Genomic DNA, 62,654 nt, shown 5'->3' with positions numbered 1-62,654 from the left:
TGAGCGCTCTGGTCACGTGAACAGAGATTTTAAGCCAATCATAGAGCTACCGCTAGCGCGTGCTCTGCTTGCCTGTCTGTATATACTTGGTAAAAACATGAATAAAGGGAGAACGATCATACTCATATTGAGGTTACATCGTTACTCCGGGTCCGTCTCCCACTCCCGACAAAACAACCTCTTGATTACAGGAGCCCTCTTTGATGTCAAAAGGGGTGGAGGTTCTTTCCAAAGGGAAAACACACGTGCCAGCCACAACAGAAGAGAATCAATTGCAGGGCTGATCTGCAGGTCTTGCAGTGATTGTGCAAGAGTCAGCAAAGCAGGGACATTTGGCCACGACTGTCCAAGCTGGCATCTGAAGTGTTTCAGAGGCAACGCCATCTTTCCTTCATGGGCAAAGCCTCACTTGATACCCTTGGTGGCAATCACTGCCCTAAGTAATGACACTCCCAACTTCCACAAGCTCTGCCCTATGGCAAAACCGAGGGATTTGAGAAAAAGAAATCCCCAAATCCTTTTTGCGGACAAAAAAGATCAATCCCTATGCGCTCAAAAGGGAGAAATGTCAGATTAGAACAGAATTCTATTGGCGATAGGGTTGAGAGTTGATGGGTAAGAATCATGGGGAGGGCCAACAAGACGGACATCACGGTGGAAGTCTGTAGCAGACCACCCAACGAGGTCGCAGAGGCATAGGAAATATTCTAGACACAGCTAGGGGAAGTCTCAAGAGGGCTAGCCCTTGTCCTCGTGGAGGTCTTCAGGTGACCAGATGTCTGCTGGCAATAAATACAGCCAAGAGGGAACAGTCTAGGAGGCTCCTGGAGTGTGCTGAGGGTAACTTCCTGACACAGCAGGTGAGGGAGCCGACTAAGGAGGAAGGTGCCCCGCTGGACTTGCTGTTTGTAAAGAGAGAAGGACTTGTGGGGAATGTGACAGTTGCAGGCCATCTTGGGCATAGAGATCATGACCCACAGTTGTGGGCGTTTCTTTCAGGCCACCCAGTCAGGATGGGGAAGGTGATGAGGCTGCCTACGGGCAGCTGAAAGTAGCCTCGCAGTCACAGGCCTTGGTTCTCATGGGGGACTTCAATCACCCTGAGATCTGCTGGGAAGCCTACACAGCCAGGCATGCACAGCCCCCGAGGATCCTCCAGTGTACCGATGATAACTTTTTGACTCAGGTGGTGGAGGAGCCAACAAGGAGAGGTGTGCTACTGCACCGAGTTCTGAGAGACAGAGGAGGTATTGGTAGAGGACATTAAGGTTGGGGGCAGCCTCGTCTGTGGTGATCATGAAAAGACAGAGTTCAGGATTGTGGGTAGTATGTGCAAAAGAGCAAGTAGGATTGCAACCTTGGACTTCAGGAGGGCTCACTTTGACCTCTTCCAGAAACTGCTTGGAGAAATCCCATGGGTTAGGGCTCTGGAAGGTAGGGGCGCTCCAGAGAGCTGGTCGATATTCCCCTGTCACCTTCTCCAAGCTCAGGATGCGTGCATCGCAAAGAGCAAGAAATCAGGCAAAAGAAAGCAGGAGACCTGCAGGGTTGAGCAGAGAGCTTCTGAAAAAGCTCAGGTGGAAGAAGGAAGTTTAGAATGCGTGGAAGAAGGAACTTGGGAAGATTACCAGAACGCTGTCAGAGTAGGCAGGGATGAGACGAGGGAAGCCAAGGCCTCCTTGGAATTCAACCTGGCAAGGGGCGTCAAGGGCAACAGGAAAGGTTTCTTCAGGTGTAGTGGAAGCAAAAGGAAAACGAGAGAAAACGTGGGCCCGCTGTTGAATGAGACAGGTGCCATGGTGAAAGGGGATGTAGAGAAGCTGGAGAGCTGCTGAATGCTGCCTTTCACTGAATTTCACTGAATTTTTAGAGTTGGAAGGGACCATAGAGATCATCTAGTCCAACTGCCCTGCTAAAGCAGGACCACCCAGAGCGTGTCAGATCATGTTACTCAGGACTGCATCCAGGCATTAATAAGGTCTCCCCTCAGCCTTCTCTTCTCCAGGCTAAAGAGTCCCAGCTCTCTCAGCCTCTCCTCATAAAGGAGATGCTCCAATCCCTTAATCATCTTGATCAGGCAGGAGTTGAAAATCTCCAAAGAAGGGGACTCCACAACCTCCCTGGGCAGCCTGTTCCAGGGCTCCGTCACCCTCACCGTGAAAAAGTTTTTCCTCATATTCAAGTGGAACCCTTTCTGTTCCAACTTGTGCCCATTGCCCCCTGTCCTCTCACTGGTAACTACTGAAAAGAGTCGGGTTCCCTCCTCCCTCAGCCCGCCCTTGAGATACTTGTAGGCACTAATAAGGTCTCCCCTCAGCCTTCTCTTCTCCAGACTAAAGAGTCCCAGCTCTTTCAGCCGCTCCTCATAAAGGAGATGCTCCAGTCCTTGAATCATCTTTGTAGACCTACACTGGACTCTTTCCAGCAGTTCCCTGTCCCTCTTGAACTGGGGGGCCCAGAACTGGACACAGTATTCCAGTTGTGGCCTCACCAGTGCAGAGTAGAGAGGGAGAATGACCTCCCTTGACCTGCTGGCCACACTCTTTCCTATGCAGCCCAGGATTCAATTGGCCTTCCTTACTTACGCTTTAGATACAACTCTTCCTCGCTGAAGAGGGAATTTTCATAGCCAAATCTGTAATAAAATCTCATTATCCTCTGTCATCCTGTGGTTCGGGTACTGAAGCTCATCCGGTACTGTTTGCTATTTCTGACATCCCCCTCGCTCACTCACAAGCATCAGCTGCTGCCTGTGAAACACAGCTAAAAAAAAAAATCACAATCAAGCTTTAAAAAGAAAAGGCATAAAAAGAAAAGGCACAAACCTGAAGTTTTATTTCCCCTCAAATTGAAAATAATCCAGCGGGCCAACAAGGACTGTCTGCTAATTTTCCAGGCGGCTTCTTGGGCAGCATCACCCAGTTCTACATCCCCACTAGTCTGGAAAATCGCTGTTCCTCCTATAGCTGGTTCTATTGGGGCTGTAAAGAGGCAGCAATAAAGAAATGGAGGAATTTTCTCTTAAGAGGGAACAACACAATGACCTTTGCCAAACCACAGGATGACAGAGGATAATGAGATTTTATTACAGATTTGAAGATTCCCTCTTCAGCGAGGAAGAGTTGTCTCAAAGAAAATGTAACGTTATAAGAGGGTGCGCACCTCCCCTGCCTTCCCACGCTCCCCTGCCCGCGGCAGGACTCGCTGCTGCTTTTTTCAAACGCTTTTTATGCAAAAAAACTCTTTTCGATGGGAATTTCCCCCCCCCCCGGGGAATGCTGTGCTGTTCCTCCTGCGCTAAAAGCAGTATAAACCATTTGAAATCACTGCGATCTTGCGGGGGGCGGGGAGGGTAGGGGGCACGACCCGAGAAATCTCTATAAAAGGAGGATCCATGTTATTTTCTTGGGGGTTTTAGTGCCAAAATTCGGGGTGTATTCGGTGAGTTATCCCGCTGCTGGGGGGGCAGGGGGCGTGGCTTCGCTGGGAGGCCCCGCCCCCTCGCGTTGCCAGGTTACCAGCGGTCCCGCCTCCCCCGGCGGGCTGGCCTTGCTGACGTCAGAGCGCAGCGCCGCCGCCGCCGCTTCCCGCCCGCCCGGCGCCGCCATGTTGAAGGTGAGGCAATCTCTGCCGTTGCTGTTTCACCCCCCTCATCCCCGCCCGCCCGTCCGGCCCGGCCCTTCGGCGGCCCTCCGCTCCCGCTGAGGCGGCGGGGGGGCCGCGGTGCCGCCGGGGGTTCGATCCTGAGATGTGCCCGTGTCCGGAGAGGCCGGCAGGGGGCGGCCCCGGAGCGCGGCCGGAGGGGCCCGGCGCTGAGGCGGCCTGCAGGCGGGTGCCCGGGGCCGGGAAGGGCCCCGTTTCTCCCGCTTTCCCCTTTTAAAGCCAGTTTTAGTTACTCGGTTGAGTAACCCTGGTGTTGTTACCAGCGAATGATTTTTTTTTTCTTCCGTTCGAGTCAACACTCTTCTAAAATCTGTCTATCTGGTGGCAGCTGTACCCGGGGCATATGACGGCATTGTCAGAGTTGGAAGGGACCTCTAGAAATCATCTTAGACCCATCTTGTGAGATACCTCACAAGCTTTTAGTTTTGTTGCAGCTGCGTAATCTCTCTTTTTAATATTTCAAAACTACGCGCCCTATCCGTGTTGCATAAAGAAACCCACACAAACACCACGTGCGTTATTTAAAGGTGCTTCTTAGATACAGCAGCGTGGAGCTGGGAGTGAGTGCTCTTACAGAGGTTGTACGGTTGAGACTGTCCTTGTCTCGGAACTCTCCCCTTACTGCCTGTAGGTTGTCAGTGAAATCTGTGAAAAGGAGGGAACCTTCGTGATCTGGGCTTAAATCGGTTAATTGGCTTAAAGGTCTTTGCCTCTGATAAGAGCCCCGTATCCCTTCAGGCTAAAAGCAAGTTGTATGTTTCAATCAAATTGTCATGACTACTCATGCTGGGGTTTTTTTAAAACCTGATGAAACTTGATTTTTCATATTCATTCTCGTTTTATACCTTATTTGTTTGTCTGGTATTGATAACATATCAATATATTGATATGTATTGTTATGCTGAGCAGCCTATGCTTGCTTTACTCTTGTCACAACTTCATATTTTTTTTTCTGTATTTCAATGTTGGGGCAATTGCTGAAATTCTTATGTAAGGATTTTATCTCAAGAGTCATTGAAATTCTGGGAGTGATACAGAATTGTCATTAGGGGGGGTTATATGTGAACTCGTGGTTTGAGGTACTACACATAATATCACTACTTTTATACAACCACTGAGGTTAGGCAAATTCCATTGTTTCAGGCCAACTTATTGTACTACACATAATATCACTACTTTTATACAGCCACTGAGGTTAGTCAGATTCCAGTGCTTCAGGCCAACTTATTTTTTTTTTGCCCCTAAGAGCAAAAAGGGAAGGTAACTTCTTGTCCTTGATATTTGTGCTTCAGGGAACAGGAGTGCTTGAGGGTTCGTTCTGGTTTTGGTTAGTTTTGTTTTTTTTTCAGATGAGGTTGAGAGGTAGGGGGAAGAATGTAAAAAGAAGAGAAAAATGAGTAGCTTCATACATTAGGGAGAATATCAGCCTTCACAAAAGTATGATTACGGGTTTTTTCCCTTTTATTCTTCCTTTCCCCAGTTTTGACAGGCTGACAGTAACAAGGGAACTGAGAAACCATAGATAAGGGGAAAAAAAGACTAAAGTTTAGTTAATCTTTAGCTCTTCTCCCCGATCCCCCCATTTGTTTAAAAACTAATGTGGAATTTATTATTCCCAGAGGCATTTTTTAGTTAAGAACTTTGAGAAAGACAGTAAAGCAAGACAATGGAAGATGAAATGTCTTTCTCCCTGCAACTTTCAGATGGAATTTGCTTATGAGTAATCTGCTGTCTACAGATAAAGTTGAGCTCTTCAGCTAGAGAAAGGAATAAGCTTAATATCATTTTTTACTTCAAGTAAATGCAGAGTGTTGCTGAGAGGGAAGAATGTCAGCTCTGCTTTTTTGGTATCAACTGAATAGCTTTAAGACAGGCAGACTGAAGGCACAGCTCAATCAAAGTGTTTACGTGGTTAATATGAAATTAAGAAATGAGATCCTAAAGTGAATTTTGGAAACAGAAAGAACGTTTTCTTTCATGCTGCTAAGTAACCCTTTTGTGTTTATGTGTGTGTGCGTATATGATACTTTAGTAATGGTTGTATCTGTCCCATGAACTTAGTTGATGTAGAAGACCACTGCAGTATAGCTTGAACAGTACATTTAAGGAGCAATTCTTTTTGCACTTTTACTGGTTAATTTTGTTTTGTTTAAAATGTAAATATGAAACCTTTGGAAAATGTCTGCACTTAAGTGTTTGGGTAATATGGTATTTTCAGTATGAGTAGTTCTGTCATCACTGATACTTGTTTGTGAAACCAATCGGAGGATCAGAGGATTACAGGGTTGGAAGGGACCTTCAGAGATCATGTAGTCCAATGCCCCTGCCTAGAGCAGGCTGGACAGGAACACATCAAGACAGGTTTTGAATATCTCTGGAGAAGGAGACTCCACAGCCTCTCTGGGCAGCCTGTTCCAGTGCTCTGTCACCCTCAAAATAAAGTTTTCACGCATGTTGAGATGGAACTTCCTGTGTTCCAGCTTGTGTCCATTGCTCCTTGACCTATCACCAGGCACCACTGATAAGAGCCTTACCCCATCCTCTTGACACCCACCCTTTAGATATTTATAGGCATTGATGAGGTCCCCTCTCAGTCTTCTTTTCTCCAGGCTAAACAGACCCAGGTCTCTTAGTCTTTATTCGTGAGAGAGGTGCTCCATTCCCTTGAGCATCTTTGTAGCCCTCTGCTGGACTCTTTCCAGTAGTTCTTTGTCTTTCTTGAACTAAGGAGCCCAGAACTGGACAGGACTCCAGATGTGGCCTCGCCAGGGCAGAGTAGAGGGGCAGGATGACCTCCCTTGACCTGCTGGCCAAGGTGGTTCCATTCTTATACTCTGCTGTCTGTGTGCGTCTTTATACAAATCTCAAATATTTAAAGCATTTGGATTTACTGTTTCTGCTGGTGACATTCAGATAGTTTTCAAACAATATAAATGGTGTTGAGTAGCAGCAAAAACCAACTCTGTTGTTTAACACAGCAGAATAGATTTATTTTTCCTAAACAGAAGTTGTCGTTGTACTTTAATTTTTTATGTTGCTGTTGTGTTTTTGTTGTTGTTGTTGGGTTTTTTTTAGAAATGTTAAGCAGGAGTTTTAAAAACTCTGTATGTGTATTCATGTAACAAACTTTTGCCATATTCAAAACTTTAGTTTTAGATGCTTGTCTCTGAGTGGCGCTCTCCGAAATTGTGTTTTTCAAGGCTTATTTCAAAAGCCACCTCTGCTGCTAACCTCTTCTGAGTGTAGTATGTGCCATCGATTTAGTAGTTGCCCTACCAAAGTTATCTGTGGTTTTAAACCTGTTTGAAATTTAGGCTCCCATGAAATATTTATACTGCATATGGCTGTTCAGGTAACTGGTAGCTGTAGTTTAAATAAATTTGAAACTGTTTTGAGGAAAGTGAATGGAGCCATGAATGTCTTGATGTCTTTTCTGGCGGTGTGTTTCACTCTTAAATGTTTCAAAGATCACAGGAGGTAATATTTTACTGAAAGCATATTTTTCAGAATGAAAGTGCATTTCAGATTTTTGCCTTTTCAGTGACAGAACAGTTTTGCAGCGAAAAAAAGGAAAGAATGAGGAAATATATTCTACAGTTATTAATGGTTAGTGCCATTCACATTTTTATCTCGGATAATGAAAGTATGTGAAAAGTCTTTGTTTAAGCAAACTTTATTAAAGATTGTTCATGTCTTTCCTTGGTTGGTCAACAGCTGATCTGGTCATTGTGGTGTTTCATTATAGTGCTGTAATAACGAGTCCATAGACACAAATAAGGAAAAACTTCCATTTTGAACAAGTTTTTCCATACCTTTTGATTCATCAGATCCCTCATATCTTTCCGAAAATAAATCCTATGACCTAGTTCTTGTGTGCTGTTTCTTTACATGTAAATGAACATTTTCAGGAAATTTGACAACTATATAGTCTAGTTTTGAGTTTGAAGATTCTCTTGGTTACATTTAATAAAAATTCCACCTGAAAAGCAGTGGAAGAAATTTCAGCTGCAAATACTGATCTGTCTGCAATAAGCATGTAACCTGGATAATTTTAAAGCTATTTTCTAACAGTTCTGCAATGGGCAGAAGCAAAGTTTCAGAGTAATTGTTCCTGATGCTGGGTCAGTTATCATCACAACAGCATGAAGGATGCGTTGGTTTGACCAAGGCTTCAGTTTCACAAGCAGCTAGGTCACTGTAATGTACCCTTACTATTTCTGAAAAGGAAGAGGGCTTGCTGCCTTCTCCTCTTTCACCCCCTCTTCCCTGGCCACACACAGTTCCTCTGGTGCTTGTTGGACTGTTTCACGGATGGGATCAATTTACTAACACCATCTCCATCCCCAGCCCCAAGCTCTCCGCTTCTTTTTCAGGAATTAATCTCTTGCCAAACTGGTGAGGTGAATTGTCTCGCGGTGGAAGCGTCTGGCCACCAAAGCTAGGGCAAGGTGAGCACCAGGACTTCTGGGAACGGATGCCACGAGCAGAGCCAGACCACTCCAGTTTGGTGGCCACAGGCTGTTAGATTTGCTCACGCTGTAACCTGATAGAACAAACCACGGGCTGTTGTAACTCTGCACGTTTGCAACATGAATATGAGACACTGAAAGGTTTCCCATTGGAGCTGCCATTTCTTGAGTGAAACGTTGCTGTTCACAAGGATGTACGTTTGCTGGAAAATGCTTTCTGTGCATTCTTGATTCGCTGCACAGCTAAGATTTTTATCTTCTGTTTTTTAAGTTAAAGCAGTATCTCCTGTTAAGAAATACGATTTAGTGTAGGTCCTGAATATAGGAAGAATTATATTCACCTTACTCATGGTGGTTGTGTTGTGTGACTGGATTGAATATGAAGTACTCAAAATCAGTCAAGTATTTGTCACGATGCACTATAATTCGTGTTTCTCACAGAAAAGTAGGAGACATTCCTAAAATTCTTAGAAAGCAGTGATTACATTCTGATACTTTCAACTGTAGGTCTCTCTTTTTTTTCCCCTTACATCTAGATGCAGACAATAACTAGAAACAAAATGCTGAACTTTTTGGTAATAACTGCGGAAAAACTGAAGTGCTATGGACATTCACAAAGTTTAAAATATGAATATAATGTTAATATCTGTACTAAGAAAGTTGACAAAAATTATGTTTCAAGTGAAAGAAAACAGAAGATCTTTTTGTGAGATGAAAACCGATGAGATTAACATTTATATCTACTGTCTCCTTTAATCTTAGGCTTTTCTAAATGCCATCTGAATAATTTAAGTGTTATCATTTGAGTGCCTGAGAGCATTAGATTGTATACCACTGACTCCCCATTCTCCTGCCTTCTAAGCATCTTAATATATCATTTATTAACATACAGGGAAACATAAACATTTTCCACATTGATGTGCCACTTTGAACTTAATGACTTACAGCTCTTCCTATAATGTTTCTAGGTAATTCGGCTGGGGGCCACCCCTGTTAGCCTGAGCTTGCTCTCTATCCAGGTTTATGCATCCTCATCAGAGAAGGAGACTTCCAAAAAGGAGTTGCTGAAAATTGAGGAAGTAAGTATGGTTAGAGCCCTAGTGCTCTTCTATCTATATGGAAGTATCTACAAAATTGTGAAAGACGTTATATTTTGATGCATGAAAATGCAGAGATATGTATATCTCTTCACCTGGTGTATTCTTGCCTTTAAACTTGCTTCTCTGTTTTTAGTAGTAGAGATGTCAACACGGTTTTGCTTCTTTTACCTGAGGGTTGCACTTAACAGTGTCAGACTTGCTTGTGTGCACGATCTTTTTATTACATTAAAGCCTTCTCTTTTGCATTCAGAAATTACCTTTTCATGTTTGTAGATTTACTTGTGGTCATGTTTCAAATCACAAGAAGTATTTTCCCTGCTTTTTATCCAGGTAACGCCCTGTGTTTTTTTTAACAAGTACTGTTGGCAAATTCTATTAAAATTTCGTTTATGTTTTCCAATAAAATAGCAAATAAAATTTTTTTATTTCTAAAAATATTCTTTTTTTTTTACAGGCAAAATTCTTGTCTGGCAATGCTTTGAATCTGATATGGTAGCCTGCAGAATTTTATCAGTTTTCCTTTCTTTACAGCATTCAGACCTAAGCAACAACAAATACAAGAAGTAGTGATAATAAAAACCTGTAACTTTATTGTTTCTCTAAGATATTACAGATGTCTTGGTAATGTCACAAGTAGAGCTTTAAAACTCCCTGTCAAACTGCAGACTGGCCAGCATTGTCGCATAGGATTTTAGCAATCTCCAACATTAAAAGAAAAAAGTAAATTGTAGTTCATGACTAAATACAGCTTCATAGCCATGACAGTTTGTAGGTGTTTAAAAATTTTAAGTACTTCAACCTCAGTGAAAGTGTTGCTACAGGAGCAGTGAAACTAAATGAAACTTACTTTTGCGTAACGCTTAGGTCTTTTGGATGTTGTCTGCGTAGGCAGTTCACCGGCACGGTAGGTGAGGATCTGTAGTTGAAGCAGTCTCCTGGCTTCACCCCAGTGAAGTCACCTTGGCTTGGGCTGTCACGTGCCCTGTGCTGCTGCTGGCATGAGTCAGTGATGGGGCAGCAGTTTGAAGTTACATACGTGCTGAGTAATTGGCTTCCCCATCAGCTCCAGCCAAGCGCAGTGTGCAAGCCGTGGAGTTTTGGCTGCCTTTCTTACCATTCACAGTCTATGTTAGTTTGGATCTCTACTGTCAGCTGTCCAGTTTCATACAACGTAGGAGAATTTCCTTATCTCTGAGTCTTTTGTCCTTGTGCCAGACGTGGCTGTTAGGTTGCCTAACAGGATCAAAATTAAACCGATTTTGACTGTGATTGCCAGAGATGACCGGATTTCCTAGGGAAATGAGACTTAAAGTCCTTGCCTGTCAAAGTATTATGGGAAATCCAGCTGTGCAAGTTATAGAATAATTTGACAAATTCTGTCATTATATATACTGTTATGGTTAGCAGGGTTTTTTTTTTTATTATGATAGAAATACAGTTGTTTTCCAACTTATCTTGAAAAGTGGGCTAGCTATACTTTGACTCAACAATATGTGTAAATGTCACTTTATAATAAACTACTAAAAGTAGTATAAAGTGATATAAAATATAAACTCTTTATACTGAACATCAGTGTGGTGCATAAACTGCTAGCTTTTGGTTTGATCTAAACTTTGCTGTTTGTCTTCAACAATATCGACTTTGCTCATCTCTTTTTTTCTTCATGGAATACAATTTTAAATGTATTTAGGTAATTGTAAATAAATATGTTGTGATGCTAAACCCTAAATACAGTGGTTTAATATTTATTATATGAAGATGCCCATTGCTCTTCGGGTGGTTGTTACAGTTCCTATTTGCTCAGCCCCGTGGCACTATTAATGCTGTCAGTTGCTGGTGTGGTTAATGATGGCAATGTTGGTATGTCATACTCTTTTCCTGCACAGTAACAAACACACAAATTTGTATTGGATATTACCTTTGTTAGAAGCTACTTAGAGTCTTTAATGATGGTTTGTACAAATATAGAAAATGATTGATTGTGATTTCAGAGTTCTAGTACATTTAGTATGTTAACTGGGAACCAGAAGTGCTGATGAAGACCAGAAACATTTTTCACAATGATATTTTGTGTTCTTATTAAACTAGTTTAATATTAATTTATAACCTGTGACTTGGATCATATAGCAGCTATGGATGAATTGCATAGCGATTAGAAGTCATCTTCATCATAGTATATAATTAAACTTTGCTAATAATGGCTGTCTCACAACTGTGTGAGTTTTTATTGTGCATTGTTTATGTAGTAAGCACAGTGTTAAGTGTTCTCTGGTTAGACTGTTCATGCCCTGAAGACCTAGGTACAGAATTACACCTTTGTTTTTAACCTCTTGTTTGCTAATATTTGCAGCTGTCGCTCTACTCCTCTCCAGTTCGTGAGACTAAGTATGTGGAGGATCCACAAAGTCAATTGGAAGAAGGGGTTTCACATTTACGGCATGTTATGGAGCCATACACAGCCTGGTGTCAGGTATAATGGTTTTACATCCCATCCAGTAGTGGTTCAGTGCTAAGGGTTGAACTGGGATTTTGTTTTTAAACACAGAATTAATAGGTAGCAGCAAAGTGAAAGTTAGTAGTTGTACAAGCATTTTTCAAAAATGCTGTATGACTTAAACTTTTCCACAGTCCAAAATATAGTATTTACCCCCTCCTGATACAAAACCAGTTGTTTCTTTTTACTGATTTGCTGAACTAACCCTCTCCCTTTCCACGCTTTTTATCCATCCAAAAGAATAAAAAAGAAATTAACTAAAGCTTAGAATTGTTATCTGAAATAATCTTCAAGGTTAGAGATATCTAGGGATATCTGGATTTGGTATTGTCCTGTGACTGAAGAAGACAGGAGAGTGATTAAATTTGCAGTTTCCATGCTCAAGGAGTGCACCATAAATTATCAAACAGTGTGTTTTGGAGCAGCCAAACCAAGTTCTCCTCACTGCAACTGTGGCACAACACAACACTGCAGAAAATAAATCGGTATTGGCTGAACTGGAATGTTGAGGGAAGAGCATGGCTCTCCAGAAGAGAGAAAATCCCAGGCGACTTCTCAGTGGCAAACCTGGCCCCTAGAGCTTACCCAAAAACTTTGATATTTTATTAGGTAGCATGTTTGTACTAAACAGTCACTAAATACAAAAAGAGTCTTTGGAGCATAGGGGAAAAACAAGATCTATGTAATCGAGGCCTAAATGATTGATATTAGATTGCAGAGTCATATGGTGTTTTTCTTTTGAAGCAAGGGCATCCTTGTCATCTAGTTGCCTCTTTGCCACTTTGGGTGACTGTCTGCTTTGCACTCTGGCTGTTTTGAATCCCCTTCTTAAGCTGCAAGCTGGTTTTCCAGTTCTCCATAGAAAGCCAAGCTATTCAGATCAGCGTGTCCTTTCTGCCTAGAAGTTCTGTGTTGTGGTACTGACCTTTAACAGTACCGAAACAATTTTTCAGAAATACTCAGGTTGCTCAGTCAAGTGATGTGTTTCTGAGGACTACACTGACCTCAGTTTTGAAGGAGAAAGGGGGATGATTTTCCACAGTATAGTTAGAGCTCTGACCTCCTAAATGCATGGGTTCTGCTTGGTTGCCTGCGGTAACCATAACCGACAATGAAATTTGAGACAAGGTTAGTTGCCCAGTAGGACTCACTGCAGGTAAGCCTTGAACAGTGCTTTATGTCTCCCTGGCCTGTTGTCTTCCTATTTGCTTTATTTTTTGTCTGCGTGGTGATCATTTACATAAGATGTGCTTTTCTGCTTGCACACAGCAAGCCATTTCCTGGCAGTGGTTTACTGACTCATTTTATGAAGCGGGCATGTCAGCTTTATGGATTTGGGGTCATCTTGCTTGCTTAACTGTAGTCAGGGATAGTTTGGGGTTTGCACCACCACCACCCCCTGCTAGGTTAAGGAAAATAACATTTTAGGCATGTCTCAGTTGTCTCCGGAATTAAAAACAGAACTCAGGATACTGAAAATAAAATTGGTTATGTTTGTATATCCATTTTTCTTTTTCAAAATTGCTTGCTTAAACTGCAGTGGAAAGAGTTCAAAACACAGATGTAGAAATGAACCAGTTATGTGTGAGCTGTGAGAGAAGATCAGACTTAGCCTCTGGGGTCTTTACAGCATGTTCTTTTTTCATTGGCTTTTCATAAGTCCAACATCCATTTAGGGGTATGTTGTGTGTCCTGTGCTAACTCTTTTTCATGACAAGTTATTTTTTTAAGTCACAGTGAGGAAATGAAAGTTCTAAAGATACTATCCCCCATGCACTATCCTAAGCAAATGCTTTCACTTCTGCACAGGTTCAGCTCAAGTGAGATTGCAAACCATACTCTGCTTTAGCTTTGGGCGTACAAGGTTATGAATTTGTTCCCTAATTGATAGGCAGTTTTACACTGTCTCTCCGAAGGATTATTAGCATAATAACAATTAGCAGGGTTGCTCTTACTGAGATTTTTTTTTTCCTACTTTGACAAAAGGCAGTGTGAATTCTTTTACTTCCTGCATATTTTCAGTTTGGGAAGAAAATCTAGAGCTAGTTTGTGGTGTTGGTGCAGTGCTCTTTGATTTACTTCAGACACTGTATGGACATCTCATTTTCCAGGTCACTTCAAAATGCTAACAGAACGTTAGTCTAAGATAGTCTCTTCTTGTACCCTTGTGAAGTGCTGGGAAGGAGGCTGTTGCAGTGATGCACTTCCTTTCTTTGCATCAACTCAAGTGTTTCTGTGACACCTACATACACTGAGAAACCTGAGATAATCCTGGGTTTCGGGTACTTGATCAGGAACTCAGTGGTATATTAAAGTTGACTTCTGTGTTCTGAGGTATTATATTTCATGTGTGTCCAGAGACTACTTTGAGAAAAAGCTGTAGGTTATGCCAGATGTAATACTGAGCAAGCATAGCTCTGTAAGTGAACATGGAAGTGGGAATAAAAAGAAGTTATTTTAGGGACCCAACTCTTTTTTTTTCTTCCCTTTTTTTTCCTTCATTAGATCAGTTACAGTCTGTAGTTTAAATTTTACTTATTTGGTATCTATTTACTGTTGTTTTCTTTTTTTTTTTTTTTAGGATCTTTATGCCAAAGCTATGCCCAAATTAGAAAAAGCTGTTGAGCATGGTAGAGGTAAATCAGTTTAGTTTTCTTAACTAGCAATTTAAAATGCAGAAATGTACTATATTTTCTGTTAAAAGGGAATTCCCCTAAGCATCAATATATATATAATGTCTAATGCATTTAAGACTACTTCATTTGCACTGTATATCTGTTTAAATTTCCTTTGTAGGTCATTGTGACACTACATTTCTAAATAATTAAAATCTGAGACCTGCATCTGTGTCCACCAATGTCACTAAAAAAGACAGTTATGCAGGAAAAGAAGGAAAAAAAACCTCACAATTTATTCCCTTGACCCACCCTAGTAACTGAAACTTGCTGCAATGTTTGTTACTTATCGCAAGTGTAGGCCTTTTGTTTGTAATGTTTAACCTTTTAATTTTGGTTTTATTCCTTGGATCTCTGAAGAATTTTGAATTAATCCAAAATAATTTGTATTTATTTTTGGGTTTGGAAGCATCCTTTCATACTTGGGCTCATCAGGACTGAGCATGCATTTCAGATAGTGCGCCTCTTTTCCTTGAACTTAACGGTCTCAATCTTCTGAACTCTTTGCATGAAAGGTTTTTTCATAGTTTTCCATTCCCCCATTGGACTCCCATCTTGGACTGAGCTTTGTTTATGCTGTGTCTTTCCTTTGTTCTGTGATTTGTATTTTGTACGGTGTTTTTCTGAAACTAATTCTTGTTAATGTGTAAATGTAAGAATCCTTTTTGCAAAGGTTTTTATCACTAATCTTCAAAAAGATATAATGGAGATGCAGAAAAGCAAAACAAAACAGATGGCCCAGGAGCAAAGGCAAAAGCTTCTATGAAAATTGGTAAATACAATACGATGTTCAGTTTCATTCATGTGTCACTAGAGAAGATCTCAAAGGCTTTGAATTTTATGCCAGCAGATCTAAAATGTGCATGATAGTTAAATGTGTTGTGATAACTCTTTGTTTTCTAACAATTGCCAGCACGTATTGATGATTCCTTATCACAAAAACACTTTCACATTACATTAAAGCACTTTGTTCTGACTTCTTTTCAGAGGGCTTTGAATTTCTCCAAAACCCCCCTGCTGGGTTTTATCCAAGGCTTGGTGTGATAGGTTTTGCAGGAATTGTTGGATTGTTTCTTGCTCGAGGTAAGCGGGAACCTTTTGAACTGCTTATGTTATCATTTGGGATAAACAATTTATTTGTGGGGTTTTTGAGTACTATTTGTTAATTGTAACACGTGAGATCTAACTGTACAAGCAAGATTCTACAGTGTTCCTCCAATCACACAGAAACTTCATGTAAAAGGTGTATAATAACCATCAGTTTTTCTTAATACTGTATTTGTTACTGGAATCTAGTCTTTTGATCTTTTCCGTTTCTAGCTTATAGCAAAAGTAGGAAAGGGTTTTTTAAAGCCTGAAAATCTTCTTAATTACTTAAGTTCTTGATCATATATGCCACTGTAAAAAACTACAGAGGAATAAATCCCAGTAAAACTCAGAGGTTCCTGAAATATGATGCATGTACAATTAGATGGTTATTGAAGTTCCTTCAAAGTATTACGTGTCGAGGCACAGATGTGCTGTAGATGGTGATACTCAGCAAAAGTACTTGTGAACTCTGGGTATGCTATAAATACATGCACATTTTGTGCTATAGAAATGTGATATAGTAATTTCATCACACTGATTGGAGGAACTAATATGTTTATGCCTTCATAGAAATGATAGAATTGTTTAGGTTGGAGGGGACCTTAAAGATCACCGGGTTCCAACCCCCCTGCCATGGGCAGGGACACCTCCCACTAGGCCAGGTTGCTCAAAGCCCCATTAAACAAAAATAAATGAGACTTTATCACAATTAACATTTCTTAAAATATTTTGTGTTTGTATTGAGATAGTGAGTATTCCAAAGGAAGTGGTTGAGGCACCATCCCTGGAGGTTTAGAAAAGACGGGTTGGCATAGAGCTTAGAGACATAGTTTAGTAATGGGGGGGGAGGAGGTTGTATGGTTTTCTTTTGTTTTTTTATCAGAGTTAGGTTGATGGTTGGACTAGATGATCCTAAAGTTCCCTTCCAACCTAGATGATTCTATGCTTCTTAATATAGTGAAATGAAGTAACACAAGAACAAAACTTGTAGGTAACGGAACTGTAAAAGTTCTAGCATTTAATTACTAGTAAGGACTTGCTTTGGATAAAAATACAAGTTTGTGGGGCCTGTATGTGTTGAACAAACTGAATATGTATGCTTGGCTACGTAGAAATGGCAAGCATCCTGTGAATATATGCACTTATATGTGCATTCCTCAAAATATTTAATTTTCCAGGGAAGATGATGAAAGCAGGTTGTTTGTTTTTTTTTTTCTCCTAGTATATTTTTAAAAATGAAAATCAAGGTCTCAAACTTCACCCATTTGAAGTTCTTTCTATTCAAATTCCTGCTTATTGATTTATGTGATGATGTATGAGATCAGTTTCCAGCCTTGACAACTGTTAGCAGAATTTGGGGTGGGGTGTGGAGCCTTGTGGCTGGGTCTAAAAGATTAGAGGGTCCTACATGCAATAAAACTACCTCATAATATGAAAGTCTGATTTGTGAATGTTTTAGGATTGGAGCCATAATTTTTAAACTTCTTGTCTGGTTATAGTTTACAACACTTTCTGGAAATAACAGTCAGTATTCAAACTGTAGAAGGAAGTGCCCCTTAATTTTGATGCTACAGAGAGTTAGAATAAAATTTCCCCTTTTTTTAACCCTTCCTCCTTGGTGTCACTGCAAAATATTGCCCTCTTGGAAGGTACAAATAAAATCTTCCAGTCTAACCATTAACACTTGAAGATACAGCTGCTCACTAAGTAGAAAGTACGGTATTCAGAGTTTAATCATGTGAATATTGTACAGTCATCCAGCTTGGTTTAAAATGCTATTGAAGATAATTTGCTGTGACCTGAATATGAGCCGGCAGTGTGGCCAAGAAAGCCAATGGCATTCTGGCTTGTATCAAAAATAGTGTGACCAGCAGAAGTAGGGAGGTGATTGTGCCCCTGTACTCGGCACTGGTGAGGCCACACCTCGAGTATTGTGTCCAGTTTTGGGCACCTCAATACAAGAGAGATATCGAGGTGCTGGAGCGAGTGCAGAGGAGGGCAACGAAGCTGGTGAGGGGGCTGGAAAACAAATCGTATGAGGAGCGTATGAGGAGTTGGGGCTGTTTAGTATGAGGAAGAGGAGGCTGAGGGGAGACCTCATCACTCTCTACAACTACTTGAAAGGACACTGTAGAGAGGTTGGTGCTGGTCTCTTCTCACAGGTAATTAGTGACAGAACGAGAGGGAACGGCTTCAAGCTCCAACAGGGTAGGTTTAGACTGAACATTAGGAAGGAATTTTTCACAGAAAGAGTGGTCGGGCATTGGAACAGGCTGCCCAGGGAGGGGGTGGAGTCACCATCCCTGGCTGTGTTTAAGGGCCGTTTGGATGCAGTGCTGAGGGACATGGTGTAGGGATGACTTTGTAGAGTAGGGTAGATGGTTGGACTTGATGATCCCAAGGGTCTCTTCCAACCTACATGATTCTATGATTCTACTGGAATGGATACGGGAGTATTGCTAAACTTCCCTCTAATGAGTATCTCCAGCAGGTAGCAGCCTGCTGGAAGGCATTAATATCTTCAGCTATTACTTTTATTCCTAAAGTGATATTGTAGGCACTTTGATAAGGTATCGCTAAGGAAGATTTCCCCATTCCCAGAAATTACAACAAAGTGTAATATTTCTGGTTGTAAAGATGCAATGAAGCTTGCCTTCTCTGTTCCTTCTTACAGCTAATTGGTACCAAGTTCTCTCTTCACAAGACTAGCAACATCACTTTATGAATGTCTCTTGTTTCTCATGTCATCATGAGCATATGTTAGTGGAAACACTAAACACTTCTAATATGCATTTCCTCTTCAAAATTCATTATTCCTTTATTAGAAGCACATGTGGCTTTGCATATAGAACAGGCTGTTCTATGACGAACGGAACTACTGCGTCCTGACTCCTGTACGTCTGGTTTATGACCTTTTTTTTCTCCTGTACTGCTTGCTTTTCTCCTTTACCTGCTCCCTTCTCTGATCCTTTGTGACTGGATAAACTGCAGCATGCCCTGTAACGGGTTCAGTGATACATATTGTCACTGGCCAGCCAGGATACACAACCTGCGGCCAACTGTGATAAGAGGATGAACTTTTCAGGCAGTTAAATTATTTTAGACTTGTATAATTGAGTAGAGAGTTCAAATTGATTAAAATGTTCAAAATTTACTTGGGGATCGAGCAATAGGCGTATAGCGTAAGTACTTTCAAATGCTTTACAAATTGCTATAGTAAATCAAGAAAAATTATTCATAAGACCAGTTGTGGAAGAATCAATATTTGTGAGTCAAGGTAACTTATAAAGTTTGCATTGGAATGTCTCTTGTTCTGTTTGATGTATCAAAAGAATGTTATCCTAACCTTCCTTTACCTGAATTTTTCCTTTTAGTTTAGAAAAGAGTATCAGTTGGTATAATTCTCTTAAATATCTTTTAACTCTGGCTTTTACTCTTTAATAAAATTGTTTTGATTATAAGTAAAACAGTAGGGCCGTTATAGTAGTATCTTGGTTTACATATAGCCTAACGATGTTTTGGTTTGCGGTTTTTTTTATGTGTTATGAAACAGGCTCGAAAATAAAGAAGTTAGTGTATCCTGCAGGTCTCATGGGTATTGGTGCCTCCATGTATTACCCTCAGCAAGCGGTTGCTTTTGCAAAGGTCAGTGATGATACCTTTCTTTGGAGAAGTTTCTTTTACTTTGATTATTGCCTCCTACCTTCAAATTAACTGGTGATTGTACTTGGCACTTAACAAAATGATAGTTACTTTGTCAAAGAACATGCAGTCAAGGCTGAAAGATACTCTGTTTTAGTGACTTTCCCCCCCCCCCCCCCCCACCCAACAAAAACAAAAACTGTTTTGTTGTGGGGGAGGGGCAGGGACACCTCCCACTAGAGCAGGTTGCTCAAAGCCCCATCCAGCCTGGCCTTGAACACTGCCAGGGATGGGGCATCTACAACTTCTCTGGGCAACCTGTTCCAGTGCCTCACCACCCTCACAGGAAAGAATTTCTTCCTAATAGCTAATCTAAATCTCCCCTCTTCCAGTTTAAAACCATTACCCCTTGTCCTATCACTACACTCCTTCATGAAGAGTCCCTCCCCATATTTCCTGTAGGCCCCGTTTAGGTACTGGAAGGCTGCTGTAAGGTCTCCCCGGAGCTTTTTCTTCTACAGGATGAACAACCCCAACTCTTTAAGCCTGTCCTCATAGGAGAGGTGCTCCAGCTCTCTGATCATCTTTGTGGCCCTCCTCTGGACTTGTTCTAACAGGTCAATGTCCTTCTTACGTTGCGGGCTCCAGAGCTGCATGCAGTACTCATAAGCAGAGGGGCAGAATCACCTCCCTCAACCTGCTGGCCACACTTCTCTTGATGCAGCCCAGGATGTGGTTGGCTTTCTGGGCTGCCAGCACGCACTGCCAGCTCATGTTGAGCTTCTCATCCACCAACACCCACAAGTCCTCCTCAGGGCTGCTCTGAATCCATTCTCTGCCCATCGTGTGTTTGTGCTTGACCCAGGTGCAGGACCTTGCACTTGGCCTGGTTGAACATCATCTGCAGTAGCGTCTTCAATTTGAGGAACATAATTTCCTTTTTCAATCTCTAATCTCAAGACATTATGAATTAATGTAAACATGCTTGGTAGGTGCTGTTTGCATGTTTATTTACAATACTAAGGAAGCCTGGAATATCTTGAGAGTAAATGAACAATGGGGTTTGAAAGAAAGAAAAAAAAAATAAAAGAAGGGAGATTATATATATATTTCTACAGAGAAAGCATGGGAACAACATTTTGAGATAAGTGTTGTTATTGAAGTTTTCTCATAGAGTTTCGAGAAAGCATGCGCATTCTGCAGTGGGGGTAAGAATTCTGTTGCTTATTGGATGCCTTTTGTCTTCATGCATTTGTTGTTTCAGGCACATAAGAAACATGTTAACTTGCAGTTGCTTAAGTGGGTTTCCTGTGAAAGACAGAACTGATGGGACCAGAGAACTGTTTACAGCCCCAACTGATAGCAGTTCATATGCCTTGCTGTCCACACTTCATTGTACTGGCAGATTCCTTAGTTCTCCACCATGTTCTTTTTCAAATACAGCTTTCAACTACTCACAGTGCACATATTTTAGTGTGTCAGAAATACTTTATGTTTCAGGCTTTGGTAAATTTACTATCCAGTTATTGGAGACTTATGAATGACACTGAGATGTCAGGATGAAAATATGATATTCTCAAGAATGTATGATGTTCTTTGAAAAGTGAAAAGTCATTGATTTAGGGAGAGCTGAAAATGCTTTGTTTGAACTCTGCCAGCATGGTGATGCCCTGATCTTTGATGGAATCTTTTTTTAGTGCTTTCAGGATTTATATGCTCTAAATACAGATAGCTCTGTTGACTTATTCTCAGGGAGTGAAAATTATACAAGTGGCAGAAAAAAACCCACAAAATTTAAAAAGCTTAGACATTTCTTTTGGAAGCTGTGTATTGAAATTCTAGTTGTCTTCTGAACAGTGAAGTGGGAAGGGTTTGAATGGTGTTAAACTCATGTTATTGTTTTTAAAGAAGCTCAGTTCAGTCTTAACTATGGATTTGCTACTAACAGCTTCACAATACCTTGTTTATTTTACAAAAACTTTGAAGTGCGTGATTGCCCTTTGATTAATTCACAGTTCTTAATTTGACTGTAACAAAAAATCTGATATGAGACCATGAGCCTGAAACTTGATTGTAATAGGTTTAGCTTTGTTGACTTGGTCAAGACACTAGACATATGAGCTTGAAAACTTCTGCAGAGAGAGTGATATCCTAGATACTGTTTTGGTTCCTGTAATCTCTCTCGTGCTTTTCATAAAACAGTAAAGTTTTGAGAATATCAGATCTTACGATACATAATTTTTATCCTTTAATCTGAAATTGAAAACACTTTTCTTCCTAGTAATTATTTTAAAATATTTCATAGGCCTTTTAAAAAAATTATGTAAGCCTAAAAAGGGATGCGCCAGTACTAAGAACACTTGCCAAATTAATAGAACAGTATGCAAAATATTCTGTAACAATAATTTAAATTTTTATTTATTCTTTATATTGTGTTCTTTTTGGTTTTCTTCCCCATTTTCATTTACACTGGTATATTTTCATTTTTTCATTTTCATTTACACTGGTATAGTTCCCATCATTTGGTAAACTTTCAGATTTGACCATCTTTTAAAAGACTAAAATAGTTTTGGGTAGTTGTTTTAGGTTTTTTTTTCCTATTCCCGCCTTTATTAAAGACTTTCCTTCTTCCATGGGAGAGTTGGAAGTAAACACAGCAAAATATATTTGCAGTTGAGGTACAACACTTGATGCATCTGTCTGGAAGGTAACTTTTTTCTTTAATTGAAATGTATGAATTGCTAAGTGAAGTGATAGCAACAGAGTTCATCATTGGTAATAAGTAGTTTTCAGGCAGTATTCATCTAACTGGGGATGGTCCTGAGGAGTGCACCCTCAGCAAGTTTGCCAACGACACCAAGCTGTGTGGTGCGGTTGACATGCTGGAGGGAAGGGATGCCACCCAGGGGGACCTGGACAGGCTTGGGAGGTGGGCCAGTGCCAACCTCATGAAGTTCAACCAGGCCAAGTGCAAGGTCCTGCACCTGGGTCAGGGCAATCCCAAGCCCAGATACAGGCTGGGCGGAGAATAGATTGAGAGCAGCCCTGAGGAGAAGGATTTAGGGGTGTTGGTGGATGAGAAACTCAACATAAGCTAGTAATGAGCACTTGCAGCCCAGAAAGCCAACTGGATCCTGAGCAACATCAAAAGAAGCATGGCCAGCAATCACCTGAGGGAGGTGATTCTGTCCTTCTACTCTGCTCTTGTGAGACCCCATGTCAAATGCTGTATCCAGCTTTGGAGGACTCAGTATAAGAAGGACATGGACCTGTTAGAACAACTCCAGAGGAGGGCCACAAAGATGATCAGAGGGCTGGAGCACCTCTTCTATGAAGGCAGGCTGAGAGAGTTGGGGTTGTTCAGCATGTAGAAGAAAAGGCTTTGGGGAGACCAGTCTCCCAGTACCTGAAGGTGGCCTATAGGGAAGCTGGAGAGGGACTTTTTATGAGGCCATGTGGTGATAGGATGAGGGGTAATGGCTTCAAACTCGAAGATAGTATTTTAGATTAGATATCAGGAAGAAATTTTTCACCGTGAGGGTGGCAAAGCACTGGAACAGGTTGCCCAGGGAAGCTGTGGGTGCCCCATCCCTGGAGGTGTTCAATGCCAGGCTGGATGGGGCTTTGAGCAACCTGCTGTAGTGGGAGGTGTCCCTGCCCAGGGCAGGGGGGTTGGGACTCGATGATCTTTAAGGTTCCTTCCAACCTGAACCATTCTATGATTGTATGATAATAAAAAGGAACGAAAATTAATTCTAATGATAAAAATACTGATTTAAGTAACTTCATACTGGAAAGCTTTTTCCAGATGGAAGAGAAGCCACAGTAAGTAAAAAATATTTTGAATCTATTATGATTAGCAATACAGTTCCAAAACACTACTTAAATTGCAGAAGACCAAAATAAACCTTAGTATTAAATTCAATTCCCTTACCACATCTACAGTTTGACCGTTTGTTCAGTTATACAAATTAAATTAATACTAGCAGTGAGGAAAAAAATTCCTTATAAATTTGTGATTTATCAGAAAGCACAAAAAAAAAAAAATCAGTCTAATTAGTCTGTGCATTTCTTCCATCCCCAGTTAGATGAATACTGCCTGAAAACTACTTATTACCAATGATGAACTCTGTTGCTATCACTTCACTTAAGTAAGAATGTAATCCATTGTAGAAGGCTTTCTTGTTGCCCTTTAGAGCTTCTCAAATTTCCTGAAGTATTGTGTGTTATGCTTACCTTCTTGAAAGAAAGAAAAGCTTCTTAGTATATAAATTTGTTTCTTTGTCAACAAACTAATTTCTGTGTCTTTTGAAACTGTACCTTGTCCCTTGCCCAGCTCAATCCATAAAGCATGAACAGTTGTACTGTCACAACTGAGAGCATGACACGATTAGAGGAACTGTGGATAGAAAGGAAGGAGTTGAGGTCACTTGATCCATGTTTGCTGCAGAGTGAAATGCTTGTGAAATTGCACTATAACTACTTTTGTTAACAATATAAATGTAGAAAAGCCAGAAGATTCTTGGCTTAGTTTCTCAGCATGCAATATAGATAAAGATTTGCTAACCATACTTCTGCTTGATAATCTTCACATATGTGGCATAGTCAATATTATATTTTTATCGTCTTATGTGGAATTAAAATATGGGAGTTTGTTTACATGCACATTAGGCCCTAGAGGCTGATGATGCTACCTCATTAGCGCTAGCACAGGTGTTTGTGGCCCAAGGTCACTTTTGAGCTATTTCAGAGTCCCTGTTGAGAACTATTCAGTCTGACTTTTCAACTTGTTTGTTCAAATTTTAGCATACAAACCTACAGTGTTCTGTTGAACAGAGATGGTATTTTAGCATGTTGTAATTTAACACAAACAAGCTGGAAAGTGTTATCTCCCGGAAATTAAGAATTCCACATGACTGAATGGAAAAACTCGTCCTCCTTTGAAAGGAACTCTTTGTGTGAACGTTGGAATGAACACTTGAAATAATTGAATGAACTGTTTGTATGATGATTGTTCCTTTTGCTATTCCTGGCTGGAACGGCCACTCCCAAGAATAGTGGTGGCACCTGTAGTACTCACCTGCTTCCTCTTCAACTGCTCCGTGAGAGAGGGAGGTATAAAGCACAAGCCTAACACGTGACTCTGCTGTTGTCTTCATGAGAGGATGCTTTGGGTGGTTATGAGAATTTCTTGGCTATGTTCCTGTTGACCCTGTAACTTGTAGCTTACAGTCTATCTAGACTTATATTTTTCAAGCCATGGGAATTGTGAATGTGTGTGTGGGTCTCAGCTCTTGGGAAGTATTTATAGTGTTGAAACATTGGTTGAGTCTGACAGACATAAACTATCCAGGTTGCTGTACCTTGTGATGTAGTTACTTTCCTTCAGCCATGTGAATGACCAGTTTCTCATTTAGCTCAATTCATAATTCACTTGATGGTATCACTCCTATAAGAATATTTTTAAGTTTGTACTCTTAGGTATTTAGAGTGTTTTAAAGTATTTTAATGGGGTATTTTTAAGCAGGAACAAGAAATGGCTTATGCATAGTTGCTGTTTCTCATTTTTTGTTGTTAGCTGTGTTCTCAGTAACATTGCAGACAAAAAAACCCAAAACCCTTGATTGTTCATTGATCGTGGTTATTTTTCAGTCCTGGTAGGTCTGTACTGCTTGCACAAGTGATGACACTATCTTTTCAGCTGTAGGCTCCTCTGACTTTCAGAACTAGTTTATTGAAGTACTTGAAAATGAACACACCTGATACTGAAAAAGATAACTCTCTGTACCTGTCCTGTTTGAATTGAGTGTGCCCAGTGGTGTAGCTCCTTGGCACAGGACGTTGTGGATGCTAAAAATTTCCATGGGGCTCAAGGGGAAGTGCTACAAGAGCATGTCTCATTTTTGTTTCCCAAGATATTTATTAATGCTGTACACATGAGCTTGAACAGGAAGATGTCAAAGTTCTTGTGTTTTGAGACTTTGTCCACTTAAAACAAGAAGCAAAATAATATCTCAAAGATTATTAAGTTCATGCTGTCTAATATCTTTTATTTCAAAGGTTGCTGGTACGCAGGTGTATGACTGGAGTCTTCAGGGATATATTGCTGTAGAATCTCTTTGGAAGGATAATCCTAAGAAGAAATCTGGGAAAAAAGGTGATAAGGTAAGAAGTCAGAGGAGCTTGATTTCTGAATTTACCACTGCATTTTCAAAGAATATACGAACAGTAGTGGGTTTTTTCCACTCTGACTTTTATTTCTGAAGACAAAGTTTTCATTCTGTCTTTCTAAGCTGTGGAAAAATACTGAGCTTATTTCAAGTTAAACTTTCAGAAATGCTTTAGTATATAATCTACCAAGTGTTTAATATGAAAGTTGCTAGTAGGGTGATTGGAATGCTAGGGATCAAGGCTCTTACAGTCTTGATTATTTAAAAATGGATTGTTTTTTTTAAAAATTTAATTTGACAAACTTCGTCTTAAAAATCTAAAATAACTTATTTTTCACTACATACCTTCTCTTTCAAAGACAGAAAAATAGAATCTTGTTTCCAATTTATTCCCTTTTCCTCTGGATGTTCATGAATATTTGCTCTAGCATGGTGATGTCATTGTGTACTGCTCTATTAATCTTTACTATGTAATCATAAAAGCAGCAGTTTATAGGGATATACAATTCTTGGGGATTTAGTCGAAGATAACTAGCTGTGTGGTTGAATACTTAATAGCCCTATTGTAAGAAACTTTCATTTAATCGGTTCTTATCAAGAAGACTGCCAATAAAAATTGAGTTTTTTTGAATCTGCTTTGAACTAAGCATCCTGGTGAGATGCCAAGCACAGTCATTGCTGAAAGTTTCTATTTTCTAGATTTCTCATTGTTAAATACTATAAGAGGGGTCAGACTAACATTAACATACATGATTTTTTTTTTTTTTGTCATCTTTATTTTCTGTTCTACAAGTCACTTTTTTTTTTGATCTTGTACTACTGTTCTGTGTTATGCTAAGCAGACTGATGTCTTGCCTCAGAGATGCCTGCATCTGATGACAGAGCAAATGCTAACATAATGGCTTTGTTTACCAGAGTTTGGCAAGCACTGAGGTTTCTTTAAAACAGCGTTTTTGGATTAACATTGCTAATACAACTAAGTGAATGTCTTCATACTATTTTCAGCGTCAGAATGGAGCAGCTTTCCTTATTCCCCCTACAGAGCAGCTTTCCCTAATCCCCCAGCAGAGCATCAGTGATACAGTATGATTTCCTTGTGTACTTCACCAGAGAAGGGAAGCCTTTTTTTCCAGCACTCCTCTGGTCCATGCTTATACAATATGGCCATTTTAAGGCATTTGTACGTTTCGTTACTTTAAATCTCAATATATCAGCAAATGTGCTCTTCCATGGTTAATTTATAGTCATCAAAGTAGTTGCACTATATTTAAGTCATATTATTCAGTCATGAATTAATTTATCCGTGGTTTTAGTTTTTGTATTGGTATCTAACTTCGCTTATATGTTTGTGTGTGTTAAAGCAGTGTATATTAAGACTTTATATTATTTTATATATATATATATAAAAATACAAAAGGTATATTATATTTCTATATAAATCCACAGACCGGTTGTGGTTGGAAGGGTCCTCTGGAGGTCATCTGGTCCAACCACCCTACTAAAGCAGGGCCACCTACAGCTGGTTGCCTAAAACAGACAAGGATGCAGACTCCACAGCCTCTCTGGGCACCCTCACGGTGAAAAAGTGTTTCCTGATGTTCAGAGGGAGCTTCCTGTGTTTCAGTTTGTGCCCATGGCCTCTGGTCCCGTCACTGGGCACTGCTGAAATGAGCCTGTCTCTGTCCTCTGTGCACCTTCCCTCCAGGTGTTCACATACATTGTTGAGATCCCCCCTGAGCCTTGTCTTCTCCAGGGTGATTAGTCCTGGCTCTCTTAGCCTTTTCTCATAGGGCGTCCCCTGTGCACCTTCCCTCCAGGTGTTTACATACATTGTTGAGATCCCCCCTGGGCCTTCTCTTCTCTGGGGTGATTAGTCCCGGCTCTCTCAGCCTTTTCTCATAGGGCATAATTCAGTCTCTTAGTCATCTCAGTGGTGCTTCACTGGATTCTGTCTGGTAAATATATATTATACTGGGGAACCCACAACTGGACGCAGTACTTTATCTGTAGAGTTGGTCAAACGTGCTACTGGGGAACCCAGAACTGGACACAGTACTTTATCTGTAGAGTTGGTCAAACATGATACACAACTGTAGTGAATTGTAGGGTTTTAGTTTTTTATACCTGTAATTGTTTGTTTCTACAAATTGCTAGATACTATGAGTGGAGAGTAATGTCCAGTAGAGCAGTACACAGTGACATCATTATGTTCGAGCAAATATTCATAAATACTTGCTTCAGAAAAGTCCAAAATAAGATTCTGTTTTGCTGCTTCAAATGCATTTTGCATTCTACAGAATGCTAGCAAATTGCAAAATAAGTGCAGTGTGATTGATTAATGATATTAATTAGAAGATTAGAACTGACTTGATAAAGAAATGGGAACTTGTTTTAATGAGTCATTATGTTATGTAGTGTCTTGGTCATGGTTTAGAACCTGCCTGAAGCTTCTGGAGTTAAGTATCTTAATGATGTTTTTGTTTTTTATGGTCTAGACATTCTGTTACCCCCGGGAGCAAAGTTGTCTTTGAAGTTGTATCTCTCTAGTACAGATAAGCAAACTGACTTCTAGGAAATACATGTAGATGGCTCAGTGAAGCAGAGTGTAAGAGCCTGGAGAACTGTGTGTGTTGATTAAATGTGTGCCAGGGAGAGCCTGTAAGGCTTTTAGGGATTTTTTTTTTCTAACTGCTACTTAAAGAAATAAAGGTTCAGGTGTGTGGCATAGAGCTTCTGTGATTTTAAATTCACTTCTAAACTCACTGCATCTTTAATCCCTGATTTCTAAGTACCTATGCTTGTTCTGTTGATACAAACCCCTGCCCCAGCTGCAGATTGCTTTCCATCTCTTCTCATAGTTGTTTAATGTAGCCTTGGCAAAACTAACAGGTGATTTGAAAACAATTTTGAACCAGCAGAAAGTCTTGGTCTTTCACTGTGGACCTCCAGATTAAGCCATAGCTCACAAGTATGAGCTATAGTTCGTACTGGGTTGACAAGGATGTATGGCTTCTGGGTTGTTGTAAACAAGAAGTCCTATCTGACCAGAGCATGGTATTTTCAACCCAGAGGCCTAAGACCTAAGGGGGATAACCACTGAGAGACATGTTTTGGAGAGGCAATTGCCCTGCAGGTATGGGACTGAGTTCCCTGCGTAGGTCTAGGTGTGGGACTAGTTCCAAACAAGCTGGGTTGAAGAAATCCTCACGTGTCTTGTCAGTTGCTGAGTCTTAAGAGAGTGGAGACTTTAATCAGTGAGTGGAGACTTTACCCAGTGGATACTTGGCCATGGGCTCTTCTGTGAATGCACTTGTATAGGTGTTTGAATAAACAAAGGTTAGCTAATCCTACTGTACCTTTCCTAGAATCTAGGCTGCCAAACAGTATCTCAAAAAATAGGCAACATTAAAATATTTCAGAAAGACAAACTGACAGCATCAGTAAAAATTAGCTGAGCTTTTTATTTTATCGTGTTCCAGGCTTTCAAAGGGAAACATGTGGTTGTTATTGGAAGGCAAAAACTTTTGAAGCTTTCATCTTATTATAAGGCTTATTCAAGCACTTGCTACCTCAGCACAAAAACAAATGACATGCAAAATTGCAGAGGCCACTAAGTAAACACACTTCTTTCTCTTCCTCCTTGCGGAATCTTTAAATCACACCCCTTAGTTGCCAAAATATGTTCTTTGCACAAAGGAGTGAAATGCCATTGGATGGTTTCCTCTTAAAGTTCATCTGATTGATCAGATACTGTTAGTATTAACTGCTGCCATTGAACTTCATGGATTAGGCAAGATATAAAAATCTTGTGACTCAAATGAAGAAGCACTGTGCATTTGATGAAATTGCCTGCATTTCAGTGATCTCTTACCACTGGAGTATACAGTTCCTTTGGTTCCTTTGTCCTCTGAAGTTGTTAAAGAGAGGGTATTGTCTCCCCGTGTCTGGAGAAGCTGAACAGCAGTGGTAAAAAGTCACATGCTTTCAAAGTCATTAGAATGTGGACTGAGAAGTATCTCTAGTGGAAGGAGCCTGCTCTGAAACTTCTTTTTGGTGAAGCAGTATAAAATAAATAGTTGAGAAATTGAGGGGGTAGGGGTGGGTTTGTTCTTGTTTTTTGGTTTAGTTTTTTTGTGTTGGATTTTTTTTTTAAGACAGTGTTATGATGTTCTTATCAGGAAGTGGTCAGTCACAGTTAATAATTCACAAATTTGACAGAGCTGGAAGGGACCTCTAGAGATCATGTAGTCCAACTCCCCTGCTAAAGCAGGATTGCCCAGAGCTCATTACTCAGGACTGCATCCACGTGGGTCTTGAAGATCTGCAGAGAAGGGGACTCCACAACCTCCCTGGGCAGCCTGTCCCAGGGCTCTGTCACCCTCACCGTAAAGAAGTTCTTCCTCATTTTTGAGTGGAACTTCCTGTGTTCCAGCTTGTGCCCGTTGCCCGTTGTCCTCTCGCTGGAAACCACTAAAAAGAGTCCGGCTTCATCATCCTTCAACCTACCCTTTAGGAACTTGTAAACATAGATGAGGTCTCCCCTCAGCCTTCTCTTCTCCAGGCTAAAGAGTCCCAGCTCTTTGAACCTTTTCTCGTAAGGGAGGTGCTCTAATCCCTTAATCATCTCAGTTGCCCTACCCTGGACTCTCTCCAGTAGTTCCCTGTCTCTCTTGAACTGGGGAGCCCAGAACTGGATGCAGTATTCCAGTTGTGGCCTCACCAGTGCAGAGTAGAGGGGGAGAATGACCTCCCTCGACCTGCTGGCCACACTTCTCCCTGTGCAGCCCAGGATTCCATTGGCCCGCTTGTCGACAAGGGCACATTGCTGGCTCATGGCGATCCTACCATCCACCAGGGCTCCCAGATCCTTTTCCTCTGTAGTACTTCCCAGTAGATCCACCCCAACCTATATTGGTGCCTGGGGTTCTTCCTCCCCAGGTGCAGGACCTTACATTTGCCCTTGTAACCTCATTAGGTTCTTCTCTGCCCAGCTCTCCAGAAAACTTCAGCATTTTTTTATACATATAAGCACTGGTATGTTCCTAACATGAGATGTGAGAGGTGAAGTTTACCTGTAGAAAAACTTTTTTCAGTCTGTCTCTAATGCTGTGTGGTTACACTGGTGCGAAAAAGTACTTTTTGTTCATACAGATGATTAGATCCACCAAATCAGTGGCAACTTTTCCATCAAAAGAATTTCTGTTATAATTATTAGTTATGTTTTTGTTGGAGCTTTTACCGATACCAAAGTGTCATGGAAGAATATAAGTACTTCTAACTACCATATACTAAAATTGGCAAAGCATTCTATGATAGATTCTGTGGCTTCTGTCCTAATTTGATAGCCCTGTGAAAGAATTGGGTTGGTTTTGTTTATTTCTTTCTTATTGTCATACTAGGTAGCTGCATGCCAGATTCCTTAACTAGATTAACTAACTAATAGCTAGATTCCTTAACCAGTTAAGGCAAATATAAATGTTATTCTTGAGTTGTTTGTTACAGCAGATGTAACCCATTTTGTGAAACCATGCCAGAGCAAAAGATGTTATTTTTTTGTTGTTGTGACATTCACTCTAGCATTTTCTTGTTGCTACACAAAGGATTCTTGCAAATAGTCAAGCAGTATATGGGTGGCTCTTCTTGGCTTGTGTTAATTTGTTATGTTGCTCATAATTTGTTTGATAGTCATAGGTACCACAGCTGTGAATAGCTTCATGTTTGTGCAGCAGTATGTCATTAAAATAGATGTGGTATGTTAATTTTCTGAAGGTTTTATGAAACAAAAAGCTGTGCCAAATTGAGGTCATATCAACTGATATCTTAAGTTCTGCCAAGAAAGATGAATTCCAGGACCTTCTGCTGCTACATTTCAAAACACTGGGGCTGGAGCCCTTTGATACAGCAAGTCTGTCTGATAAGGTTTGGCATATGCAGTTTACAGTATAACATTCTGGTGTCCTGAAGCTGCCTTATTGAAGGGGGCAGCTCTTCAGGATGTCAGGATGAAAGCCCTTTGCTAAAACTATCCACGTACCTTATGTAAAGATCAGCGTTCACGATGTTTATTTCCAGAAGGATAAAACATTTTTCCTAAGAAGGGACAACAGGAGTAGTTATTCAGTTTCTGTATACTTTATCTCGATATAAAGTGCACAACTTTTGTACTACTTCACCCAGGTAGAGGAGATGGTAGAAGAAATGTAACCATCTTTTTGGGAGGCCAGGTGTATCTTAAGGGTTTTATCTTCTGAAAATCTTTTGCTCGCAAAAAGTAATTCCACAAAAATCAGTGGAATTAGTATTAGCATTTATATTATCAGGTTGTAAATCACAGAATCACAGAATGGTATTGGGTTGGAAGGGACCTCTGGAGATCATCTAGTCCAACCCCCCTGCCAAAGCAGGTCCACCTAGAGCAGGTTGCACAGGAGTGTGTCCAGGAGCGTTTTGAATGTCTCTGGAGAAGGAGGCTCCACCACCTCCATGGGCAGCCTATTCCAGTGCTCTGCCACCCTCAAAGTGAAGAAGTTCCTCCTCATGTTTAGATGAGGGGGAAGTGATAGTGAAATGGAAGATGTAGAGAGTCATACCCACTTATGCATTTTTTTAGAATGATGTGTTTGAAACCCTTTTGAGTAGCCTTAGGCGGCATCAAACTTTCATTCCTGGGGTTTTTCAATTATGAGGCTGATACCCTGCATTGCCTTCACTAGTCTTTGTGAGTAACTGGTCTCTATGCTTTGCTCAATAATACCATAGTTCATGCAAGATCATCTTTTTCTACATTTCTTCTGCATCTTTTTGCCTTCCAGTGCCTACAGAAGTATTGAACTAGCTGAACTGTTAAGCCAGTGAATTCCTGTTGCTTTTTTTTTTCCTTTTTCCATAGCAATCCCTCTTTAATACTGGATGAGTTTATCAGCGTTGATACCTGTCCTTAGGTCAGAGGGATGGACAGACCATAGCAGATTGAGGACTAAACTTAAGGACTGTGGTTTTCTATACTTTACAGAAAACTGCTTGAAGATTAGTATTTCAGAGCCCCAGTTTAATACATACCACCTGTAAGTTTATAACAATTAGCTTATAATTGCCATTCAGCTCATTTGATGTTTATTTTCATGAAATGCAGCCTTTTTGCCCTTCCTCTTCTGCCTCTGGTTTCAATACTTCCATAATTTGCAACTGTTACATTGTGCTGTAGCGTTATTAGCTCTCATACTCTCATACTATAATGACTTCATCTTCAAGTGTCAAGGGCATGTATTACGGCACCAAGTCCCTTAAACCCAGGTTTTGTTCCAGCCAGTGAGCTAATGTATACTAAACCACATAGAAATCCATTTTCTGCAATTAGTTCTCACTCTATCTTGCCTTTATACCACTCAAAGACTTTCGTTGTGTTTTCAGCTGTTCTGGGTTCTTTTTGTTCCCCCAACACTGAAAGGAGCACCCACTGTTTTTACTGAAGGGGCTAAAATGTGAAAAAACTGAACAGCACTAGAACTCTAAACACAGCCTCTTTTTCAGGTCTTGGTCCTTTCTTCATATGTCTGTTCTTTCTTATGTTAGTCCAATCGCTAATAAGATCTTGCAGAAAACTGATTTTTCTTTTTTTCTTGCTGTCTATTATTTAGTTGTTTAAACAACTAAAAAAAAAACTCTGAAGCTGTTTAAACAACAGCTTCAGAGATTGAGAGAAACTCTTGCAGCTTGTGTTTAGGATTTGCCTGGTTTTGTTGACAGAAACCATCTGTAACTTACCAGTACTATTAAATATTTAAATATACGTTTCTTACACATATAAAATATATAAATACTAAAAATATAGCTATATCTAGGTATTTTATTAATTGTTAGCTTGTAACAGAGTGCTTCCAAGGGCAAAGTCTGCCCAGCTTTGGGTACTTGTTTCCTGCACTTGCTCAGGACAAGCATCAAGGAAATTGTGGACCTGAATTTTCCTCGCCTGAAAGCTCTGGTGGAAGTCATGATGTCAGTGTGTTGACTGGGGAGCTTTGCCGTAAGCATCATGGATTGTGACCGTAGCAAACCTTAAATAGTGTCTTAAGAGGAGAGTTTTTAAGTCACTTGTGTTTTGAGCATCTTTTAAAACACAACATAAGCAGTTGAGAGATTCTTTCTACAGTTGGTGCTTGTAAGATACCTCTTCAGTAGCTTCTGAACAGACAAGCAAAAGTTTGGTCATCTGAACTAAAAGACAAACTTCTTCTTCTGACAGAAAATACTGTTCCCTGTCATACACTCTCCTCTTGTTGTCTGGCAGCAAGAACAACAACAGGGTAAAACTTGTAAAAATTATTACTTATCTTGGATTGGACCCTTAGTTTGGGCTGTGATGAATTTAAATGTCTTAGAGGTAGGAAAGACAGAATCTGCTCCACAAAAAGTTGAGCTTTTTAGGGTAACTTGAGTAATGTTTTTAAAAGTGCTTCATATTTCTGAGAGAGTTAAGTTCAAGCTCAGCTGAAAATCAAAGATGGAAAATAAGTTATTGATTGACTGGAGGAGGATGAGTAAAGTAAACCAGTGACATTCTCTTTATTCTCAGCAATAAATTGCAAACAAAAGAGGACAGAAGGAAAGATAAATTATTAATCTGTGAGCCCAGATGAGCTTTTGTTCTTCTTTTGCAGCTGTTGTTTTTTTCCTGGTGGCCAGACTTCACTTTTATTTTAAGAGTTTTCCATAAACATAAGAGAGGTGTATAGCTACTTGCCTTTGGAGTTAGAATTTCTAAGGCTAGGTGCCCGTGTAAGAGGGCCTGGCCGTTGCAAGGTGTTCTCAGAGGGAACAACAGAAACTAACTTCTGCATCAGACTAGGCTGTAATGTGAGAAAAGAAGCCACCCGACACTTGGCTTTTGGACATCTGTCCCTGGAGGGAAAATTTTCACAGAAATAATTGCATTTTTTTAAAAGTTTGTCTTTTTCGAATTGATGTATCAGTGTATCTCTGTTACATACTGGGAGCTAAGTCAGGGTGTCTTTTAACCACTCGTACTGAAAACCTTACAAAAAGCATTGTGTACAGTCCCTTTAGTTCCAATATTATTTTCTATTTCAAATAAAGATGTTTTTAAAAAAATGTTTTAATCCCATGGAATCCAGATGTATTGAACACTTTACTAATGAATGTTTTATGGAGATTTCTTATCAGCCATCTTTCAATTGAAACTGTCAGATGTGAAGAATGCTGCAAAATATTTCCCCTTAGAGCTCTGATGTGTGAATTCCTCTGGCCGCTCAGACATATTATGGAGTGGTTGTGTTGAGCCAGAAAGCAGAAAGACCGTCTTGAGTATGCCAGAAAGTAGAAAGACCATCTTGAATATGTGCCTGCTTCTAATTATGGGAAGGCATCATGGCACAGAGAAGGCCTGTCTTCTGGGTCATTGATCTACACACGTTTTTTGTTGCTGATCTGGTTTTGAGTGTGGCTAGAGGATCTTGACACTTTGTTGTAAAATTAGGTGTGTTTATGTCCTGTATTAGCTCAGATGACACCCTTTTCTTGCTACCTATATGACTGCTTGATCAGCCTCACTCAGGCTCACTATTTATGTGGGCATAGACAGTAGATGGAGTTAAAAGAATTTAGTAATTGCTAATTCAGCAAATGAGTTTGTGTGAGGAATGACAGTTTAGCAGTGGATTGGCTTAAATTAAGTAACTCAGACTTCATAGATCTCGTGAAGACAAGCCCTCTGATGAGATCTACTGAGCTCACAGAAACAAAGGAACTGAGCAAGACCCCTATTTTCCTGTACTTTTGTTTGTGTGTGTGTGTGTGTGTATGCACTGCTTTGGGTTCTTTTCCTCTTTTAGGACAAAAGAAAAAAAAAGCTTAGCTAGATGTTATTTGCTTTTTACAAGTTAAAACAAGCAAGTGGAAAAACATAGAATTCTCTGTGAACAATTTATTTTTAGTTCATTTGTTCAGGATTAAGTAATCCCCGAGATGAGGCATCATGAGTCAGATTATTCATTATAAATTGTAGTAAAATGTCGTAATTTACAGGTTCCTGTACAAGGGAATTACGGAGTAGATCATTATTTTGAAGTGGGTGTGGTTTGTGGATGGGATTTCCTGTAATGTATGAAATATCCGGGTAGTGATCAAAACAAAATGGGTTTTTGAAAGAAAGAATTAGCTTTTAAAGTTCTTGCCAGGCACATTTTGAATAAGAAATTTAAGAATTGTCTTAGTGGTTGAATCTTGATGTATTGAGTCCATATCTCCAGCAGAGCATATGCAGGCTCTCACAGACTCAGTGCCTTATCCATACTACTCAATTTGTGCTGGGACGTAAATTTGGCCCATCCTGTGAAATGGGTATGTTTTCCAGTCTCTTCTGGCTTTTCCTATTAGATTTGCAATCACATTTAAGTCGTATCGGTAAAATATCTTTTTAGAATAAAGAAAATGCCATTTAATTTTCATGTGTAAAATTTAACAATAATTGAGGCTGGGTGCCTTGATCATTCCATCCAGTCCCCTCTCAAAGCACAGGCAGCTTCAAACTTAGATTTGGTGGCACAGGCCTTGTGAGGTCAAGTGCTGATTATTTCCAAGGATGAAAATTCAAAAAGTTCTCTGGAAAACCTGTTCCAGTGCCTGACTAGTGGTGTGACATATTTCCTCCACCTCCCCCCAGCTTTAAATCTAACAGAAATTTGCTGTGCTCCTGTGTCCTTTTGGTGTGAACCCCTGAGAAGAGCCTTGCTCTTCCAAATATGTAAATGCCCATTAAGGAACTGTGGGTAGCAATTAGGTTCCCCCTTTGTCTGGGTCTACTCCAGGCTGAAGAGACCCACATCTCTCAGCCTGTCTTTGTATGTCGTGCACTTTGGTCCCCATGCCATATGTGTGGCCCTTTAAGTTTTTGGGGTTTTTTTTATATATTGATATCTATTTAGAACTATAATCAAATGCCTGTTCGTTATAAAACACTTGGCAAATAGACAGACCAGATGCTCTAACAAGCCTCTCTTCCTTCTTTGATTTCTATCATTTATTTTGTGGAAAGTGTGAGAAAACTCTCTCAAAGGATATGTACTAAAAGAGACCTATTGTATAAATCCACACAGAATTCAGAGAATGCAAAATACCAGCTACTCTGTGGGAATTCATCCTCTATTATTAGCGTAGGCAAAATGAGTCAATTAAAACATTTCTGTTGAACTACTTGTTCTTTCAAATCCTTTAATTGCTCAGCTGACGACAGGAAGACTAAAATCTAGAAACTGTTTGGGAGAAGATCGTATTTGATTATATTATACTGAATTAGTCTCATCAACCACTTGATTTTGCAAGAAGCGTTTGTTTCAGCTTCTGAAGAAGGTTTCTGTTCTGGCAAAAGCATTAATCATGGATTGCCTCAATTGAAAATGTGTGCATATTTTCCCTCCTCAAGGGTGATGCAGATGGTGACAAGCCCCTGGAAGTCCACGCGGCTTCAAAAGAAGAGCGTGCCCAGAAGTAGAACACCCCATCACTCGGCATCAGACAGGTAAAGGAGAAAGGCTGTTAACAGTATGTGGCTGCAGCAGCAAAATAACTGGAAAAGCTGAACATTTGCAAGTTTGACTCGTAGTTTTCTTCTTCGTATTGATGAACAAAGGGGGGAAGAGAGGTAATAAATTTATGCATCTTAACATTTGTCAAGGACATGCGTGCTTCTTAATACACTTTAACTTGCCTAAATAATTCATCTTTAGAGCATAGCAAGCAAACATACGTGTCCTCCAGTGGTTCTGAGGTAATTTAGCAAGGCCTTGGTAACATATTGTTGTTTGGTTGGTTTTGGGGTGGGTTTTTTTTTCTCCTTCTTCCCTTCCCATTTCTGCCGCCTGTACCAAAAACCTCTTGTCAGGCCTGTGCAGGTATGAAGGAGGGTAAGGAAACCTATTCCTCTTTTCTCTAAAGATATGTCAGTGCGAGGATGTAGTGCTATCTTAAAGCCTGAAACAGTCCATGATGTGCCTGACCTTTCATGTTGATGCAGCTCCCTAATGAGACGTGGTTAATCAGTTGGGAACGAATGCCGGAGGAAGCAGAGGCAGCGCTTCCCAGTTCTCCCAGCCAAAATCTCAAACTGAGACGCCGGTTCTGTTCCTGGCTTTGCCACAGGCTTGCTTTCTAAAGTCAAGCAGGTCCCGTGATTGTTAGAGTTTCTAGAAAAGCAAAACAAAAACACCCTCTCAACTTTCTTAAGACTTTCTTTCAGTTTCAAGGGACAAAAATGGCTCTGTATTCGAGGCTCATTATTACTAATGATAATGTAACTGGGCATCATTTAGTACAAATATTATGTATTATTTTCACGTTAAAGACTTACATTTCGTCAGAAAGTGATCCTAGCATTGTAGGGACAACTCCTTATTTTTGTATGCAGTGTTCCACTTACCAGTAAAATTCTTTTTTTTTTCCTAACTGTCAACTGTGTAAACAAGAGTCCGGATTTAGGAAACTGCACCAATTTTATCTTCCATGCATCATCACCAGTCACAAATGTTTGCAGATGTGATGGAACGCCCATGTCTGCTGAGCAACAGTGTTCCCCTATTACACAGTCAGCTTTAAAAGCAAAACTAGTTTCTAACGTTGCATTTCCCTTAATGTATTTTTAATTGCTATAGCTAACTCTCACAAGGAAAAAAGGGTATGACGACTGGCTGATTTACTTAGTACATTAGTTTTTCCTTCAGTCATATGAATATAAAGTCTTTAAGAATCATATTTTCCAAGTATTTTTCAAAATGGCCATATAAAATAAAAAAATATAAAAAAAAAAAGGAAGAACAGTTTTTGTTTTGAGTAGAGGTAGCCAGGAGAACCAAGAGGAAGAAAATCTTCTCTAAAATTCACTAAAATATTGTGGTTGTTTTGAACTAGAACAGAGCTACTAAATGACAAAAAGTCAGGAAAATTGAACTTTTGTTCATATATGTGGGACACTCTACAAATGTCAAGGTTCATTACCAACATAAACCTTTTCGCATTTCTTACTATGTGAATGTAATTTTTGTTAGGTCTTTATTCACTTTTTGAAATATTAGTGCTTTTTGCTAAAGGTACGTTTTCTCTTTAAGGGGAGGATGGGTGGTAGGAAAGGAACAAAAGCTGTCAGGAAGACTTATACTAAAGTTGGTGTCCAGCCCCTTTTGTCTTCAGGATTTTAATCATAAATATACTCATGCTATAGAAGTAAGTTTTGAGGAAAACCTCACTAACAGCTGCTGTCTCAGACTTCTTTTTATGAAGAGTGAAGATAGTTGCTCAGGTGCTGCTAGTTTTGAAATCTAGTTGCTTTGCCACATGTTGTTTCTGGAGGAAATACATAAAGGGAACTACTAGATTTTTTGACCTAGAGCAACCAGAGGGTGAAAGTTCAATTCAGTATCAATTTTCAGCTGTTCTGCGGGGGTGGTAATTTGTTACTTCTGTTGAAATCAAATCCGGTTATTTAGCTCCATACCCAAGTCCAGATGTTTTGTTGGATTTGGGTCATCTGAAAGGTTGGAAGACGCTGCTGTGATCTTTGAAAAGACATATTTGTTTATTCTAAATGAGATCAGCCCTGAAAGTCTCACTGTATTTTCAACTGTTGGCAATATTCCTAGTTGAATCTGGTTACTAAAATAAATACAGTCTCATTTCCCTCATAAAGATTTGCCACAGCGTGTCCCTGAATTGCAAATGGTCAGCCAAGGACAAAATCACTTTGGGTTGGAGACCGTAACATTCCAAAAAAACAGCAGGATTGCACCTCCTTTATTGTAGTATGTTTGTCATCAATAATTATATGCAAACTACAGCTCAAACCACATCCCATTGTGGGAGAAGCAAGCCTTAATTTTATCCAGCTGTTGTGCTGAAGAGTTGCACGGAAGTGACATGGCTTTATGTTTTTCCATGAAGATAACATATCTCATTGTCACTCTCTTAAGGTTTTATATTTATGTAATTCCATTTCTTCCAAGTTAAATTACCCTAGCTTTACAACAGAGTGAGTGAGTTTGATGGGAATTAAAAAGAATTCTATTTGAGAAAGTTAGTTTGTTTATTACGCAAGATTGCAGTTGGAATTTTGTTGCTAGGAAGTGTTCCTTCTCTTTTATGTTTCCATACAGTTCAACTATAGGAATCAAGTTCTCTAGACCACACATGATCATTAGTGCTCTGATATCCTTAATATGAAGAGTTAAATCTCTTTATTAGAAGTGTATTGGGATTGAGAAATTTCTTTGTGGCAAGGTGATCAAAATCTGTTTGAGGAACAAAGTCATAATTGCACTCTGACAAATGAAAGAAAAATTCTATGATACTTAATTCATATTTCTCTCTTCCCCTTATCCTCTGCCCACTTTCTTTGGTTATAGGTGAACCAAAAAAATATAGATAAGAGCAACAATTTTACAAGAAAAAGAGGAAAACCATCTAAATAAATCCATTTTGATTTTGAATGTGATTGATCTGCCTTCTGCCTCAGGAAAGACTGACGGTGTGCTGCTTGGGCTTCTGGTATGGAATCTGTGAAAGGACACTACGTATCTTGGGTCAGTCTTGAAACCTTGTCCTCGATTCTGCGGTGGGACTCGAGTCAGCCCGTGCTTGTCCTATTGCAGGATCAGCATTGCAAGTAGCAAGTCTCAAAATTCCTCAGTCTCTTGTTAATATTTATATATAAAATATATAAAATAAAATTCCGGTTAAACAAAACGGTCTTGTTTTTTTCCCCCTCTTTTATTATCTTTAAACTCATGCATGTGACATTTGTACAGCCTGTGGAAGGTTCTCGAGATGCTGTTGACAATGCCTGTATTTTTTAACAGTGAGGAAAAGCTTAAAGTAGCATGATGTTTTGGCTAACATTAGCTAATAGAATTACGATTGAGAGCAATTACAATGACTCTTGTGTTTTGTCTGAGTCTCCCCCTCCTTTCTATAGAAATCTTCTGCCTCATCAGCGCCAGCAGGAGGTATATAATGAAGCATCTGTGAGTTCCTGTCTAGTAGATGGATGGGAATGGAGCTGTTGATGTTTGTTCTTGTTTTTGCTTGAATGCACAGCTCAATGGGAACCAGAACGTTAGGGTGGTGGGAACCAGCTATAGAATAACGTGGCTGTTTCCTTATTCCCAGCCAGGGGAGGGGAGGAGAAAGTGAAGCGAAGGGAAATACAAAAGGATTTCCAGCATTTTGAAATCTTTGCACAATAAAACCCTTTCATCATTTGTTGCCATTTCCATGAGTCTCTTTTTTGGGGCGTGGTGCTTCACAAGTTACTGTAATCCAAGTAGATCAGAGCATTTAAAGCTTTAATGGTGAGTCTTAAATGTTCCTAAATCAATGAGTGAATATGAGGGCTGGGGGAAGGATGGAATTAAGTGTGTGCTCGTATGATATGTTAGCTTTCGACAAAGAAAATACAAAGTAAATCATATTCAAAATGCTTTTAAACATCTCTGTTATGACTTGGTTAGGTATTCTGGCTGAATGTATTCCACAGACTTTTAGGGAAAAACAAACAGACCTTGGCAACGTGAATACCAGTCTGTGTGGGCATTATAAAACAGGCCAGCTCTTTTAAATACAGGCATAAGGCGTGTGGTTGCCTCAGGCAGAAAAACAGCATCTCCCAAAGTGTTTATTGCATGTTTTCATAATTGTTTTAGGCTGGTAGAGATGGATGTTGATTTAGTAAAGGGAGCAGGGTTCTTGCGTGGGGCTCGGGGTGAGTGTGTGTTTGTTTTCTACTTTAAATTCGCCAACATAGTTCAGACAGACTTGGGAGGATCAAAGTAGTGTTTTTGTCAAGAGTGGGAAGGAAAATTGGGAAATATCAGTCATAACTGTAACTGCTCTGTTACACCACTCTTGCAATACAAGAATACATCTGTTTCTTCTCTTAGAGATAGCCCTTCACTTAGGCATTCTCGTATCCTAGAGAAAATGATTACCATTGAGTTAGGAAAACAGATTTAGATGTCTGTATTTTTTTTCAGTAATATTTGGCTAATGCCACATAGGCATTTAAGAATACAATTACTTGATAATTTGGCTATTTTTACCCCTAGACCTCCACCAAGGTGTGCTTTCCTCATCTCCTTTTTGATGAGGTTGTTAGCTGTTCTGTTTCTTTCTACTGCCTGTGAGAGCAACATGAACCTTTTGACATCCAGCCTGTTTCATTAGCCTAGTCCTCATGCAAACGTTACAGCTCTTAATCTCTCTTTGTTTACATATATATGTGTATGTGTGTGTTTTAAAAAATCTGGGTTAAATATGTATCACTTGTTTTAAGCACTTTTTACTTGATCACATCTTCGTACTGCATATTTATACCCCTGCTTAAAAACGACCCAAGCCATAGACACCAAACCAGAATGCTTGTGTCTGGCAGGAAATGACTGCCTTGGAGCACCTGCACGCACACGTGACGAGGAGACGGTTCCAACATGTGAGCAAGGTAGCCCTAAATGAAATCCTTTCCATGTGTCTTCTGTTTTTCACAAGTACAGGAAATATAAAAAAAAGTTTCATGCTGGTAAGAGTGCAGGAGACAGTAAACGTTCAACTCACTTGGCACAGACTTTCCTAATGAGGAGCAGGAGCGCAGTTGACCACTGTTCACATATATATATATATATGTATGTACACAGATGCATGGAACCAGTTTATGCATGAATGTGTTATCTTTTGCCAGACTTTGCCTGTGGGTATTACAACGTAAGCTGAATAAAAATGGTATATTTCCCACCCAGATGTCACATCAACAGTTTGGTCATCCTTCCACCCAAAGCCTTTGGGCTTGGTAACTGGAGTCTGTGCAACTGAGGAGACTCTGCTCATCTCAGCATCCTCGGTGACCGTTAGCAGGTGTGTTGGGGCCAGGTTGCAGTGCTCTCTCTTAAAAACCCCAGCTTTGATCTCTGCAGCGTGTGGAAATTGTGGAATTGGAGATCACCAGGTTGGCCTACACAGCCCTCAGTGCTGGGGTGACAGTTACTGTAGGTGGTGTGTTAGTTGTCTAAGGAGGACAGTGTAGCTGCTCCTTTTGCTAGAAAGAGCGTCACGCACAACCTGGCAGCCTGGAATAAAATCACAGTATTTTGCCACAAGTGTTCATTGTGAAAATCTGTGTTGGGCTCGGTGCTCTGAGTACAGAAAGCCCCAGACACAGACTCACTACCAGAGGTTGCAACTGAAATGTTTCTTTGTTGCATCCGTCACCTTCGAAGAGAGCTATCATGACCAGCAGAAGTAGGGAGGTGATTGTGCCCCTGTACTCAGCACTGGTGAGGCCACACCTCGAGTATTGTGTCCAGTTCTGGGCACCTCAATACAAGAGAGATATCGAGGTGCTGGAGCGAGTGCAGAGGAGGGCAACGAAACTAGTGAAGGGCCTGGAAAACAAATCATATGAGGAACAGCTGAAGGAGCTGGGACTGTTTAGTATGAGGAAGAGGAGACTGAGGGGAGAGCTCATCACTCTCTACAGCTACTTGAGAGGACACTGTAGAGAGGTTGGTGCTGGTCTCTTCTCACAGGTAATTAGTGACAGAACGAGAGGGAACGGCTTCAAGCTCCAACAGGGTCGGTTTAGACTGAACATTAGGAAGGAATTCTTCACAGAGAGAGTGGTCGGGCATTGGAACAGGCTGCCCAGGGAGGTGGTGGAGTCACCATCCCTGGATGTGTTTAAGGGACGTTTAGATGCGGTACTGAGGGACATGGTGTAGGGGAGGACTTTGTAGAGTAGGGTAGATGGTTGGACTCGATGATCCCAAGGGTCTCTTCCAACCTGAATGATTCTATGTTTCTATGATTCTGTCTGTAGCTGCACTGTAGGAAAGGGACAGAGTGGTATGGAGGAGATCGTATTTTAGACCTAGAGAAGAGAATGCCCTGGGAGTTGGAGGGGCTACCGCTCTCTTTATTATATTAGACCCGTGAAAAACATCTCCACGTGAGCACGTTTGCTTGGGATGGGGCTGAGCCCCTGCTGCATGTGTATCTTTTTCCCCCTTTCTTGTTTTTCAAAGGTTATTTCTGTACCTTCCCGTAAATCCCAAGCCCCGTTGGAAAGCCAATTTTATCATCGTAAGCTGCTCTTGACACAGAGCATTTTGGCTCTTCAGGCCTGCTGGGGGGGCCCATGGGATGTAGCGTCTCCAGGCAGGGTGGGCTGTTGCGCCTGGGTGGCCCGGCAGCTGGCTGGGTCAGCTCTGCTGCTGGGTGGTTTTGACAGGTACAAAAGCTTCCTGTTTACAAGGAAAAACCTTTGATAACGGGTGTCTTAACTACAAAGCAGAAGATGTTTGTAATTGTGTAACAATCCCCTGTCCTCTCAAGGCTGGACCATTAGCTGATTATGGTTTTTTTTGATTGTTTATGGTTCTTAATGGGACAGGTGTTGACAGCTTTCTCAAGGTCCTCTCTGTAAGCAACGTTGGTTTATTGATGCAATTGTGTTGTTTTCTCCTGTTTGGTATCAGTGGAGTTCATCATGCGCCTCTCTGGTTAAAGACCAAAGTCTGGGCTTTCCTATCTTGCCTTGAAGTTCATGGATCCCAGCAGAAGGCTGCTCTCGCTGCTACGTTGTCAGGCGGGTGTTACTGGTAGCCATTGCGTTGGGGTCTAAAGGTGGAGAAGTCAAAGGTGGGCTCAGGCTGTCTCACAGCTGGCTACCAATCTTCTTCCTCTAAAAATACCTTTCTGCAGGGGAAATGGAGCTACAGGGCCTGCACCAGACTAAGCTGTCAGGCTCCCTGACTCCTCTTATTTTTGGGGAGGGGCTTGCATTTAAAAGTCTACCAACTAACTAGTTGGTCATGTGGGCCATGTCCAGCTGCAGCAGGTAAGCTGGATGTGACGCTCCATCACCAGGCGCACTTACTGAGGCATGGTCTTGCTACTGGCAAGCTTTGCTGGATCTTCTGGAGTGAGGAAGATAGGCCCTGGGTGACTTGCTACTGCCTGCCTGGGAATAGCCGTGCAGCAGCCCGAGCTGTGATGGGATTCACCATCCCAGAGTCTGTGTGCCCACCATGGAAATGGCAGTGGGGGCAATGGGAGAGCTTGGTCAGGGAACTTCTCTTTTCTTACAGGGTGGATATAAACCTGCCCAAGACTTGAAGAACTTAATTTGATAGAGACTAAAGCTAAAGGAGATGCTTTACATGGAGTCTGAGCATCCAGATCTTGTTTGGCAATGCTGACGTGTCCCCGTGAAGGGACTTGGCGGTGTGCTCTTTGGCAGGGAGGGCAGGTGCTGTGTCAGGAAGTCTGTTGGTCTGTTACCACTTGGGTTCTTCAGTTCTTCTCCCCAAGGAAGGTGGTTTGCAGCCCTGAGACTGCTGTGCAGGCAAGCACCGGGAGGCTGTGTGTGGGTGCCTCCCCTTGCTCGGGGGGCTTGCTCAGCATTCATTTTAAGGTAGTGGTGAGATCAGCAGCTGCACGCCTGGATAAAAAAACAAGCTGAAGAGGAGAACTTCATTTCTTCCTTCTTTGGCCCTTGACGGTGTGAAGGCTACAGAACCACACCACCTCCTGTACCGAAATCTTCCAGAATCTGTCCCCCACTGCATCCCAAGCTCCCAACGCTGACTCTCAACCTGAATTACCTTCACTCAACTCCAGGGTGCAGCCTTTGAAAGAGCAACCAACTTTCTTTGAACTGAAAAATAGCCGTATCCAGGGCTTGGCCCCGAAGGCTGAGGCGCCCTGGGAGCCCGCTGTGCCCCTGCTCTGCCGGAGAGGCAGAGGAGGGAGGAAGGACGCCCGGAGCAGAGGTGTGTGTGGTGATGGTCCCTCCCTGCCAACTCACGGCTTTACCTCGGGGGTAAAACCTCTCTGATTTTTCCCAGCGATGGGGGCGGGGGGGGGACGCTGAAGCATGAAGCCAGAAGAGTCTTCGTGACTGTTGGCACGTACCAGCCCCGGGTGACGGGCGGGCAGCTGTGGGGGCAGCCCTCTCCACCAGTGTTAGCCCATTTGCTTTCTGGGGTTTCTTCTGTTGTCGTTAAAAGTTGTGTACAGACACAGGCAGAGTTAGTCTGTCATCCCACTGGGAAGGAAAAGGGATTCTTCCCTTCCCCCCCCATGCCCTGCCCTAGATTTAAGTTCGCGAACGAACGTCCTCTCAGTAAATTTAGCAAGCTTCAGACTCACTTCCTTTTGTGAGGAGACCTGAAAGAGCCGTTTCCTGATTCGTACAGCGCTCTTGTATGCGCCCACGAAGCGCTCATTCATGCCCTGAATCATAAAGGTAACCTCCGGTCAAAGCAGGGCTCCGGCTCCCATACTTCTACAAAAAAAAATAAAAAAAATAAAAAAAAAGAGTTTTGTTATTCAGCGCAGCAGCCTGGAGTCATCTTTGCCTTTCCTGGGGAGCCGCGCCAGCGGGGCTTTTTGAGCTTAAAAAGCATCGTTCACACACACCGCCTGAACTCATGGGGCTGGTCAGAGCACCCCCAGCCAGCCCAGAGGAATATGTTTTACTCTCGTGTGCCGGGCTTGACGCATTTTCCATATCCTGCCGGAGCCGGGGCACGGCATGGGGAGCTGCCAGTGAGTCAGGCCGGGCCCCCGGCGCCGTGCCACGCAGGGTGCTTACACGGCAGCCTCGCCGGCAGGCCTGGGCAGCCCCCCGGGACCTCATCCCAGCACAGACGATGGAGAAAAGTCAGCTGCCACCACCACCACCACCACCAGCAGGTGGACCAGATGTCTGGAGTACAAGTCTTATGAGGAGAGGCTGAGGGAGCTGGGGTTATTCAGCCTGGAGAAGAGGAGGCTGAGGGGAGACCTTATTGCTCTCTACAACTACCTGAAAGGAGGGTGTAGAGAGATGGGGGTCGGTCTCTTCTCCCAAGTCACAGGCGACAGGACAAGAGGAAATGGCCTCAAGTTATGCCAGGGGAGGTTCAGGCTGGATATTAGGAAAAATTTTTTCACTGAAAGGGTCATCAGACATTGGAATGGGCTGCCCAGGGAGGTGGTTGAGGCACCATCCCTGCAGGTGTTCAAAAGACAGGTTGATGTAGTGCTGGGAGGTATGGTTTAGTGATGGTGATGCTTCTTGTTTGTTGTGCGGGTGTCTATTTTTGTCAGTCAGGTTGACAGTTGGACAAGATGATCTTTAAGGTCCCTTCCAACCTAGAAGATTCTGTGATTCTGTGCCTTATTTTCCTTTCCAGTGGTGAGGTCGATGAGGCAGAGCCTGTTGTGTTTATCTCTTTCTGTGCTCGCCTCCAGGTTCATCTGGCAATGAGAAGGATGAGCTGTTGCTGGCTGATGGGAGGAGGAAATGTGCATCTGCTCGGCTCCCCCCCAACACACACCTCTGCCAAAAGAGAGAGCGAGCCAATTCATACACAATATTGGAGTCCTCTGCCATTTAGCAGCTTCTGCACAGCATCCAACTGTACAAGGTCATGTCCCTGGGACCAAACAACCTTTGGCTGTACTTTTGCCTTGATGGAGTAAGATCAGTACGATCTATCCCTGTACAAGAGAGCAAAATACACAGATGCTAAAATCAGCAACTGTGTTTTGACCGAGAAGAAAACAGCAAAGGGGAAGGAGTCTTAGCTTCTGGAAAAAAGCAGCAAACTCAACATAAACGTGAGCACGTTCTCTTTTACTACCATGACCCTTCTCAACCTCTTTAAAAAGCCAGATATTTGCCAGCTGCCTCTTAGCATTATTGTTTTTACGCTATTTTCCTATTTGTAGATGATGTCAGCCTGCTAAGGAGATGCTCTTGTTTGTGGAATGTTAGAGGAGCAGTGGTGTAAGAACACCCTCAGCCCTGGGCTGGTGACTCACACCCAGAAGTAACAGAACCACGGGAGCAAAAAATCCAAGTGATTTTAGGCTCCCGGTGGGTAAACTAAGATCTAAACATTGACAGGCAGACCTTGTTACATACCTCAGGCCAGAAGTCTCTGAGTTTAGAACATGCTGTGCTCGGGGCGTGGTTTTTGCCCCGCAAGGCTACAGGGTTAATTACCATGAATAAACCCATAGCCATCAATTGTAAGCAAACTGCCATAAACAAAATCACAACAGCTCAGGAGGTGTGACGTGGTAATTTCAGTTGTTAATCCTGCAGGATTTCCCACAGGTTTGTATTTTCCTAACGGAGTGAAAGGCAGGAGGAGGACGGTTTTATTTGTGCAGGAGTTCTCCCTTCTTTCCCTGCAGCCAAAAAGCTGCTCTGCCTGCGGGAAGGCTGAGGAGCACAGTGTGAATCACCCAGCTCACTTGCCAGCCCTGGAGGGATGCTCCTGGAGCACAGGAGAGCTCAACAACGTCCCTCCCAACTGGAAAAGAGGGGCCCTTTCTGCCCACGTCTGCAGGAACTCAACCCTGGGGTCCCTATACAGAACGTCCTGTAGCATTTCCATACAAACTTGTTTTCTCTCGCCTTTCTCCTCGTGCCGTTTGTGACCCCTCTCTCCTTTGGACTTTCTCAGCTTTGCCTGAGGCGCCTCCCTGGCCCAGAGGCCCTGCTGAGTCTTCCCAACATTTTTCTCTTGCCTCAGTAATTCTCTTGAGGAATTCTGACACTTCATTGCACCTGCTTTCAAGGTTTTTCATTTATGGATTCCTCTAGCTCCTTCTTATGTGTGGTTACCGCTAGCAGCTTTTATTACTGATTTTGAAGCAGTGTTTCACAGAATCATAGAATGGCTAGAGTTGGAAGGGACCTGCAAAATCATCTAGTTCCAACCCCCCTGCCATGGGCAGGGACACCTCCCACTAGACCAGGTTGCTCAAAGCCCCATCCAGTCTGGCCTTGGACACCGCCAAGGATGGGGCATCCAGAACTTCGCTGGGCAACCTGTTCCAGTGTCTCACCACCCTCACAGGAAAGAATTTATTTCTGGTTTCTAATCTAAATCTCCCCTCTTCCAATTTAAAACCATTGCCCCTTGTCCTGTCACTTTGCCTCCTGACAAGGAGTCCCTCACCAGCTCTCCTGTAGCTCCCTTCAGATATTGAAAGGCTGCTCTAAGGTCTCCCTGGAGCCTTCTCTTCTCTCCAGGCTGAACAACCCCAGGTCTCTCAGCCTGTGTCCCTAAAACTTGGTCAATTATTATTTTGAGAGCTAGAGAACAATAAGCTCACTCTTTTTTTTAAAAAAAATATGTAATTAATCTTAAAAGTCAAGGGTTTCAGCCAGGTTAATTTTTAGCGGTGGTGGCTGTGCTGGCCCCATGGCCTCATCTAACCCTGTACGGGGGGCTGGCATGTCTGGAGGACTCCTGGTGACCCCTGAGCCATTATTCCTGAACGCTGGGTGCACGGGGCCATGGCGCGTCGCCCAGTGCCAAGGAGGGTGCCTGCAGGTTGTGTCCCCACGCTGGCACTGCTGCAGCCTCTCCGCTCTATGGGACACGCTGCAGGTCTGTCCCCAAAAGCCTGGCAAGGGCAGCTTTGCAGCACTTTTGGCACCCTGGAGCCAACACCATCCGAAAGGGTGTTACAGCGTGCCTTGCATAAAAGGCATGCCTTTGAAGAATACAAGTATTTATTTATGAAGAGATTGGCATTGCATTTGTTTTTTCTAATGTTCGGTTTCCTGCTCGTGTGAAGGCAGTTGCTGGGGACAGCTGGCCCAACGGGAGGGACATAGGTGGTACCCACGGGCAGGTGAGACCCACGGACCTGGCCTCTGTGCTGAGTGCAGGGCAGTGACAAACCAGAGAAAAAAGAAATACTGGAGCAAGGGAGAGCAAAAGCATGTGAAGTGGTCTGAAAGGACACAGCGAGAGCATGCAGAGACACTATGGTAGATTTTTCCTATGTCTGCTCTCCATTATTGACTTTCTACCCCCACCAGTAAACACTGCTTTCCTACCCCTCCTTCCTCCCCTTTCCTATTCCCAGCTCAGCAGTATGGTTGGAGGGGGGGCATACTCCTACCCATCTTACAGCTGAAGGGATATTTTGGTGGGCAATTTCCAACCATATAAGAGGAAAACTTCTTTCTCCACGATGTGCTGGGCAGGGGCCCGGTGACACAGCCCTCCCAGCCCTGATTCCACTCATGGTGCTGCAGTAGCCCCTTAAGTCTTGTTATAATCACCTTTTTCTAATGCACCCTTGTAGTTGCAAAGGGGTCTTTGCATTATTTGTTTTGTGCTAGGGTGTAGTGGAGGCTGAGTGCTAATTTGTGTGCAGAGGAGAAAACCCTGCCTGCTAATAAATCTAGGAGAGTTTTCCTCCCCTTCTTAGGTGGGATTTATTTTTTACTAGAAATAGCAATTCTTCAACAGTATGTTGATAACATGTGTGAGAATTAGATCGAGTTTTAACTGTTGAAAGGGAATGCTCAAAGACATATTTCATGCTGACTTTTCTTGTTCTGGTAACATATTCTGTAAACACTTTGACATTTAAACATTTTGAATTCAGAAGAAGGAAACGAATGTGAGATCTTTAGAAAATTAATGAAGAACAATTTACTTGTAGTAAGGCGTACAGAAGAGCTGCTTGCTTCTCCTGGAATGGAGATTTAGCCATTGATTTATTCATCCCATCTATTTAATTTGTGCTAAAGAAAAAAAAAAAACAACAAAGGAAGAGATAAGCAAAATTGTGCTTACAACAATAAAGAAACTATCTGGGCCTCTCCAAGCATGTGTATGCAATTACAGTGCTCTAATTAACAAGCTTGAGACATCCATATTTACTGGAAAAAAAAAAAAGTAGACATCCTGAAGTAATATATCATATAATCCCAGTCCGATGGTGGTTTTGGATTAATAAAAGTTATTAAACACTTTGCTGAAAAGCGTGCCAGCAGTTTTTCCTGGTGCATGCTTGAAGGTTCCAGCTGCATCTCGTAACATTTTAGCAGCCCCAGCAGAGGAGAGGGTTTCCTGCTGAGTGCTGAGCTGCCAGGGCTTTGTTCCACTCCAGATGAGTCAGTGACACGAAGGGTTGTCGAAGGGCAGGAAAGGATAGATAAAACCTTGTCGCGGAGCCTCTGACTAAAAAGAAACTGGCAGGTTTTAGATGCCCAACTGGTATTTTAGGGCTTGCTTTGCAGAAAGCTGGTATTGCCGATACAGAATCACAGAATCATAGAATGGTTAGAGTTGGAAGGGACCTTAAAGACCATCGAGTTCCAACTCCCCTGCCATTTGCAGGGACACCTCCCACTACCCCAGGCTGCTCAAAGCCCCATCCAGCCTGGCCTTGAACACTGCCAGGGATGGGGCATCTACAGCTTCTCTGGGCAACCTGTTCCAGTGTCTCACCACCTTCACACGATAGAATTTCTTTCTGGTATCTAATCTAAATCTCCCCTCTTCCAATTTAAAACCATTACCCCTTGTCCTGTCACTCCACTTCCTGACAAAGAGTCCCTTGCCAACTCTCTCCTGTAGCTCCCTTCAGATATTGAAAGGCCGCTATAAGGTCTCCCCAGAGCCTTCTCTTCTCCAGGCTGAACGACCCCAGCTCTCTCAGCCTGTCAATATCTCTGGTGTGAACCCACAGGGTCAGTGCTGAGGGTCTGCCAGGCTGTGCTGAGGTCTCTGGTGAAGTGATGGCCCAAGGAAGCTGGTCCGGAGGCGATGCTGACACCCTGCGCTCCACATGTCAGGGTGGCCTAGGGTCTTGCCCCAGGACCGCCTGCCTTTTCTCCAAAATGAAAGGCAAGAAAACAAGCCCAAATGGCACCCAGCCACCCCATGCCCTCCAGGAGAACAAGCACCAGGGATGTTGCTTGGCCATCAGTCAGTCATGCTGTGTGGGGCAGAGGAGGATGTGGGCTCCCCTCCCACACTAAAAAGCCCTGTAGCATCCCCAGGGAGGCAGCGGGCAGGCACTGGCCAGGGCCAGGGTGCTCTGGAGCTGCTGGTCCTCGCTGCAGGGACTCATTGGGGCTGCTGGGTGGAGCGTGTCTCTCTTGGCCAGGCAAAGACCACACAAAACATGGCACCTTGGTTGCAGTGGGCAGCCATTCCCAAACAGAGGTTATTGTATGCACTTGTTACTGGTCCTTGTAAAAGCCTCTAATTTAATGCTTTAATAGTACAGTTGCTTGTCTCAAGAAGAAAACACTTAAGAGTAAATGGCTCTATACATAAAAGCAGTGTTTAATGTCTTCAACACGCTTTCTGTAGGCTTCCTTACAGTATGGTCATTAAAAGTTCACCGTTACTCCTTCAATGGAAATAACATGAAAATGCATCATGACCAGGTGCAACTTATGCCCAATGATTTATATGTGTTATCACTCAGGTGCTGTATTTGCTGGGAATTAAGTAAAATTCCACCATATTTTATGGGAAAAGTCTTTTAGCCATAGCTTTAACGGAGCAAAAGAAGAGGAACTCGCATATGTGTGCTTGCTCACACGTTACAGGAGTCACAGGTGACAGTGAGGCTCTGTGATTGAATAACCCACGTTGAAGAAGTGGGGATTTAGTCAATGGTGGCAGCTCTGCTGGCTGTCCATGGGGTTTGTTGCTGGGTGTCACGATGAGGGCTGATTCAAGGGCCACACTCGCCCAGAACGTGGGTGTGCAGGCCCTGGCTGCTGGCAGCTGCCTGGCCAAGGTGGTGGTGGCCGAGTTTGCAGGGTTTTGGTAAAAGAGGCTCTCTGGAATATCCCGTGCCAGCTGTGTTGCAGAAAGCTGGTTTCAGGAATGCCTGCTGCTTCGCTACAGGGAGCTGTATTTCTTTGCTTTTATAAAGCTTGGTTATGTTTTGCCCAGCGTGCCAGGCAGCAGCCTGTGAGACAGGTACCCAAGTGCGTGTCCATGGCCCTCATAACACATTCAAGTCCGAAAGCCTCTTCAGGCAAGACACTTCTCTGAAGGAGAAGTGTGAGGTTCCTCTGCCCCATGGTATAAAATGGCTGTAGAGGGACACAATGCCAGCTCTTGCCTGCCCTTGGCACACCTGGGCCTCCCCGCCACATGCTCAGGTGGCCAACCACCTGAGGAGGGACAAAGCCACAGCTGGTCCTCATATCTCTCTGGTTTTATGTCTTTCATGGGTTTCTCCTCCATTGTATTCCCACCACGGACCAGGGTGACCCCACAGCCATGACACATCCATCTGGCTTCTACATCCCAGCAGGTGTGAAATCTCATCCACCACAGCTCAGCCCCAATGCAGAGAAGTTGTCTCAGATGGAAGCGGACACTTCCCCAAATACTGTTTGCTGTGTCGTGGGATTGCTGGGGCTCAGCCTCCCTCCCTGGAAAGGGACCTTGTTTTGGCTTTGACAGGTATCACTAAATGCTGAGCCTGCCAAAGATCACAGAATTATCATGGAATGGTTTGGGTTGGAAGGGACCTTGAAGATCATCCTGTTCCAACCTGCCATGCTGCAGCCGGGTAGGTTTGGCTGGCTGCAGTAGCACCAGGGACAATACAATGAGACTTGGACACTTGGAGTTGCCTGTGATCATTTCCCCTGGCTCTTCACTGGAGCGCTCAGCGGGACCTTCAGCGCAGGACAAGTCCTTATGCACCACAGGGCTGAGGGCTTCCAGCTCCTCAGGGCCACCTCCATGTACTTGTGTTTCTAACCCTTTTGCTGCAAGCTCCGTGCAGCTTTAGGTGAGTTATATTTGTTCTATATCCTTTACTCCCGCAAACATGAGCACCCGAGGCTTTATATTTTAAATGAAAGGACCATCAATTCTTGGATCCTAGAGGCTCAACTGCTTCTCTGAGAAAGAACAGGAGACAATGCCGTGTCCTCCTCTGCACCTCACAAACCCTTCTTGCCTTTAGACGTGTGTTAGGAAGACCTTTGGCTTTGGTGGTCCTGTGCTTATTCCAGAAAATGCCCTAGCTGAGGAGCCAGACGTAAGGGGGTGCGAGGGAATCCCTGCCTGCCTGAACAGTGCTGGAGAGGCACGTGGGTGTGGAAGGGCAGCCCAGGTCCTGCCTGGGAGTGAAGCAGGGATGCCTGAGTACATTGAACTGCAGGGGTGAAAAGTGCTTTGGCTTTCAACAGCAGAAAAACCATAGCTGGCTGACACCAAGCCTGAATGGCAAGGAAAGGCACTCTAGGGTTCTGGCCATTGCACACATTCCTCGCACACACAAGGTTTCCCCTGGACTTGACTCCCTGCAGGACTTCTGTAATCAAGTTTCAGTGAAATCTTAGTGACGTCAAACTCAGCATGGAAGCACAGGATTGTTTTATTGCTTCCCTGTGCTAAGAAGGTAGTCAACTAATGCCTATAAATCCTCAGTATTTGCTTATGAAAAGGTTGGGTTTTTTCCTCTGGGACTCTTTAACTTTGTCCTCACTTCACCGTCATTTGGACCAGAGGTGGACTTTGTTATATCAGCCTTATTTACAGTCTGCCAGCTTTCAGAGATACGTAGTTACATGAAATGGGTGTGCTTCCTTGCCTGGATAAGGAACAGCGTACGCTGACTGCCATTATCTCTTGAGTTTTCAGCTAGCTTTGCTTAAAACTCGATTAACACAGTATTATTTCTTTGATGCTAATGCTTGTTGCTGCCTCTGTCTGCCAGTTCTGCCTGTTGCTCTTCAGCAACAAGTAATTCCTGCTCCTGCACCACTAAATCCAATGCTTGTTAATCCATTGAGTTAAGGTTTATGAGATTGATGGGAGGTAAAAATAATCCAGAAAGTATTAATATATGCCGGGAATTTACCCCTGAGACTTCCAATTTTGCAAAATAAGAGTCTTCGAGTTTCTTCTGATTATGTTTGTTTACCTGGAAGGACTGAAGCCCAAACCATTTCCCTTGGTGCCACTGCCTCTCTGGGGGACGTGGCTCCCATGGCAGTCTACGTGGTCAGCCCCTGCCCCTGGCATCCCTTCACTGCTGCAGACCTCTCCTCCTGCCCCTTTTTTTCCTTTACATTTTCTACCCAAAAAGGGCAAAGCTACAGCTCCGAATGGAGGTTATTGGTTCTAGGAATGGCGAACACAGATTTTGATCCTTCCCTCCTTATTGGCTCTGGAAAAACTGCAACTGTAGCTAAAACATATTTAGAGTGTTTGGTGGGAAATGGTCTTGTACATCCGGGCCACCCTGTGGGAGGAACTTGGCTGGGGAAACCCCCAAAATTCTACCGTAGGAACCAATTACAAAAGGCACAAGACTATAGACCAAAACTACTTTTGTGTCCTCCTGTGCAAGCTGTTCCTGCCTGAGCGACTGAAACGGGTCAAATGCCAAAGTTCAGGGAGATTGTGAAGAGGCCGGACTGGAGTTTGCCCATCAAGAGAGCAATTAGAGGAAGCGTGTTCAAAGGTACCTTTGCAGTGGTGTCTGGGTGCCTAATTATAGCAACCAGCGATGAAAAATCTCAACCTGCACTTTTACTGGTGTGTTTTGAAAACACCACTGCAATGTCCAGGTTACTTAGAAAGACCAATGGGCTTTCATGTGGAAAGTTACAGTCTCTCTCATGCTTTTTTTCCCCAGGTAGAAGAAGGTGTCTAGTAGGAATTTCAGGGGTTCATGCCCCTTTGCTACACATGGGGGCTCCTGGGAGATGATTTGGAAGACGTGAAGCTTATCATGTTCTGGGCCGGTGGACACCTGGGTTTGTCTTCCCAAGGCACGGTCTTTTTGACTTGTTTTGGTGGAGAAGGGAAACAGAAACAGAAAAGAAAAAAGAGAAAAAGGAGATGCCTTTTCCCTTTGAGTGAATGTGCCCAGCTCACACCTGCTCTGCGAACAATAGAAATACACAAAGTCCAAATACAAATAAACAAAACTACGTAACTTAGAGGAGTTTCTGAAACCGGTGTTTGTTTCCTATCCTCAGGAGCTAATTATCCCCTGGGGCTTTTCATCTCCTGCTTTGACCTCCAGTAAATCTGTGAAATGAAACCGAAACTGGTTTGGAGAAGAATTTTTTTCCCCTCCCTCTCTATTTTCGGTAGGGGTGTGTACCCGTGCTTTATACTGTTATCAACCACAGCAAGTATTGCTGATATTGCAAAAAAAATAAGTCAGAGGACAGTAGGGCGAGGACCGGGGAAGAGGAGACGTGCACCCGGCAGTGCTGTGCTGGTGTTGGGCTGGGCTCCTGCCCTAGACACCGCGTTTGCCGTCCTCAGCCTTACACCCTCTCCTCCAAGAGCTCCCTATGAGGACTAGTCTGAGAGGTGCAGACCAAGGAGAATCCTGGGGAGGAGTTGTGTTTGGATGGAGGAGTTATGGCCTGCTTTGAGTTTGTGATGAGATTAAGCTGGATCGATGGGCCGAGGCCAACGGTACGAGGTTCAACAAGGGCAAGTGCTGGGTCCCAGAAGCCCCATGCAGCACTACAGGTGTGGGGACGAGTGGCTGGGAAGCCGCCTGGTGAAAAAGGACCTGGGGGTGTTGGTCAGCTGCTGGCTGAACATGAGCCAGCAGTGTGCCCAGGTGGCCAAGAAGGCCAACAGTATCCTGGCTTGTATCAGGATCATGGTGGCCAGCAGGATGAGATCGTCCCCCTGTACTCGGCACTGGTGAGGCCCCACCTTGAATACTGTGTCCAGGTTTGGGCCCCTCACTACAAGAAAGACATTGAGGTGCTGGAGCGGGTCCAGAGAATGGCAATGAAGCTGGTGAGGGGTCTGGAGAACAAGTCTTATGAGAAGCAGCTGAGAGAACTGGGGTTGTTGAGCCTGGAGAAAGGGAGGCTGAGGGGATACCTTCTCGCTCTCTACAACTACCTGAAAGGAAGCTGTAGTGAGATGGGGGTCGGTGTCGTCTCCTAAGTAACAAGTGATGGGACGAGAGGAAAGAGCTTCAAGTTGCACCAGGGGAGGTTTAGGTTAGGAAAAATTTACTCACAGGAAGGGTTTTCAAACATTGGGACAGGCTGCCCAGGAAAGTGGTGGAATGTCCATCCCTGGAGGTATTTAAAAGCCATGTAGAAATGGTGCTTCAGGACATGGTTTAGTGGTGGTTTTGGCAGTGTTAGGTTAATGGTTGGACTCGATGATCTTAAACGTCCCTTCCCTTCCAACCTAGAGGATTCTAAGATTCTATGACTCCAAACACGAGTTGCAGCCACACTAGTCATGTGTTGGTTTGTTCAGACAGCAGCTGAACCATGTACGTCTTTGTCTAAATTGCGGCCACTTCTCTGAAATCTGAGTTCCAAAAAAAAGAAAAAAAGAAAATGCAACATTTAAGCCATCCTGCCCCCAGGCAAGCAAAACAACTGGGCAAAGCAGAGTCTGTTACGTGATGTGAATTAGTTAAACCAAGGCAAACAGCTGCCTGCTGCAGGTTTCATGGGCGCTGCCATCAGTTGGCATGTGTTTGTGTGCCCGGCGGCTGTGACCGCACTCCTTCAGCTCCGCTTTGGCTCCCCCGAGGAGTGTTGGAGGGGGAGCCAGCTGAAGGAAATAAACCTTCTGGTCAACTGACAGAAGGAGAAGCGTGATGGACCTCTCTGGGCTGGCCTCCAGCCCGAGGTAGGGCTGATTACACGGTGGTTTCCCCAGTGCCTGCTCCAGGGGTATCCGGTGCTTTCCCTGTGGCTGTGTCGGAGAGACCTCCGTGTCTGGCCGGCCGGGCCCCAAGGTGGTACGTCTCCCCAGATAAAGTCCTGTCTGCAGGAGCACGTTACAGCACCTGGATGCTCTCCGGGGGAGAAGTTTGCACCAGCTTTTTGAGTTGCCTTGAGAGCAAAGGCTCTTTAAAAGGAGAGAGGAGGGGGAAGGGTTGTTTTTCTCGCATATATTACGTTTTAACTCAAATTATGTAGACAAAAAAGCCTCCCTCCATGCCGTCGCTATGGCTACGGCTCGGATCATTGTGTGGGAGCCTGTGAGAGCAGGAAATTGCCAAGCAGAGAGGGGGTGGCGAGCCCAGAGCTCCTTCTTCTTGCAGCCGGGGACGGCCCTCCGCTGCATCTGGAGGCCACAAGTTTGCCCCAAGGCCACTTTTCCACCCTCCCTCCCGACGGGGAGGTGGAAAGGCTGCAGTTTCGAAGTCTTCTCCTGGCTGGCTCAGCATGGGGAGAACTTCCCAGGTCATGAGCTTGAGACAGAGAGAGGGAGGGAGGAGGATGTGTGCACCTCGCCTCCCCAGAGATGTTATCAGTGCTGTGGTGACACCCATGCTCTAGCTCTTCCCCAGGGGCAGGCATGCCACAGAAGGCTGATGTACCGGGAGGTCCCACACAAGCCCAGTGCCTGTGCTGTGATGAATTCCCACTGGTGTGAGACCGGTGACCAGCTCGAAGCCCACCAGTACTGATTACCCCCAGCCACACACTGGTGCTGCAGCTCGGTGGCGTGGTCACGGCTCTGGAAAGGAAGAGAGCCAAGCTGGGTGAGGTTTGTCCCCTGTCTAAACCCTCAGAAAACACTCAGCCACATGTCTCCATTGTAGTTACAGAGTCAGTTTGGTCCCCTGGTAGCTTGAGAGAAAGTTATTGAGAGAACTTAAAATTGCTCTTTTCTTGAGCTTGGCGTTACCGCTGTTGGAGGCCGCGTTACCATAACTGTGAGAATGCTTCTGCTGGATTTAAAACTCCCACCTGTTAGTAGGATCTCAGTAAAAGGCACATCTGCAGGGTTAGTCAATGTCTTTACTTTCACCTGTGAATGTTTAAAATGATCACAGCTGGCTGGAGAAGGTGTTCTCATTCAGTGCTGTTTTCTGTGACTCCCTGAGAACCTACTTCAGAAGACAATGCAATGGTAACGTGTATTGGCAGCAGGTGATGAACAAGATATGATAAACACTTTTGAATGGATTGAGAAGTTGACTAAGCTGCTTACTGTCTTAATTATAATGCCTAATTAGTTAGCTTGTTCCGTTCAGTCGTGCAGCTTTGATAGCCTTATTGTGCTCCAGAAATCCGGGGCAGTCTGAGATTTAAGCAGATGCGTCCTAGATACCTAATGAACTGTTAATTTGAAAACAAAAACATTCTTAAACTGCTCTACTAGTAATCACCTTCTGGACTGATACATGGAGCCCAAAAGGACCGGATTAAAATAGCTTCAAAACAGATTCCACTGGGACTGAGATGCACGAGTAGGAGACTGTAGCTCACTGGGTTACCAGTGAAGCCACTGCAGTGTGGCTGGTGAGAAGATACACCACCCTGAGGCTCAGCAAGAGCTGCTGGAGACCACCTTGTCCTTCCCACACTGCCTCCAGCACCCGTTACCAGTCTGGTTCGTTGCTTGGGCTCACTCCCACCTCCTTTGGGCTACTGAATGGCAGAAGAGCAGAGGCTCAGCCAGGGCTGGTAGGAGACACCTCTGCAAGCACAGGGCAACACGTAGCCTGGTGGTTAGTTCTGCTGCCACAGGAGAGACATGGATTTCTGTTCCCCTGGGGCAGGGGAGGGATTTGAGCCTCAGGCCCTTGCGCAGGGAAGGAACCCGCTCACCCCGCGGACACGGGGAGCGTCTGGAAATGGCTGTTTCTGAAGCTGAACCTGATCTGCTAAACCAGGGTAATCTACGCGACAGGCTCCGGGCTAAGTCCAGCCCGTGTTTGTCTGCACAACCCCTCGGGCACGCGCTGTCTTCTGCTCCCTCCCAACAGCTCCCCTCTTCCTTATCGGCCTTCTGGGTCCCGAGCCAACAGCCCACAGCCTTATCTCGCACCTGGGCAGAGCTGCTGCCCACGCCTCAGCTTTAAAAACAAAACCCCAGCAGAAAACAAGAACAGTTTCACTCCGAACGCCCCGCGCAGCTGGCTGTTGGCAATTAGGCTGAGGGACACCTTGTTCTCAAAATTAACGTCACTCCTGGTCGGGGCGGTCACTGGCCACTGCCCACTAGGATGAGGAGACATCTTCCAGGTGACATGCCATTTATGCAGCTACCAGAATTTCAGTTTAAAAGCCTGTTTTCTATAAAGCAGTGCACCTTACAAGGCGGGTACGTCTCTTCCCATCCTTTGAAGTGAAAGCAGTGGTGGCCAAAAGAAGGCTTTTATGGTGGGGTGACCGCAGAGCAAGAGGAGAGCAGCACACAACTTGCACCACAGATTTATGATAACAGCAGACACAGCACTGCAAAGCTAGTATGTTTGTTCACAAGCTGATTAAAAAGTTGATGAGCAGAATTATTTTCTTCTACTGCATATTTACACCTTTGTACAGTAGCATCTGGGTCCGAGTTTCCCAGTGTTGAAACACAGCACCTCATTTCAGGGAGCCCACTGCTGCCACAGAGCACTGGAGCAGGTGTCAAACTGTAGAGTGTCTGAAACCACCCACATAAACCCCCATCACCACAAACAGTCAACTCTGGTGTTTTAGGACTCACATCAGGGAGGTTTTTTTGCAGTTTGTAAAAAATACTTTCTCCTGCTCCTGACCAGTCAAGCCCATTTTTGTGACTTAGGCTTTGAAGCTACAACTGGATGCCTCTTCCCTCTCAAGGCTACACCCTCCCAACTGAGGTGTCCTCCAGTTCACTGAAAGCCCCAGGGAGGCAACACCACAAGCTCCCCTGGTTTCTGGAGCTGCTGGGACCAGCAGCCTAACTGAAGGACTCCAAATGAAGCAACCACAACCCAAATGTAGCTCACTTGCCCAGAGTGCTCACAGGAGAGGGTGCTCTGCACCAGGCAGGAAGCAGAGCCTGATCTCAAAGCCCTCCAGATGCTCAGCTGCAGGTGTGCACAGAACCTTTCCACAGGTCCTGTGGGCACCCAGGCATACCTTTCGTCTCTCTGGGGCCATGGTAAATCAGGCTTCACTTGTGAAACATTTGGGTGAATTCAAAGGACTTTTATTAATTTGCATGTTATCTGAGAAGTCTATGTGAGAATTAAAGTCAGAACTACTGCCATGAAGTGAAAACACTATTTTATTTTTATAAAAGGCAATAATTAAAACAAACCCTACCAGTGTGTACATTGTACACATTTGAATGACACTTACAAGAATGAAGTTTCCATATACAAAGATTACAAGCCCACACTGGTAAAGGATGCACACAAGCATGTACTCAACTTCACAGATGCCTCAGCTCCAGATCACAGTGCCAATTACTCTAGGACCACACCTGCATAGCATTTCTCATTATTAGCATCCAGGCTACTTTATTCCACTACAAACTGTACACAGAAAGCAAGAAAGTTTATTCAGAGAGCATACATATCCGCAGAAAGAATTTATTCGCTGGAATAATCTCTCACTCTTCTGTTGCCATCTTCAAGAGATACTCTTTGTCGATTTTGAAGAGCCTCCACCCCTCCTCGGTGGACAGATCAGAGGCCCCCCTTCTCTTATAGAACCTGATGGACGGCTCGTTCCACTCCGCAACCAGGAAGTGCATACTGCTGCAGCGGCACTTCACAGCCACCTGCCACAGCACAAAACAACAGGTTTCAAACAGCAGCCCCAAATGATAAGCTTAGTACAAACCAGTGAGACTGCTCAGCAACTAACTGTGCATCATCAGAAGTCATCAAGTTCCTTCTGTACATTACATCAGCACTCGTCACTCTAGACAATGTCTTAAGCCACCCAGGGTCCTGTCACCTCCTTAAATTTAATTCTGAGTAGCCCCGAAGGAGAAGCTCTCACACAGTTCACAGAAGAGCAAGAACACTGCCTAACCACGTGCCCTCAGTTCTGCTTGTTTAGACTTATCACTTTTACATACCTGACTCAAGTTCTTCAGAATTTCTGACCCAATGCCAAGCCCTAAAAACAAAAAAAAAGAAAAATTAAACCACAGCAAGAAAGTAAGTTTTAATTTTAAAGAAGCCCTATAGGAAGCAACTCATCTAATTGTATAATACATACCTCTATACTCAGCCATCACATAAAAATCTTCAAGATACAGAAGTTTCCCAATCCATGGATCATAAGTGAAGTAATACATGGCAAAGCCCACAATGCAGTGTTCTGAAACAAAGAGTGTGACCTTAGCTAGTCTGAATTTACAAGGCAAAAATATTAAGTCTTACATGCATGTTTAAACATACAGATTCTCTTTCTGTAACATGCAGACATTTGCTATTCGGTTAGAATTAGGTACACAATTGCAAACACAAGTTCTGACAAACTTGTATCACCCTAACAGCATGAAGATTGCCCTTGCTGTACCCTGAAATCCTCAAAAGCACTGTCATATTAAGTGCTGAACACAAGGCTTTTTTTCCTATAAATGCATATCCTACTGATTTATCAGTATTTCCCTTCTGGAATACAAATAAAAACATTACGCAGCAGTTCATAGTCTAGATGATTGCTCCAGCTCTGCTTCCTTAGCAACCAAAACAGTCTATCAGACACTAAAGAACACTGGTCTTCCAACGTATATTCCTCAGTAGCTACACTGTGCAAGAAGGTGTGCTCACAGGCCACCTTCACAGTAACATTTCCAGCACCTCAACTCATGCCTCCACTGAGAGCATCACGCTGTTGTCTTTACCTTCAGCACCATAAAGTCACAGTTACGTAAAGCTGCAGCTTCAATTACAATTCTGTGGCTCAACAGGGAAGAGAAACCAACTCTTCCAGCCCACTCAAACCTAAACCTTGAGTACTTTAACTACATCTGCCGTTAACACTCTGCACATAGTGTAAGAGAAGCGTGCAAACAGATTTCTGATCTACTGTGTCTTTGGTAAAGGTTTGGGAATAGCACTTGTCCCTGTAGACCTTACCTCATATTATGATCATCTACTTTATTGTGTAACGGATCTTTTAGTTACCTCCCCGCCCATCCATGTACACGGAAGGGCCATGTACATGGCGAAGCTAGAGACTGTAACCTGAAGATTGGGGACAAATTAAAGAAAAAAATGTGATTCAACAGGATTACATAAAGGTAAGTCAGGGTCAAACAAGAAAAGCCATTTAATTAACTGGAGTCAAGCACATTACGTTATACCTGATCTTCCCACGCCTCCAGGATTAGCAACTACTTCAGCAGAGTATCACTATATGTTACTGCATTTAACAGTTAACCTATTCCTCCTACCCCAATTCATTGGTGGAACCTTATGTATAATTGATAACATTAAGCATACGATGCCTCTTGCGTATCTAGCGTCTAAAGAATAAGTATCAGGAAGGCTCACCTTCAGGCGACCACTGTTCTTTTGGCACTTCCGCGACCAGACAGTGGTAGAACGGGTGCTCGCCAAAACCATCCTCAAGCAGTTCTGGAAAAGCAGAACAAACCGGGCGCCTGAGCTCCAGACACCGACACCCGGGGCCGCCGGCCCGCCCAGCGGCTTCCCCGCCCCCGGATAATACCTTTCTCGGTCAGCACCACTTGATCCTCCATGTCCTCGTACTTGGCCAGTTCCTGGAAGGGAAGGCAGGGAGATGTCAGCCGGCTCCCCCGGCGGCCGATTCCCCCATTGGCCGC

General features: G+C 43.1%; 2 protein-coding genes across 4 annotated transcripts in view; one reads left to right on the top strand and one right to left on the bottom strand.

Moving 5' to 3' along the window:
* Nucleotides 1-3,534: 3,534 nt before the first annotated feature.
* Nucleotides 3,535-40,563, top strand: APOO (apolipoprotein O). 3 transcript variants are annotated; one of them, XM_014960409.1, is made up of 9 exons: nucleotides 3,535-3,615; nucleotides 9,101-9,211; nucleotides 11,583-11,702; nucleotides 14,308-14,362; nucleotides 15,389-15,484; nucleotides 19,044-19,135; nucleotides 25,193-25,297; nucleotides 36,740-36,835; nucleotides 39,708-40,563. In XM_014960409.1, the coding sequence occupies exons 1-8, from the start codon at nucleotides 3,607-3,609 to the stop codon at nucleotides 36,806-36,808; spliced, it is 657 nt and encodes a 218-aa protein (XP_014815895.1). In that variant the 5' UTR covers nucleotides 3,535-3,606; the 3' UTR covers nucleotides 36,809-36,835; nucleotides 39,708-40,563. The 3 variants fall into 3 exon arrangements, with proteins under 3 accessions (XP_014815895.1, XP_014815893.1, XP_014815892.1); XM_014960407.1 differs by lacking the exon at nucleotides 3,535-3,615 and adding an exon at nucleotides 7,205-7,269 and having other exon boundaries at nucleotides 39,818-40,563; XM_014960406.1 differs by lacking the exon at nucleotides 3,535-3,615 and adding an exon at nucleotides 7,205-7,269.
* Nucleotides 40,564-60,116: 19,553 nt separating this feature from the next.
* The window catches only part of SAT1 (spermidine/spermine N1-acetyltransferase 1), a 2,852-nt gene continuing 314 nt past the window's right edge, over nucleotides 60,117-62,654 (bottom strand). The window contains exons 2-6 of the mRNA XM_014960314.1: nucleotides 62,540-62,591; nucleotides 62,362-62,445; nucleotides 61,079-61,180; nucleotides 60,936-60,976; nucleotides 60,117-60,632 (exon numbers count right to left, since the gene is read on the bottom strand). Of these exons, the coding sequence (XP_014815800.1) occupies nucleotides 60,462-60,632; nucleotides 60,936-60,976; nucleotides 61,079-61,180; nucleotides 62,362-62,445; nucleotides 62,540-62,591 (450 nt within the window). The 3' untranslated portion in view covers nucleotides 60,117-60,461. The remainder of the gene's footprint in view (nucleotides 60,633-60,935; nucleotides 60,977-61,078; nucleotides 61,181-62,361; nucleotides 62,446-62,539; nucleotides 62,592-62,654) is intronic.

This window comes from Calidris pugnax, unplaced genomic scaffold (genome assembly GCF_001431845.1).
Source record: "Calidris pugnax isolate Ruff unplaced genomic scaffold, ASM143184v1 scaffold188, whole genome shotgun sequence".
Taxonomy (NCBI): domain Eukaryota; kingdom Metazoa; phylum Chordata; class Aves; order Charadriiformes; family Scolopacidae; genus Calidris; species Calidris pugnax.
The sequence above is the reverse complement of the archived record's forward strand: the minus strand, read 5'-3'. Positions and strand labels throughout refer to the sequence as shown.

Coding starts and splice junctions, on each gene's coding strand:
- APOO (XM_014960407.1), top strand. CDS start 7,240: ATGAGGAAATATATTCTACAGTTATTAATG. Junction 9,212..11,582: donor AGTTGCTGAAAATTGAGGAA/GTAAGTATGGTT, acceptor TAATATTTGCAG/CTGTCGCTCTACTCCTCTCC. Junction 19,136..25,192: donor AAGCGGTTGCTTTTGCAAAG/GTCAGTGATGAT, acceptor TTTATTTCAAAG/GTTGCTGGTACGCAGGTGTA.